The sequence below is a fragment of the Miscanthus floridulus genome, chromosome 3 (genome assembly GCF_019320115.1).
Source record: "Miscanthus floridulus cultivar M001 chromosome 3, ASM1932011v1, whole genome shotgun sequence".
NCBI lineage: Eukaryota > Viridiplantae > Streptophyta > Magnoliopsida > Poales > Poaceae > Miscanthus > Miscanthus floridulus.
The window spans coordinates 11,532,920-11,596,079 of NC_089582.1; the positions used below are offsets into that span (position 1 = coordinate 11,532,920).

At 44.0% G+C, this 63,160-nt stretch overlaps 2 protein-coding genes across 2 annotated transcripts; one reads left to right on the forward strand and one right to left on the reverse strand.

Annotated features, from left to right (window-relative positions):
• Positions 1-26,716: 26,716 nt before the first annotated feature.
• On the reverse strand, positions 26,717-30,330 carry LOC136543145 (uncharacterized). Its single transcript, XM_066535684.1, has 4 exons — positions 29,320-30,330; positions 28,284-29,061; positions 27,313-27,479; positions 26,717-26,728 (listed from the first exon to the last, which is right to left on the reverse strand). The coding sequence occupies exons 1-4, from the start codon at positions 30,328-30,330 to the stop codon at positions 26,717-26,719; spliced, it is 1,968 nt and encodes a 655-aa protein (XP_066391781.1).
• Positions 30,331-36,511: 6,181 nt separating this feature from the next.
• On the forward strand, positions 36,512-56,545 carry LOC136543146 (uncharacterized). Its single transcript, XM_066535685.1, has 3 exons — positions 36,512-36,598; positions 54,082-55,854; positions 55,946-56,545. Exons 1-3 carry the CDS (start codon positions 36,512-36,514, stop codon positions 56,543-56,545), a joined length of 2,460 nt encoding a protein of 819 aa, XP_066391782.1.
• Positions 56,546-63,160: the final 6,615 nt, after the last annotated feature.

Below are 63,160 nucleotides of genomic sequence, written 5' to 3' on the forward strand. Positions count from 1 at the left end.
GCTTGGATTGAAGATTGAAATCGAAAGAAGCAAGTTTGGGGCCGTTCCACTGAACACGTGTATACCCGACATGTCCGGTATACCTACCGGACATGTTCGGTATTGGTGCCTATGCAAAACTTAATTGTATGTTGATTTAACTCTTTAGTTGCAAGTGTCTGGCTCCCTAGATTTATTTAGTATCTTTTACATACTCTGTGGCTAACTTTTGAGGGGTGGTATTACTCTTATTTAGAGTTTTCATTTTGGAAACTCCCATTACTAATCGCTTCCGCTTTTAAAGGTGTTAATTTTCAGAAATGCCTATTCACCCTGCCTCTAGGCGGCATCCTAGGTCCTTTCATTTGTTCTTCCACATATTCCCTAGAGATGAATGAATGCAAAGCACTGGGGTCAAACAACACCATAACGGTGTCTAAGCTTACTGCAATCAAACCATAAATGACCTCCTTAGCTCCATGAGTGGTAATCAGATCCACATTGTTCAACCTACCTTGTATGTAGTTTCACTTTAACTTATTGCCTTGCACCTACTCCTTATGGACATTCTATTCTGGCTCTTGTTGCTGTTGATTCTGGCTTTGATTACTCTCAGCAAACTTCTAAAGACAATCGTTCTTATAGGGTTCAATCTCACCACAATCATAACCTTCCTTACTAGTACAAGTATTTGTCGTTATCAAGGTGATAGTGGGAGATGATAGACATGGCTCTTGAGAGCTAAAAAGCTACACTTCATCATTAGGTTGATGATACTAATCTTGATCATTACTTCCAAGCACATTCATAGGGTGTGACTGATATTCTGGTTGTGTAGCGGAATAGAGACGAGTATTTCTTAACTGGCGTTGAAGGTCATGCTTTCTCTTTTTCTCCTCCATCTCTCAATGCTTGTTCTCAATTACAATTGCTCTGTCCACCAATGTTTGATAGTCAGCATACACCACAGTCATCAGTTATAGTTGCAAACCATCATTTAGTCCTTTCAAAAAACATTTTTGCTTCTTAGCATCACTATCCACCTCTTTTGGAGCATAGCGTGATAATTGAGTGAACCGGTTATGATACTCACACACTGACATAGATCCTTGCTTCAAGTTGAGGAACTCTTATTGCTTAAGTTCTACCTCACCTAACGGGATATGGTAGGACCTAAAATTCTCCTTGAATTCCTGCTAGGTGATAGCAGGAGCATTGTTGGGGCGCCCATACTCAAATGACTCCCACCAATCTTGGGCAGTTCCTTGCAGTTGACCGAAAGCATAAAGCACTTTTTCATGGTCGTCACACTAAGCTATGTCCAATTATCACTCCACAACTCTAAGCCAGTCATCAGCTTCTAGTGGTTTGCTTGTATGAGACAATGTCGGTGGGTGTCCCTTCATGAATTCACCACGCTTGTCAATAGGTGGTGCTTGATGCAGGTTGTTCAACACACTTTGAGCAATAGTTTGTAATAATTGAGTCTACGTCATCAAAGCTTGCTCTATAGATGGGGAATTAGATGGCGGTGGATTAGAATTGGTAGGATTCCTTCCAGCACCTTGTGAAGCACTTCTCCTGGTAGTAACCATCTATTTTCAACATGTATGAATTAGGACTCAGTCATTCGTAGAATTCTTAAATGTAGCTTCAAGAGATAGATAGGATTGATAGTATAAGAGACAAGACAAGACCCCACCACAGAGATAATCGATGCTTCCAAATGAATAACTAGAACGTATGAAGCATCATCTTGCTAATTCTTCAACTTGGCTACCCCCTTAAGAAAAGATCAAACAGGGTAGCTTGCACCTTCTTCTAGATGGATTAACTAGCATAAGGGCATCATGACATCCCAAAGAAACTCATGTGCAAAGGTGTGAACAAACATCTCAATTCCATTAGTGGGATAGGAAAATAGCAGCGCAGTAAAATAGCTATAACTCTCATTCTATTAATCCAATGAAGTTGTAGATTATACCGTTGGAAAGCTTATAAAATTCTCCACAACTTCCTTATATAATGCTTTTTCCAAACTCTACAGTTCACGTAGTCGAAAACAATGCACAACAGAAATTGCTCCTACTTTTAAACAACACATGTGTATCGTCTTATGATTTTCATAACTCCATAACGAAAATAGCTATCAGGGTGATTCTTGAGGTCAGAGAAAGATATTGAAGTCTACTATTCTTGTGGTTGTTCAGTGGCAGCGTTACCACCTTGATGAAATAAAAATTTATAGCACACATCTCGAAGGAAGATTGTGTTAGTTTCTTCAATCTCTGTGCCTCACTGCCTTCGTTTTTTGTGATGTTCGAATTCAAAAGGCAAACACAGAATAAATACGCTACAACAAGAGATGAAGAAATACACAATAAAGATTTAAGGAACATACAGAAGTACGTCGAAGACAACCCATGATTAACCATGGAAGAGGCCGCGACCATCTATTATGATGTACAAGGGACGGCAACACCAGTAATGAAGTATGAAAGAGGCAATCTTTTGGTTCCCGATGAGGAGTATAAAAATTTGACAACATATATGCGCCAGTTGCATGAATATTACATGGCTCAAGCAACAGAGACGGATGACTTTGGTTTTGAGGTTATTATCCGTTTGCCACATGTTTTCCATTATCCTGAAGAAGAGAAGTTCGATGTCGAGTGGGAGTGCTTGTTTCAGCTATACCAGAAACACTCTCTCAATGTTTAAATGTTGACTCTGTGGACTATGTAAGTACCCTACACGCACGATATTACAATTAACTACTCTCTCGAGACAAATTGTTAACTTTTGAGCACATCCCATGGTTTTATGTAGGTGTATAGCAAAATTTTGTATTGTAAAAAGCAAATGGGATTACATAGGCTTCTTGGACCCCTTGCGAGTCAATAAGAGGACATGTCTAAGCCTCTATGGATGTGACGTGGAACACCTAAAACAGAGATTGATTGTTGTTTTCGATGAATTCACGATGAAGAAGAAAACCCACATACTTCTAGCCTACAACTGCGAGTATGTGTTCTCGACTTTTAATTTTATGCTTCTTTTTTCGTTAAGATTATTCGATAATTAGGATTCTGTTATTGTAGCAACCATTTCGTCTTCATTTGTGTCAATCTTTCCAAAAATCTGATCGAGGTGTGGGACTCGAAGGAAAAACCATTTCATCACCAGTATGGCCTAGAGCGGCTCGCCAGATTATTGTAAGAAGTCCGAGAAGCATTGCACAATCTGTGAAGTCCGAGAACATTTCTTTTTTATTTTGAGGGATTGAGATCTGGATAAGAACATTTGAACTGTAACCGTAACATTTGTAATATTTAATATTGATGGACCTGTCGTCTACATAGCGTATATAAAGCGAAACCCGATTCCATGAAAAAATATAAATTAAAATCAATTATAAAACAATAAAATGAGAATGGGCCATCACTGTCGGTTATCAACGAACCGACAGTGTTGTCTTGCTCAACACTGCCGGTTATCAACAAACCGACAGTGTTGTCTTGCAAAACAATGCCGGCTTGAGCCATGAACCGATAGTGTTGTCTTGCTCAACACTGCCGGCTTGATCCATCAACTGACAGTGTTGGCTAGCTCAACACTGCCGGCTTGAGCCATGAACCGACAGTGTAGGCTTGCCCAACACTATTGGCTTGAGCCAAGAACCGACACTCTTGAAGCAACCACCACTGTCGCTTGGGACTACAAACCGGCAGTGTTGTTCAACTAGACACTGTCGGGTGGAGCCAGAAACCGACACTGTTTCCTGTAGATCAGTGTCGGTTTTTAAGAACCGACAGTGATGTCAACCCCCCATCACTGCCGGTATGCCACTGTCGGTTCAAAATCCGGCAGTGAAGGGGTTTTTTGAACCGATAGTGATGTCGAGATCTGGGGTAGTGTCCAAGTGAATGTTGGGAGGAGCACATCCGGTAGGGCGCCCGGGTAGACTTTCGGCCAGAACCCTCGGCGGCTCGTGACCGACAACGGCCAGGGCGAGGCTTCGCTCTCTCCCTAACCAACCTTGCTCTGTAAGATTGCAGGAGTGTCGAGGCTCTCTTGGCGAGTGTCCCACCTTCGGCGAGGCTCCCAGAATGGTTTTCCCCGGCCGCGTGACAAAGAGCAACGTGGAAGCAACAGCGCCGACGGCGCCGTCACCAGGTGGTTGGCCGGAGTGCGCGAAGATTACCTTTATACCCCTGCAATCATGTAACTAACTCCATGTTCGCTTCATCGTATCAGTCATGTTTATCAGCCATGATACAATGTTTTTTCTCTCACAACAAAACAACATCAGCCGGCTTATAAGTCATAGAAACGATCAAGCAAACAGGGTGTAAGTCGCCCTAGGCGGCTGGCTGTGATGTAACTTCCCCTGTCGCGGCCGTGGTCTATAAATACCCGGCGGTCGGTACTGTACAATGGATGGATTAATGGCCATTTAATCCAAAAAAATTCATTACAAGTCCCCTGTGTCCGAACTTAACGCTTGAGCTTGGCTCGTACCCTTTATTGGCGAGAATACCTGTTGCAGGGATATTCGATATTTCTCTTCACGTGTAAGGATGACGAGTTTTGAGTACTGACCACTATTGCTGGCCGAATATACATACATTATTTCTACTGCTACTGTTTCATAGCGGGATGACGTGCTAGCTTTCAGTACTATTTTTTTTTCGTAACTGAAAAGGGACATCTAGCGTTGTTGCAACCTGGGATTACTGTGTCGCGCAGACGGAGACCATAAAGTACGTACTGATTTGTCGGCAAAGATTGAGACAATTATTTAGACGGAGGGCATTGCAGGCATGTCCTTATCAATGACCCTAGGGTTTTGTTGTTTAAGCGAAAATAAATGGGCCAAGCCAAGCTCAACTAAGTCAGCTGCTGACTGACTGGCCTGGCAGGCCCACGGGCTGCTGCCACGCTGGCCCGACCCAAGGCGCCGCCGCCTCGTCGTTGGGCCACATTGGTTTGAGATCTTCAGCCCGAGGTGTATGCTATACCCGGCGATGTTCCTTGAGCCTAGCGGAGCACCGACGACGACTAAGAAAGCCGACTCACTGTGGCCGCGAATACGTGAGCGAAGAGCAACGAATACAGAGACGAGGGAGGCAGCCGACAGCCGCAAAGTCTCCTCTCCCTCCCAAGACACTTGAGTGATTGGCTACCTGCGCCAGCCCCCTTGCTCTGGAGAGATTAACTAGAGTCTGATCGAGATTTGGTATATATAATCTCCTCTCCCTAATTAATGCATAAACATGCTCTGACGATATTACTGTGGTAATGTTCAATTCTCCCCCTTTAATTTGGCCCTTATATTAGAGAAATTATTAATTCTCCCCGTTCAATCCCCCCCTCTTTTATTAATTGATAATAATAATAATGCTTGCAGGCTGCAGCTTTCGTAGGGAGGAGGAGGAGGAGGAACAAGAAGGCCTTAGCGCCAAAGGGACAATCTCAAGAACCAACTTGGCTAGGAAGCAGCAAAATGGTATGCGACTGCCACTACTATGTATAATTTCATTTTTCTGCTGCTGTGAAAACGTAGGCTGCATTGCGATGGAAGCTTTTTAGATAATTGAATGTAACATTACAGCCCACAACTTGTGTGGTACGCTTCAGCCCTCCTTATATAATAACTGAAAAATATTTTCAGAGGCACCATCCTTATTTCTGCACCTATGTTGGACTGAAAACGCCTCTATGCATGGTTTCATAGACGAACCACCTATATATATGACCAGCGATTTACTAGATGCTGTTGGTGTCTTCGACTGTCCATGTATATAGAAACACCCTCTATTTCGGAGGCGGTCGGTTACATTAATTGTCTGTAGAAATGTCATTTCTATGGGTGCTTCGTCCCCCCCCCCCCCCCCCCCCCCCCCCCCCCTCCCCCCCACTGAGATGAAGGCATTTCTATGAGAGCTTGGAAATATAGAAATTGATTTTTAGAAGTGGTTAGTAATGTGATGCACCTCTTAAAGTAGGAGCCTCATAGAAAGTGCACAACTTTTTCAAACCAAATCAGATGGAAACAGACTTTAAATCAAAGTTGTAGAACTCGACAAGATCTAAACCTTTGTAATTAAAATTGTCAACGAAAATCGTTTAGGGGCCTAAAAAGGCATGTTAACTTCAAAGATTTTAAAATTTAAATCTTTCAAATAATCTTAGATGGAGATACGCCCTATACCAAAGCAGTAGTGGTTGGTGATATCTAAAAATCCATACTTGTTTTTTTTTTCATTTGGAACCATTGGGAGCTCAACTACTCAAAAAAGGTCCGTAGAAGTTATAATACAAAAAGGTAGGATCCTTCACTTGGTCACAAGTGACCGTGCGATGTGGTGGTAGGAAGGCTTCTTTCAAGGCAAGAGGTCATGGGTTTCAATCCTAGGAATCGCTTGCGTGCATATTTCACACAAAAAATTGGACTTCTGATTTCATTAGTAGACTGTTGTATGATTTTTTGTGGCTGATTTATGTTTTCCGAAAAATGATTTTTAAAAGCAGGCTACATTGCCAACCTCTCAAAATCAATTTTTTGGGCTGTTAAAAACATGGCCCACCTCTATAGGTCAATTTACAGGGACGGTTAGAAATATGTTCCACCTAAGAACGGTTAGATATACATTCCACCTCTACATATTGATTTTTACAGACGGTTGCATACGCCTTCAAGTAGAGGCGGTTGCAAAAACTGCCTCTAAAAACCATATTGGATTGCATCTACAAATATTCTAGAAAAAAATGGCAGTGACGAAACTCAAACATAGGGCTATGTTAAGACCCTGGGAGAAATTAAAGAATCCCGCCCGACGGACCCCTGACCAACCCCTCCAGGATTGTTCGAGGGCTCGGGGGCTATACCCATTGGGTATGCTCGCGTGTACCCTCCGGTCAAGGCCGGGCGGAGACCCAAGCACGCCCCGATGCCTCCACCTAAGGCTCGGGGGCTTAGCAAGGCCCCGGGCTCCTGACCGATAGGAGCCCAAGCCCCACCTTGGCTCAACCTCAACTCGAGCTAACGGTTGGGACATCCACCGACGCCCCGAGTGTTGGCCAACTACCGAGCGATGGCCAGCCCACCGAGTGTCTGAGGCTCGGGGGCTCCCCGACGCCATTCCGAGCAACGGTCACAAGGTGCTGTCGGCCACTCCCTCGATAGGGTCACGCAGGTGGCATGAAACAATAGGATAGACCGCTCCGCCCTAGCTCCAGGGGCGCAGGGCTTCCAGGCCCGCTCGTCAGCCCCTCAAGCCATGGCACCTTCACCGCCAAGGAAGCCTCAAGAAGGCTCACCTGGTGGAGGCAGGACCACAGTAGACACCTTTTGGCGGTCAAGTGCCCGGACACAAGAGACGTCAGGAGGCGCCCGTAGCTCCCTCGACTCCATGACAATGCCAAGGTTCATCCATGCCGTAGCAGCACCCTCCTGGACCCCAGTGCACGAAGGCTATAGATTGTAGCCCCCAAACCACCTTGAACCGCGGGAAGGTATGCTCCCATAGACAGGAGCCCCGATCCCATTCCTCATTCGCTATGACGTTGAGCAATCGGAGCTTGGCCAGAGAAACAGAGCAACCAAGAGGAACAATAGAGTGTTCCTCCCCCTGGCAACACAGCAAGAGAGAGGAGCATTTCCCTTACTCATTGGGGAAGAAACCTCATCGCCGACAAGCCATAGGATAGCACCGAACGACCCCCTGCCAAACTCTCGCTCTACTTCGTTGTAGTTCCCTGATCTGGGTGCTCTTGAATACAAAGAACTATTCACTGCTGGACGTAGGGCCTCGATAGCCTGAACTAGGATACATCGCCCGAGCCACACCAGAGACCCACACTCGTGACATCCGATGAACAACGATACTTGCCACGGTGACAAACCCGCGACAGCTGGCGCACTAGGTAGGGGAGCGCGGCAAGTGTGATCATGGCTCTATGGTGGCCGGAGCCACCCGCCACGTCACCAGAGCTGGCGGCACCACCCCAGAAGGTGGCGTCCACCTCCCCAGCGAGATCTCCATCGTAGCCGGTGCCTTCGCCTCTGGCCAAGTCCTCAACTTTAGGAGCTTGGTCTACGTCACCAACTGCTATGGCGAGCTTCATCTACTCAAGAAGACCGAGCCGATGGACAACGAGTCCCTAGCATCATGTTCTCTATCGAGCCTCTTGGGAGTGGATCTCAAGGTCCTTGCTCGACAGATCTAACTCAGCCTGGGCCTAAGCCCCACCATGTCAGAATATAATGCTGCAAGATGTTCTACATGCTAGCGAATGTCCACTACTAGATCACCACCGGCGAGGTGCTACACCACCCGATTGCTTCTAGTACTACCTACCAGACCTCTTGTATGGGATCCAGAACATGGCGGCCTCATTCCAGCTTGAGTTGGAGCACCTCGTCAGCCAAGAGGCATCATGCAGCATTGTCCTCTCGGGCACGGCGGGGATCGACGTCCCGTCTCTATCTAACTTCCTCGAGATCCTCTCGGGGTATGGGCCAAAGTACAACTCCGATGACACCGGCTACTACTCTCCTCGCCGTGAGTGCTTGTTCCTCAGTGATAAGGCCACCACTGCTAATGCTACTGACCTCATGCCATCGGACATGAGTCCCACCAGTTGAGTGGCCTACCTCTTAGAGAAGGCTACGCGCCTCCAGTCCAGGTAGGCAGACCACGATCTCGATGAGGCAGAGCTACAGAGGAGGCAGGAGGAGCTAGAGCAACAGCAGGCTACCCTGCGTGACAACAACGATTGCGCATGGGCGCCCAGCACTTTGTGCTTCCCCCGTGAGGCCTACAACATGGCGGCCGCTGCTTACTGCCTCGAGGACATCTCCAACATGTTGGATGCAAAGACCAATGAGAGGATCCATGAGGCAAGGTGACTCCTTCGCATCACCCTCGAGCAGCAAGCGGAGAGCTCGGTGTCTCAACGCCACGCCACCGCATCCTTGCCATCCCAGTGGACGCGAACCATGGACGGGGACCGCTCCGATGTGCATGCCCCACTGACAAGGGGCAGCAGCGGTGACACCTCCGCCGATAGCTCAGACCACCGAGGACCAGGGGTGCCAATCCCCAGCAAGAGCGAAGGCATGAGCTTTCCCCTCACCATTCACCCGTGCACAAACGGATTAGAGAAGATCAGGATTTGTGGGACACCATCGAGGCCAGGTGCTACGCTCGGGCTTGGTCAGTGAGTCCCGAGTGACAGGAAGGGAGTCTGACCTAGGATAAATTCGACCCCCTAGTGTTTGTGGCCAGAATCTGGGTGGCCACCTACCCCTAGCGCTTCTGGCCTTTGACTCACATCACCAAGTATGACGGAGAGAATAACCCCGATGATTGGCTCAAGGATTACCACCAAGCCATGAGGGCTGGGGGATCCGATGATGACTTCGCGGTGTAGTACCTGCCCCTACTCCAGTCGAGCTTAGCATGGGCGTGGCTTGAGCAACTCAACCCTGGTAGCATTTGCAGCTGGGGGGACCTCCGCTCAACCCTCATCGGGCATTTCCAAGGTGCGTACACTCGACCTAGTAACCCTTGGGACCTGCGCAATTGCAGGAAAAGGTCGGACAAGACCCTCTGAGTGTACATCCAGCGCTTCTCCAAGAAGTGGAATGAACTCCCCAATGTCACCGACACCGACGTCAACTCCTTCACTTATGGCACCACTTGCGAGGCGCTCATCCACGCGCTCGGGCACGAGGCCCCATGAACAACGTGGGAACTTTTGGACATCGCCACCAAGTATGCCACGGGTGAAGAGGTAATCTTGGCCAACTTCAGCGGCAAAGGCAAAGCTGGTACCCCAATCACGTGGCCTTTCATGCTATGGTGCCTTGTCCTAGTCGAGAAGTTATAGTCTACACCTGGGGGCTATAACCACCTCTTCGTTGCTATCGACAAGTTCATTAAGTGGATCAAGGCTAAGCCCATTACAATGATTATAGCAACCAAAGTTGTTGAGTTCATCAATGAGATCATCTACCGATATGGTGTCATGAATACCATCATCATGGATAATGGCACTCAGTTCATGGGCAGAGAATTCATTAAATTCTATGAGGAAAAGCACATCAACATGCATTGGGCCTTTGTTGCTCATCTATAGACCAATGGACAACTTGAAAGGGCCAATGGACATATACTACAAGGCCTAAAGTTGCGGATCTTCGACAAGTTGAATCCATTTGGATGTAGATGGATGAAAGAATTACATGTGGTCTTATGGAGTCCACGGACAATGCCAAATAGATCAACTAGGTTCACCCCATTCTTTTTGATCTACGGTGCCAATGCAGTCCTACCAATCAAACTCGATTATGGGAACCCTCGGGTGCTGGCCTATAACAAGGACACGACTGAAGAGGCATGTCAAGATTAACTCGACAGGCTCGATGAATAATGTGGCATAACACTCGTACAATCAGCAAGATATCAGCAACAGCTTCGGAAGTACCACTGCAAGAATATTCAGCCTCACAGTTTCGCAGTTGGTGACTTAGTCCACCAACGTGTACTGTCAACAAAGGACATGCATAAGTTGTTAACACCCTGGGAAGGTCCATATATCATGGCAGAAGTACTACGCTCGGGGGCTTACAAGATACAAACAATGGATGGCAAAATCTTCACGAGCGTGTGGAACATAGACCAACTATGTTGTTTTTATTCTTAATTTCATTTGTAGTCATTTTTGTACTTCAATATGATTCGAGTGAATAAAGTTTCTTGTAGTCTTTTGAACATCCCAAAGGGTATCCTATTCATCCTTTGAGATGCTCGGGGGCTACTCATATGTTCAAATTTGATGTGTTTCTTTTACTCTGAAGCACCTTGATACACTGTACCAACCTATCGAGTCGAGGAGCTCCGGGGCTACAAGTTCCTACTCATACTTATGTCTCGACGTCTGAAGTCAAAATCTTAGGCTCCTTTTGGAACGGAATCAGCAAAAACGCAGAAACAGGAAAAATCCCGCATTCCAAAGGGGGCCTTAAAGCTGGTGGCGATGAAACCCTAAATTGATTTTGTTAATTACCTTGTGTTTAATCAGGGCCAGACCCTCGGTTAAATCAAAGGGTATAACAAGTCAATGGGAGGTCAAATCAAGACAAGATTAGGATAAGAGCTAAGGCCGAGAAGCGGGAAGCGCGAAGACTAAGAAACGACATGTGAGCATTCCCTCAGCACCTTTCTATGTACTGCACTTTCTATGGGATGGCCGCTAGTGGACCCTATATCCAGGCACATTAATATACTGGGAATTAGCGGATGGTCCAATACTTTGACCAGTCAACTGCTCCATTCCTCACAGAGTGAGGGAGACCTCAGGAGGGCTGACGATACAACTCTAAAACCACTTGTATTTGAGTACCATGTAAATCTCCCAAGGATTCTAAACAAGCTCAAAGTACACCTTCAGGAGGCCTGCCCTACTGGAAAATAAGAAATGAAGCCAATAAAAACTGGACAGGTACGTGGCTCTCGAATATGGAAAAGAGTTGATGGCATGCTCCACGCAAGGTATATTAAGTCGGGCTCTTACACAAAGACATTGACGTCACTTGTTTTTGCCCGTTAGTAACTCGAAGGATGACAGTTGTTGTTGCCTAGCTATAAAGCGATAGTCATTCAGTAGGTGAGATCCATGCTATAATCACTCGAACAAAAGACAGCCGAACGGTCTAACTCTTCAGTCGAAGTGTAAGCAATCAAAAGATACTACTTGAAGGTTATCGTGCGTAGGGTGTAACACCCCTGGTGTTTAGCTTCCACATTTGCACTGCATTTCATAAACATGAGCATCATGCATCCATTCGTGAACTTATAGCACATGAAACATAAGTTCGAAACATTGCAACGTGTTGTATAATTCATGTGTGTTGTTCTTTTATGAAATGTAAAGTGTGCAACACTTGAGTGCAACTTGTGCCACTCACTTAGTGAAACAAGATTAGTTAATACTATGCAACGAGATCATGAAACATGTGAAACATGACTATGAAACAATTGCAACATTTCATGTATTTTTCATTGTTTTAGTACATACCTTGCTTGATTTTGTGTGACCAATGTGTGGTGTGGCTAATAATCATCCTAAGTAACTTAGTTACACCTAGAGTGTCATTAGGAACAATGTTCATGTTGATCATTTTGACTAATTAGGTTTCCAAGTCATGGTTGACCAATTTGGAACCCTGGAGCTCCTGTGTTTGACTGTTTTAAAAGTGTAGCTTAGGATGTTTGCATGTCTGAGCAACCTAAAGCAAAGTTGTAGAGAATTATGTAAGGAACAAAAGTTATTTTGTGACCAACTTGTGAAAATGTGCACAACATGCCCAAAAAGGTCCCACAAGTCAGCTTTGAAGGTGGATTCAACACTTGAAATTATTTCTAAGTCCTAAGTGCAATTTCAGTTTCATGTACCCTAGTTTAGAGCTCTGTAGTTCGCAAACAAAGCCAGATCAGCTCGAGCTCCAATTGTAAGAATTGTAGTTCACATGTAGACGTTCAACTTTGTTAACTACCTCTTGAGCTAGATCATCACGGTTTAGGAGATAATCATCGTTGAAATTCGCCTGTCAGTCGGGACTGTCGAAACTGAAATGAAACTTCAGACTCGCTACAGTGACCGACCGGCGTCAGGCCGTCGCCGCCGCGTGTCCGCCACGCGCTCGGCTCGCTCTGACCGCGCCGCGCGCTGGCCGGCTTGAAGTGGACGACGCCTGCTGCCTCTCCACTCACCCGCGCGCTCTGCCTTTCCCATTCACTCTTCTTCCTTCTCCGTCGCAGCCGCAGCAGCGCAGCGCCTCCGCCTTGCTGCCGAGCGCACTGCCGTCGCCGGGCTCGTGCGCCACCGCAGCCCCACCAGCTCCTGAGCCAGCTTGCTTGAAGCTCCACCTTGCTCAGCTGCACCATCTCCACCATTCACAGCGCCAATCGAGCTTAGGTGAGGACCTATCGCATCCCCTCCGCCGTCGGCCACCATGACCGAGGCTCGCCGGAGTAGAGCTCTACGTGGCCGACCACCCCTGGAGCCTTCTCATGTTCCTTTCTTCCTCCCCGTAGCTTCCTCGTGACCCCCTGAAGCTCATACCGAGCTTAGCCGCGCCCTATAGGGCCAGACCTCGCCGGAGTACCGTCGGACCCCGCCGCCGTTCGCCATGCACGCCGCCGTCCTTGCTCGAGCTCGGTAGAGGTGTCGTGTAGGACATGGTTAGGTGCGGTTCGTCGAGATAGTCACGCCGGTGTCCTTGGTTTGGCCGGAGGAGCCGCCGTCGGCGAGCTTCGCCGTGTGCCGGCCATCGCAGCGCCTCCTCTGCTTTCACGGTCACTGACCGGTGGGGTCAGCTGACAGCCGGGCCCCAGTTGTCAGTGGCTGAGCAGTCTTAGGGCTAGTTCAAATTTTCAGTTTTGAATGCTGATTTGTGATTTTTGTAACTCCTAACTGGTAGATCCAAATTGAGTGATTCCAATTTTGTTAGACTCACAGTTAGGTCTAGTATTTAATAAAAATATATCTTGAGCATGTTATGTAGAAATTTTGGGTGAATTAAATAGGAACTTGAAAAGTGTTTTTGAGTGCATGCAAACTTGTTTAAATCATATCTTGAGTTTCTGTGATCCAAAAATTATGAAATTTTGTGGGTAAGCTAGTCTTGTATAGTAGAAGCTCTGGTTAAAATTTGAGAGTCATTGCATGTGTAGTTTTTGAGTTATAGATTTTCCTTTTATCATCGGGTGATTCTTGTGTAAATTTTAGTAATTAATCTATGAATCCAATGGCCATGAAAATTTGTAGGTAGTATCCTAATACCCTAAGGATGCTAGGAAAAATATGAAATCTGTTGCTTGACACTTTTCACTAAGGTTTCCTAATTATGCCATTTTAAGCCATTATGCCTTATCATTTTTGTGTAGGCTTTTATACTTGATCAAATGTTGTGAAATTTTTATGGTAGTCTACTTAGAGCATGTAGTGTCTACTGTAATTTTTGTAGAATTAATGGGGTAGTTTTCATATATGTTTACTATTTCCACTAATTAATTAAATAAATTAAGAAAGGTAGTAAAAGAAATGTTTTGGTGATGAACACTTTACTTGCTGGTGTTCTTATGATATGTGTGATGAGATAGTAAAGTTGGTTTTGTCTAATTAAGTGTTTATATCATAAGTTAGTAATTAATTGTTGCATCATGTCCCTCTGGAAAGATCTGGGGACTTTAGAAAGCTCCCCATGATAATTTGGTTTTCTGTGAATGAGTTGAATACAAGAGTTGTAGATAAATTAGGTAGCTAGCTCCTGTCAAAATTTGAGGGCATTTGGCCCAGTAGTTTAGAAACTACAGCTGTTTAAAGTTAGGTTGCAGTTTTTGCTGATTCTCTGCCTTGTGAGGATAGACTTCTGTTGATTGATGAATTCGACCTGGTAAAGGTTTGAATCATGCTTTGAGGTCTGAAAATGTTTTGTAGACAATTTTATAAGCTTTCCATATTGTCTTGTTGCATATCAATTGGATTTATAAATCTCCAGTTATAGCTAGTTTACTGTACCGCTACATAGTATTCATTTTGCTGAAATACAATTGCTTGAGTGTATGTGGTTGCAATGTTCTCGTTGATTGTTTAGGGGTTAGCCTAACTTGAGAATATGCTTAGGTGCAGGTGCTAGGTCATTAACGGAAGATGAGCAATTATACCTTAGGTTGTATAAACGTGGTAAGTGAAAGTGATTTGAATAGGGCTTAAGTTGGAATATGCAAAACTACAGCGGACATGTGCATTCCCCGAGCATCCCTGACATTCGTTCATGTGCATCCATGATATTTATCTTGCGCATTCATGCAATAGGTGTACCGGAGGGAGTGACGTTGCTGGAGTTCGAGGGAGCCAACCAGGAGGAGGAACCCGAGGTGCAGGAAGCCGACGAAGCAGTCGCCGCGGAGGAATTGCCCGAGTGCCCTGACCACCAGCCTTCCTCGTTCCTGAAAGGCAAGCCCCGGAGCATATTAAGCCTCCTATGTTTTCACAAATACATTGAGTATCTTTTATTGTTGATGATGCATTAAGTATAGGAATTGGTTGGAACCAATTGCTGCATTATATATCCTTCCTTGTCCAGATATCGCACTGGAATCCTATTTAAGTTTAGGACGGGTTAAATGCTTAGCCATGCTTAGTGCGGTAGAAGTCAGGTGATTTCCTGTCACCTGCGAGCTTTAGGATGAGGTGGATCACGGTTGGCTATATTTGCTATCGTGGAAAAGAACCATGTGAATAATGAATTAAGACCGGGCGGGGTCTTGTGTAGGTTTGAACATAGTGACTCCGTCTGAGTCGTTTAAGGACCGATACGCTATACGTCCTCATGTCATGTTGAACGTAGCCTAACACTTAGCTGGCCGGATAAGTCGTTCCGACCGCGAAGCCTAGTAGCTCGACTCAGGCCGGGGACGCGAGCAGTGGCGACATTCTGGAGGTAGTAAGGATGTGCGGAGAGCCATTGGCATAAGTCCAAGGCGGGTTAGAGTCCCGAACAACCTTGGCAGAGTGGGTCTCTGAGAATGTCGATCTGTTCGGACTCGCGACTCCTGAATCGTACCAAAGGTGACTTGTTTGCGACCCTGACGGGGGAAGCAGGGTTTGTGTTTAGGAATACCCCTCCAGCTGGATAGGAATCGATTCGAATCGCCGTCTCTCCCGGATAGTGAGAACTTGGCTGAGCAGCGGCAACGTAGATTCAATTAATTTAACGATATGGTTAAATGGATGATGATAAGGTTGCCACAATGAATACCTGATATGGTTATTAATGTTTGCACCCTAATAAAATGATTGCTTAGTATAGGTGCTAATATAGATGACAGGTTAATGGCTAAAAAGTCACTGCTAGTTCAGGTTAAGAATTGATCATTATTACTTATGCTTTTCTGCAAAAAGAAAGGGTCAGCCAGCTCCACTACATTAAGCTATGCATAATCCTTGGTGTCATTTGTTTGGTTTTCGACGGGTAAGTCTAGCTGAGTACATTCCCGTACTCAGGGTTATTCCCTCTTGTTGCAGATGACCTCCTATATCAGGGATTCTGCAAGTATTGTCTCCACCCGGCGGGTGATGAGGACTAGATCATGGGCATGATCTCCTTTCTCTTATCTGAATGCTTTTGCGGTCGGTGATCAGTAAACCAGTATGTGTATTTGAACTCGGTGTGTGAGTTAAACTATTTGCTTCCGCATGTTTACAAGACTTGTTTTGTAATAACAATGACGCTGTGATGATGTAACCTATTTGCGAACATCTGTGAAATGTTGTAACGTACGATATGTTATGTTGAATTACTGTGATCTTGGTTGTATACAAGTTGGTTTGAAATCCTTCGAGATTTCGGTTGACTACCGGGTTTATATGGGCTCAAGTTCGAAAATATGATCGTTTCGGCGATTGTTTTTTGTACTTGTGCTCTTATAAATTGGTCGGTTCTGTGACAGCTGGTATCAGAGCTAGATTCAACATTAAACATGTCTTACGGCTATTTAAAACAAAAGCTTTTGTTGTTAAAATGGTTTTCAAACTTATAGTTATATATAAGTGTTCAAAAATCAAAATTTTTATGGTATACTGGTGATCACATCCCTTATAGCCCACTTAAGGACTTCTAGGTGGCTTATATATAATTACTAACTGGGGGAAATTGATTGTTTCTATTTCGTCGTCCATGCGGCGTGATATTGCATGGATGCCATTCGTTTGAATGGTAATGTATGGATCAATTGCCTCTACGCTAAGGTAAGTGTGAGTTGCGAGAGCATGACCGTCCAACCGTCGGTCTAGGGGAGAGTTAGTTGTGGTTACTGGAGTATTTACATGTTGCATACATGTATATATGAAAGTACTTAATTGGGGGTACATTTCTCGGGTAGTTTGGATACCGAAGTATATATATCGGGGGGGGATGTATATATGGAGAGTATCTTAGTACTACTTGTGTAATTAGCATTATATCTTGTTGGGTTGGGCTGCAATGAAGTTTTTCTGCAGGTACGCTAACAACGCACCGTGTAGATCGACTAGTTACCGCTAATTGAGAGAACGTATGTATGCCACCGTATAGTCCGCTAAAGCTTAAAATTTCTTAGGTTTGTGAAGACGTACGGAACGAGCATGCATCATATTCACTCATGACATTCATATTGCATTACTCCCTCCCTTATAATTGCGTATCCCAAGTTTAAAGTGAAATCTCTCGGCAAGAAGTTTGAAGAAGAGGAATACCAGAAGAAGTCCAAGGTGTCTCCAATGTGGACAGTAATCACTTCGACGAGTAGTTCGTTAGCAAGTCTCGCGAGTTAAGCTTTTGCAGTCATACTGGTAAAGTACCTCAATTCGCTCCCTTCGGGATGCGTATCGTAATGGTGAAGTTTAAAACTTGTCATGTTGGAATGCACTGCGTATAGCGCTAGTAATTTACTTGATGATGTGGTGATTGGAGAATGAATTATTGCCTCGGTTTATTGTATGAAGTTTTCATTCTCGTCAGTAAATACAGTCTGGCACGATTATATTGTTCTTCTCCAATGTGCTGACATCATCAATAATTACTGGTTGCTGATGGCGGGAAAACGGGCGGCTAACGACCCGCCTCCACGTCAGCAGAGACAAATTTAATTTTGGTGAATTTAGACGGGACAAATATAAAAGAACAGGTAATGCGAGTCCATACTTCCATAATTCTTATATTTTCATAAAAATTATGTTAATTACATCTCCGAAGAGAAAACCCCTGATTAAGAGTTCCAACATGATTACATGATAAATAAAGATTACATCATATGGCTTCCTATTACAAACTACAAAAGAAAACAAATTCTTCAGTCTTGTAGTTGCCGATGGATGAATATGAATTTCTCGATGAGCTACTTCACTTTTTTTAAATATATGAGTGGCGGATAGCTTGTTTGGGTCTTTTAGTTGAGTACGCATGTATTTAACTCATGCGTATTTTGAGTGTATATCATGTTATTTATTTGGACCATGACATAAGGCTAGGTCTTAATTACTAACCCGGCATATGATTTCTGCTTAGTTGATTGGACATGGATGCCTTGCATGCATTTTGACATATGCTAATGTCGACGGAGGGACATTAATTTACTTGGTTCATTATTATATCACGTATACATGGACGTGATTTATCTTAGAGACTAAATTTGATATAGTCTCGTGCGAGACCATGGATTAACATATTTTGACATATACGATGCACTCATCATATATAGGGTGCGATATTTCGTTTGGGCTTAAGCTAGGACGACGTTTATTTTACTATGGCCGAGGTTGCGTCACCGGCCTCGGCCAGGGTCTATGTAATTATATATATTATTTCATCAAGGTCAGCGTGCGTACTAATAGCATGGTGTTTGACCGTGGATCAGCACGTGCAATCTCATTTATTTAAATTTGATTTGGTTTGGTTTTTGATTTATCAGCTAATTAGGCACAATCATATATGAATGTTGTCTAACTGAGATGCAATATTTGACGTGCCCATATGGTGCACGGTATTTATAGAGAGTCTATGCTTGGCATGTATGACTGGTTTCGGGAAACTATGACAAATATTATTTATTTTAGCCAGAACGCCGCAGCAAGTTAATTAGCATCTGGGTGATGGACGTGGCATGGACGCATGGGATTTGGCATGGAAGGACTAATTTTATTTGATTCATTTTTGTGACACAGCAGGATCTAGGTTCAAGGATGAAGACCACCTAAGCACATAAGGGGATATTAATTTATTTATTAACTTTGGATAGTACGGCGACTATTAGGATGACGATCATTTGATTTTAATTTATTTTATCTTTACAAATTTATCAGGTATATGAATCAGCTTGGCACTTTTCTGTTCATGTGGCTTGTGCTATGGTTTGATGCCGAGACTTGCTAGCGGCGTGCAGATGTATGGACTAAATATGCAATGCATGGCTGGATCGATATATAGGTATATGTGCACATATATATATATGCTGGCTAGTCAATCGATGACGCACTCCAGGCACATGCAAGCTAGTTAGTTCACAAAGTATGGCTGTTCTAATATACATCACATGTACATGTAGACGCTGGTTAGCTACTTATGCAATGCAAAGAAGACAACTGTCTAGAGGACTGCATATACACATATACTGCATATGGGCAGCGCTTTGCATGGAGTTTGCATCTATCTCTGTGTCTTTCCGAGCAAAGGTTCCTGTTGATTTGAACCCATGCACAGATTGACTGCAGAAGATGACGATCTTTGCATGTTTGAGGTTTTAGCTCTTGTTCTAGAGAACAATGCTCTTCCCTGTCCGGTTTGCACGACAAATCCGGCATGGGGTCTTGAGACATCTCATAGCAACTTGCCCGATGGAGCCAAGCCGCATCTGAGGTCTTGATCTTGGAGACGATAGCTCTTGTTCACGAGAACAAGGCTCTTCCCTATCCAGTTTGCATAACAAATCTGGCTTGGGGCCTTGGATCATCTCATGGCAACTTGCTCAAGAGAGCAAGGTTGCGCACGAGGTCTTGATCATGGTGTTGATGAAGTTGTTGCCGGACGCCGCCGTGGAGCCGTGAAGATGAAGACGTGGAAGAGGATCAGCAGAACGCCATGAAACGCCGCTCACCTTCTTCGGGATGCCGGCGGACGGACGACGCAGCGGCTTCTTGCGAGGGGCCGACGGACGGACGTAGCAGCTCCTTGCGAAGGGGCCGCTGATGTGTGCTTCGACGACGCCGGAGGGCAGCAGCACGACGGTGAACTTCCGGCGGGCGGTTAGCGCAGCCTGACGGCACTATGTGTTGAGTGATGCAGCGAGGCAGCCTGGAGGCGATATGCAGATGGAGCGGGGGCAGCCTGGAGGCGATATGCAGATGGAGCGGGGGCAGCCTGGAGGCGATATGCAGATGGAGCCGGGCTTCTCTCTACTACTGGCCATGTATTTATAGGCCTAAAGCAAGAGCAGTTCCGTGGTGTTTTGGCGCTCTTTCCTTTGATTAACCGGTGCCGGCGCCAAAGTTTGAATCAACGGGAGCGGAGATCGTGCAGTCGTGCGCGAGCGGTGTCGACCAGACGCAGCCCTGTTTGAACGTGTAAGGCGCGCAACTGTGAACTCTTGAACCCCTTGCCTGACAACTGGTTTTTGGGCCGTTTATTTATTCTTTAATCAAAGTAATTATGGAGAACGTACAGTCGACATCTTCTTGTGTGGGCTGGGCCGCATGCACGTACGTGTGTTACGTATATGTGCTGGCTAGCTAGCTTGTCAATTGTGTACAGATACGTATCGTATATACACACGTACGCTCATGGCCATAATTTAATTAACCCAACGTGTGTGCGTGTCCAAACGCATTTGCTTCTATATATATGTTTTTATTTCCTTGGAATGTAGATAAACAATATACATCTCTCCTCCTTTTGTGAATGAACAATATATGGTATACAAATATATACGACGGGTATATATTTGCATAGGCTTTCATCTTTGTCATGCGTCTCTTTTAGATATATTAATTTCATTCTTTTCAATTATGTTTTATTTTATGATTTCTGTATATGGCATATAACCATCTGAATTATTTATTATTTTATCTCTCATGGCATAAATATTCACATGTATTTAGGTAGGCCAAAATTTGTGCCAACAGATGCCCCCTCGAGGTCCGGATGCGAAAATATATGCTTACGGATCCGGAGCTCGAAAATTGAGCTATTTTATATTTCATTATGTATTCCTCTGTTTTGTTTTATATGGGAAATATATTTATCGTATAGCACTTGAACGGACTTCCGTATCCTACGTACGTGCCGGATATATGAAGGATATATATTCATTCATCATTTTCATTTTGTCCCCCCTTTTTTTATATTGAAAAAATGCTCCTGAAACCTGAACTCCCGAGTATGCCGGGAGGTGGGAAGGCTCGTGGCTAAATAATAGGACTTGGTTAGTCACGTTTGCTTTTAACTCGAGAAGCTTGGCGGCGCAGGACTCTCCGAATATCTGCTCTTTCAATCTCTCCTAGTCCACGGTGATATATCCTTTCATTGAGCTCCTCTCTCATCTTTCCATCGTTCCTACCTAACATTATTGAAGTTTCCTCGGATTTGCTTCAGTTCATCGAGGCTCGTTCAAGTAAGATATTCCAAGTCTGGTGTACCGACTTCTCCTTGCCGTTACCTCCGGCGGCGACGAAAGGTATAATTCTTCTAATCTCCATCCGGCCGTCGTCGTACTTGATTTATTTAATCATGCTTTGAGCACACGCTTGTGTTTGTATTCCTAGATGGCTTGAGTTGAATTTATTTGATTTATCAGTCATAGGCTAGTCCCTTTTTTCTAACAATCTGACAGACGTGGACAAATTCCTCGGAACCTGTTCATTGCATATATATATCCATTTATTTTCTTGCGTACGGCTTGTATTTTGGAGCCCTAGTGTTGCCAATTTATCTACCTTTATATGTGGTAGGAACATTTTCGCAATTCTGTCGGCAATCATTTTTTTTTGGTTTTACCCCCGTAAAAGGTAAAAGAAATGGTGATGGTTTCTGTGTATGATGCCTTGTGTCATCGGCATTTTGTTGTAGATGGAGACGAATGAGCCATCTCCTGGTTCATTTGAGAGGCTGCCGCTTTCTTGCGTGGCTCAATTTCACACATATATCCCAGCATCTGGTGATGAGGCCAACCCCGTGATTATAGAAACTGAATTAAAGAAAGGCGAGAGGGACGGTAGTGCTCGCGGGTGGAGAAGGGTGTCAACTTTCCGTGGCCATTGTTTTTATCCCCATGCACCCTCGCCTCAATCTGTGCAAGCATACACCTTGGGTAATCGCATGATATCTCAGGGTTTTGGATGGGAATACCATAGCATGGAGTATGTTTTAACTCCTTCAGGGTATGTGGAATGGGGTACTGCAGTCCTAAACCATCACTGTACAAATCTCAAAGGAGATGGGGAAGGTACTGATTATATCTATGGGGCCATATATTGTTTCTTGGGCCGTTATTCCATCTCGCTTTCATTATTCAGGTCTTTTTTAGAGAGGTGGAATCCAGAAACAAACACCTTTATATTCGCTGATGGTGAGCGTACAATAACTCTCTTAGATATGCTTCGGCTTGCGGGTTTACCTCTAGATGGAGAGTTTTATGAAGAATTTGTTCCTTCTCGGCATGAGCAAGACCCTTCTCTCCTATGTTATCCCAAATGTCTGTCTCAGCTTCTCAGGGTATGGGATAAATTGCAAGTTGGAGGAGAAGTTTCATTTCAAGAATGGTGTGATCATTTTCATAATACACCAAGAGGACCCCCTAATTCTGACGATGCTGATGCTTCGCTTACCTACAAAGCAGCTTTCTTGGCACTTTGGCTTTGTAGTTTTGTTGTCGTTGGAGGAGGATCTCTGATTCGGCCAGGGGTGTTTGTGATGGCCTCTTGGATGGCTATGGGTCGTCGCTATGCTCTAGCACAGCCAGCACTATGCTCATTGTACTACTCACTGAGACTGATCAGCACAAACCCAGTTGGTCCCTCTTATCTGAATAGGAGTTGGTCTGTTCATTATATCATAGGCTGGATGGGGGCCTATTTCAAAAATATCTTTGGTGATAGAATGCGGGGTGCACACGTTCCAGCCTATAACCATGCCTTAAAGAAGCCGATGATGGCGAACATCATGTTCAGAATTCCCACACATTTTAATTCTGTAGGGGCATTTGATTTTTTATGTAAAGATGCCAACATTCTTTGGTCTCCCTACAAGCCAAAATTCTCAGATCGAGCAAGGGCACCCCCACCAGCATGGATCCGCAACACATTTTATCTATCTCTCCGTCGTGGTATGCTTCCTTGGAGGCGGGCTGGACTATGCATTGCAGAGCCATACCACCCGGATCGCGTGGCTCGTCAATTCAGACTTGACCAAGTGATCCCATTCCTTCCACTAGCAAGTTTATATACCGTAGAAGATTTTGGAATCGCCCATGCTTATTGGAGGCACATTCTTCGTCCTGTGCAAGATAACTTGCCTCTTCTTCCGGATGACTCCATTACTGGCCAGTGCACAGTGCATTGGCTCAAGTGGTACAAGAAATTTTCAGAGCCCTTTAACTCCATTTTGGATGCCCTGAGCCATGGTATTGCTGTGGGTAAGGTACCATATCAAGACAGGAAGAAGAGAGCAGTTGACAATGTTATTGTCAGTCGTCGGCTTTCGCACCATGATTTGTTTGTGGTGCATGAGGTACCTGAGCAACGCCGTGCTCAGCATGCTGAGTTCATCAAATCAAAAGTAGAGGAATTCACTGGTCCGTGGAAAAAAGCACTATGCGACTTTCTGCGTTCGGGGACTCTTCCTTCCATCCGACCATTTCAGGTATATGCGTTCCCCCTTTTTTTTTTAAATAAAATATCAGCAAATTTAATATCTCATTTCATTCTTTCTTCACGAGTCATCATTTATTTTTAATAATCTGTACATTCATCTCTGCAGCCAAGACGCAGTTCCTATGTCGATCCTGCTGCTGGCTCTTCCCGTATGCCTATTTTAGTTGAAGGTCCACCAGCTCAAGAGAACCAAGTGAACAATCAGGCGGCGATAGAAAATCAAGCTGTCTTGCCGCCGGGCGGTAACCAAGGGCAACCATCTCCCAACCCTATCGTTCCTGATGCCAGTGCCGAGCCTCGAGCCAAACGGAAGCTTGATTTCGATAATGAGGATGGAGATTCCAACCCAGTCATTGGAGCTGCCATCATCGGAGAGAACCAAGGGCAGCCATCCCTTGATATTATTGCTCCAGAAGCCTTTGTTAATATGAATGAGGATTTTAATCCAGACATTGGAGAGGTCCCTCTTGATCATGCCCCCAACATTGCTGGTCATAATCAGTCTCCCAGTGATGATGATTATCTAGAAGATGAAAACGATGACAATGCAACTGCTGCAGGTTTTGGCATAATGAGAAGGGGAGGTAATTTTCAGCCTCTTCCATCTATCGTTACCACGAAACCCGGTGGGGACTTTTCTTTTCTTCTTTTTTATAAAAGTCTCTGCAACATGATTCGGGGAGTCTTTTCTAGCATTGATTCACTTGATGTTTCTATATTCATGAATGTTTTTTAATAACTATTATATTTTGTTCATTTTTTTTTATATTCATATGTCATTCGGTTTTTGTTTAGGATTGGAGCAGCCGCCTGATCGTCCTTCCGCAAGCCAAGCGCAATTTCAGGGGACGCAAAGCATGGACGTTTCAGAGATTGAGGAAGTGTTCCTGACAGCTGCCCGCAAGGTGGTGAAAAAGGTCCTTGATGGGTTGAGTGTCACTTCATTGAGAGAGTCTGAGCGTCGTGCCGCCCTGCAAAACACCTCAGCTAAACTTCCTGTGAACTTTACTAGCATTTCTGAGATCAAGGCCATGTTGGACAAGCTGATTGATCTTTCTGAACAACTGCAGAAAGCTCATTCCGAATTTGCAGCAAGCAGCTCAGGGCAAGTAGACCAAGCTGTTGATGAAGCCAAAAAGGAGCTTTCAGCTAGGGAACATGCCCTTCAGGTCGCAGTCCAGGAAATAGTATCGGTTGAAAAGAAGAAAGATGAACTCAACCGTGCCTTGCAAGAATTAAATGAAAAAGAGAGACAACTTCTTGAGACTCGATCTGCTCTGGATTCAGCGGTGAAGCAACAGGAGCAGGCATTATGTGACGCCACTGCAAAGGCCAGCACAAGGGCTAGGAAAAACCTTGAGGCGAAGACAATGGTTCCTGCTCAGGAGGCCGAGAAGCTGCTCGGTGATTTGGTCCGTTTACTCCCTACAGCCGACTGATGGATCCAGTTTCATCAGCTTTATTAAGTCTCGAATCAGACTCTGAATAAATTAGTTCTGAACATTTATTCGCTTTCATTTGCTGGACGTTGCGTCGTCATATTTAATTTGGTTCTGAAATCATTAGTTGGTATCTTTTGAACTATTTGTTAATTCAGATATGCATTGGGATCTTTGTTTATTTCCAATGCATTTGAGAAACCTGTTTGTCTGTTCCTTTCTTTTTTATTGTATATGATCAGTGCGTTAATATCCTGCACCTCTATGCACTGAAGTTTGTGTGGTGTTTATACAATAAACTTTATTGATTACTAGCACTTTAGCTAGTTTATTATGACGCAATGGCCATGTATGTTTACTTCTCGCAGGTCAGGCTAATGCGGGACTTTATATAGTCTTTGGCGCTGCAGTTTACGCTCATGCAGTAATGGAGCATATGATTGATTTTTTTTTTTTTTTTTTTCTTAAGCTTCAGTTTAGGCTCGTGAAAGCTGCGGAGCGTGTATATATATATATTTTTTAACTTTGCTACTTTAGCTTCAGTTTAGCCTCGTAAAGCAATGGAGGATGTCGATCTTTTTTTTTTTTTTTTTTTTTTTTTTTTTGACTTCAGTTTAGCCTCATGAAGCAATGGAGGTTTTTACGCGTAGTAACGCTTTAGGAATTTTCCATTTACCGGCGGTGGGCAATATTCCCCGTCCGGAGATATGATTCTGTAAGCGCCACTAGAGTAGACGTCTTTTACAATATATGGGCCTTCCCATTTAGGCTCGAATTTACTTTGCATCTTATGTGTGATGTTCATAGGCCGAATAACTGCGAGAACCAAATCCCCTTCTTTGAACGACCTCCTTTTTACACATTTATCGAACGCTCGAGACATTCTAGCTTGGTATGCCTCCAAATTTTGCAACGCTTGAAGCCGTTTTTCTTCGAGATTATCTAGTTCTTTTAGGCGTAATTTCGCCGGTTCATCCTCATTGAGTTCTTCTCGGATAGCAACGCGTAAGGAGGCGATTTGCACCTCCAACGGTAAGACCGCCTCTCCTCCATATACAAGCGAGTAAGGCGTCATTTTCGTTGGCGTCCGGGTCGTGGTTCTATACGCCCACAAAGTTTCAAGCAATTTTTCATGCCAATGTCTCTTGTTTTGCGAGACAACCTTTTTAAGCAATTTGCATAGCACTTTATTGAATGCTTCCGCTTGACCGTTAGCAGATGGGTTATAGCCAGTAGAGAAATGGTGCTTAATTTTGAATTTGGCACACATTTTCTCTATTTGCCGATTCTTAAAATTTGTTCCATTATCGGATATGATTCGAGCTGGAACCCCAAACCGATATATAAGGTTCGTCCTTATAAAATTTTCCACATTTTCTGCTTTAACCTCTTTTAGTGCTATGGCTTCCGCCCACTTAGAGAAGTAGTCGGTCGCGGCAAGGATAAACCTGTGCCCCTTAGAGGATGGGGGATTTATTGGCCCGACTACATCCATTCCCCACATTTCAAAGGGCCAAGACATGTTGGTTGGATGTAACGGTTCATGGGGTTGGTGTATAAAATTACCATGTATTTGACATTCATGGCATTTCTTTGCGAATTCCATAGAATCAACAAACATTGTAGGCCAATAATAACCCAAATGTTTTAATTGGTAATGGAGCTTTGGTCCAGATTGGTGCGCGCCGCATACTCCAGAGTGAACTTCTTTCAAAGCTTCAATTATTTCACCACCGGCAAGGCAACGTAGCAAAATGCCATCGCAAGAGCGTCGATAGAGTGTATCATTTATACACGTATAGTTAATTGACCTCTTTCGGATCCTAGACCTTTGACTAGAATCCAAGGGCAAATATCCATGGAGCAAATAATCCAGAAAAGGTGTTCTCCAATCACCCATCTCGATTTCACACGTATCTATAGTCATGGCCGAAGTAGATAATATATTCTCTTCCTCAGCAAGTACGGGAAGAACTCTTCGCTCCTCCACATGAACGTCCATAGTTTGACATGGATTTATTGACATGCTGGCAGCTAAGCTTGCCAATGCATCGGCTTTCTCATTTTGGCTTCTTACGACATGCTGAATTTTCAAATCAGCAAACCTAGTCATTAGTTCTTTTGCTTTCTTAAAATAAGGTACAAGCCCTTCTTTCTTTACTGTATATGTTCCCAACAATTGATTGACTATTAATTGGGAGTCTCCATATATAGAGAGTGTGTTTAAGCCCATATTGTGAGCTATCTCAAGCCGAATAATTAGCGCCTCATATTCAGCAGCATTATTTGAGACCGCCGAAGTGAGTGTGAAAGAATATGGGAATATCGCTTCATCAGGTGTGACAAATACAACTCCTGCACCTGCTCCCGACTTTCGGCAAGCGCCATCAAAATACATTTGCCACGTAGGATTAGATACCGTAGTGGTGAAGGCTTCCTCATCTGGTAGATCATCGTCGATGGGAAAGTCGTCAGGTATAGGATGTGCAGCTAGAAAATTAGCCAAAGCTTGACCTTTAACGGCTTTTTGTGGCACAAATACAATATCAAATTGTGAAAGGATCATCGCCCACTTGGCCAATCTACCTGATAATGTCATTTTACTTAAAATATGTCGGAGTGGATCAGCTCTCGATACGAGATGCACGGTGTGTTCTAACATGTAATGACGGAGTTTTTGAGCTGCAAATACAAGTGCTAGGCATATTTTTTCTATATCCGGATAGTTGCACTCTGCCCCCAGCAGGGTGCGGCTTAAGTAATATAGTGAGACCTCTTTCCCTTCATCATTGGTTTGTGCTAATAAAGCGCCTAATGAAGTTGGCATAGCTGCTGTATAGAGGATTAGTGGCCGCCCTTTAATTGGCGCGCACAACACAGGAGGGTTCGTTAAATATTTCTTTATATCATCAAAAGCATTTTGACATGCTTGATCCCATTGGAACGGGACTCCTTTCTTCATGAGCCGAGAGAAAGGCTTGCACCTCCCGGATAAATTTGAGATGAATCTCCTAATATACGCTAAATGGCCTTGGAGGCTCTTTAATTCGTGCAAGTTTGTTGGTCGAGGCATGTCGACAATTGTCTTTATTTTAGTAGGGTCGATCTCAACGCCATGTTTAGTGACCACGAAACCCAGGAATTTCCCTGAGGACACCCCGAAGGCACACTTCATAGGATTCATTTTCAATTTGTGCTTTCTAAGGCGTGTAAACACTTCTTCCAAGTGTTTTAAGTGATCTTTCTCGCGCTTAGACTTTACCACAATATCGTCTATATAGCACTCAACGATTTCATACAATAAGCCATCTAAAATAATGGCCATCGCCCGTTGATACGTGGCACCCGCATTTTTCAATCCAAAGGGCATGACTTTATAACAGAATATGCCTTTAGGTGTACGAAATGCTGTTAACTCTTCATCTTCTGGCGACATTTTTATTTGATTGTAGCCAGAAAAGCCATCCATGAAGGAGAATATTTCATACCCCATAGTGGCGTCAATAAGGATTTCAGAGATCGGAATTGGAAACTCATCTTTTGGACATGCTTTGTTTAAATCTCTAAAATCAACACACACACGTATCTTCCCATTTTTCTTTTTAACGGGTACAATACTAGACACCCATTTCGGGTATTTTACTTCTCGAATAAACCCGGCAGCAATGAGTTTATCGACCTCAGCTTCTATTTGCGGGAGAAGTTCAGGACGATATCTTCTTTGTCCTTGCTTCACCGGAGTGACATCCTTTCGGACGGCCAATTTATGTTCAGCCACCATTGGATCTAAACCTGGCATTTCTTCATAAGACCAAGCAAATATATCTTTATTTGCAGAAAGAAATTTATGGTATTCTTTCTTACTTTCTTTGGATAAACGTTTGCTAATGAAGATTGGACGGGGATCATCGTCCGTGCCAATATTAATTTCTTCCAACTCATCAGTAGTTGGTTGATTTCCGTCTTCCATTTGTGGAGAGGCTTCAGTAGCATCGAGAGGTTCAGTGGAAGTCATATTAACTTCATAGCCTAAACCATATTTCTCTTCTTTCAACACTTCATCTTGATGTAGAGCATTGAGTTGAGCCTGAGACAACAACTTTTCGAAAGGTGCGAGCTGCCCCCGGCCATCACATAAAGACGGGCCAGTAGATATATCATATCCCATCTGTTGCATAATGTAAAGAATTTTGTCATCATATAAAGAGATAGGTAATGTTTGATCATCTTTATTTAACAAAGTAATTTGTGTAGACCCCTTTATTTTAACGTCTCTTTCACTTTGGGCTTGTTTAATGTTATATTGCACCAAAGGAGGTAAGGGAGTTGGAAATGAAGTACCTCTATTTTGAGAGGGCTTTTTATTTATGATGCGAAATATAGGATCGCCTTTCTTCCTTTGGTTATTTGGTATATACCGATATACCTTTTTGCTTGATGTAGTCTCGCCAACTTCTATCTTGGGGATATTTTCCTCTAATGGTAATGTTGGTTTCGGCTTTGAGACTTTATCAACATGCTCAAAATAGAACTTTGCGTCAGCATAGAAGGTTTCCGCCGTGGTAAATGGCTTCTTATCCGCAAAAATCCTTATTATATCTCCTGAAGGATCTTTGTACTTGATGCATTGATGGAGAGTAGATGGAATAACTTTATTTTCATGTAGCCATGGGCGTCCAATGAGAGCATTATATGAGGTTGCTGCATCAATCACATAAAACTTTACATATGTCGTGAAACTTTCAAACTTTAAAACTAGACATATGGTACCCAATGCTTCTTGGCCTGATTGATTGAAGCCATGGATGACAACATTCGAGTGACATAAATCTCCTTTGGAATATCCAATCTTTTTGAGAGTGCGCATGGGCAACAAGTTTATGGCTGAACCACCATCAATCATTATACGATTAATAGGAAGATCGTCAATTTCACCAAGCATGAAAAGGGGCCTGTTATGTTTTGTATTCCCTAATAACAGATCCTCATCACTGAAGGTAATACTTTGAGCTCGAGCTAATTTTACTTCTGCTTGTGAAACCTCAACCCTATAATCTTCAGGAAATGAAAGTGCGGTAATAAATGCTTTTCGTAAATCAGAAGAGAGACACAAAGCATCATACACAGACAACATTGCTGGTATTTTCTTCAAGTGCGAGATTACATCATATTTGACCGACACATTGGGAACATGGTCAGTTACATCACTCGGAGTTACATTTGGGGGATTTCTTTGTTGAGGAGATGGTCTAGGCAGTTGACGGCCTGATCTAAGCTGAACTTCATCAACTTCTAATGTCTCTTCTTCAGGGAAGTGAAGAGACTCGTCATCATCATCCTCAAACATTCCGATGGGGAAGGCATCGTACTTTTCGAGGGGGTCGGCCTCGCGCTTCTTAATATTTTGGTAGAAGCGCGGGCCTTCGCCCTTTTCCATCATTCGTCGTAGAGCAAATCGCCTTGAGAGTTGCTGTCGACGCTCTCCGGATCTTTGGGAACTTGATGGTCCTCCTTTTGGGGAGTGGATCCATCGAAGGAAAGTCTTGCCTTCATGCTGGCACTCAGCTTGCTGTTTTGGATATCCTGAGAAAGACACATTAACATGTTCAGGTTTTGATATCATATATTGATCATAACTTGGCCCTATTTTTGGAGCTGCACGACTCACCAAATCATTTTGAAAGGTGGCGACATTTGACGTTGCCGTTTTCTTCCCTTTCGTCATGTCTTTCTGTTGATCAGCATCTAAGGTGCCTTCATCTATGAGCTTTTGTATTAAGTTCTTGACCACAAAGCAATCTTTCAGTGTATGGCCTAGGATGCGATGGTAGTGGCAGAAATTAGGATCATCAAATTTAGAAGCTTCCTCGGGCCTCTTTGGTTTAGGGAGCTCAATGAGTCCTAATTCCCTCAATCCCATGAACAGATCATCCACTTCTTCAACAGGGAAGGAATATTTCTGATTTTGTCGCTCACTAAGAGTTGGTCTCCTAGGAGCGGGTGCACCTTCTTTGTTTGGCATTCTTGTGGACGTACCCCCAGGTTGGAACTTTCGGGGTGCCATTGTTGCCTCCATAGCTTGCACTTGTTTTGGCTTGGAGGAGGTGGGCTTATCTCGTGGGTTACTTTTGTCCAACGGTGCTTTATTGAATGTCCTTGGCGGACGAGACAGGTGATGCATATAATTTTCTATGTCTGTAGCCTTTGAAGACAACTCTTCAAAAGTTATTGGCCTCACACCTTGCAGGTGAATGGCCATGTCTGGACTCAAGTTGTTCATACACATACGAACCGCTTCGGGTTCGGTGATTGGCTGTGGGCAGTGGAGGCTTAAATTCCTCCATCTATTTATGAAGTCCGCAGCCTTCTCATTTGGCCTTTGCATAGTTTGAGTGAGCTCAGTTATTCCCACCATCCTTTGAGTGCTATAAAAGCGCTCTAAGAAGGCGTCCTGCATTTGTTCCCATGTGCGGACTGAGCCTGGTGCCAACTTGCTATACCATGTGAAAGCTGGACCTGATAATGTTTGCACAAACTGACGTAGGAGGAGAGCTCCATTATGCGCTGTATCTTGGCACGCAGCGAGGAAATGAGCCACATGTTCATGTGGTGACCCAGTCCCATTGAACTTGCTGAATTGCGGCTGGCGATAATTGCTTGGAAATGGTATCATATCTACTTCCGGCGGATAGGGCTTGACATACCCAGGGCGCATGGAGTAATGAGTTTGCATATATTGCGCTTTCACGCCCTCGGAAATCATCCTTTGTATGCTTTCAAGGGTAATTTCAGGTTGAGGGTGGCGATGAGGACCATCCTGATTTGCCGAAGGATGAGGAGGAGGATCATTCTGACTGGTCGATGCATTGGCCCCATTTGTATTATTTCTGGCGTTGGTCACCTGCTCGCGGAGTGCGGCCAACTCTTCTTCTTTTTGCTGCAATGCAGCCATCATTTGATTCATTTGCTCTTGCACGGATTGTCCATCATTGGTGGCAAGGACTTGTTCAGCCTCGCTAGGCTCACTCTCATTATGCGAAGAGTGTGAACCGATATCACTTGGGGCTTGTGGATCTTCCCCGTTTGGTGGGTTTGGATCAGTTGAGCCTGCAGTATCCAATAATTCATTTTCAATATTAGAATGATCATTAAATAGGGGATTATAAGACCCTACATAGATCGCATGATTTTGTAAATTACCAGAACTTGTTTGGCTTCGAGTCACCGGACGATGACCCAATGGAATTTGGTTGCGAGGCTTCTTCCTTTTAAAGTGGGTTGAAGCTGAAGAAGCATCGCTTGTGTTGCAATCCTCTTCCTCAACACCCACCGGCATAGACGAAAATACCTCGAAACGATTACTCACAACCCTTTTATGAGGGGGTTGATAAGGCGTTGTTGTCGCACTCCTCAATCTCGGAGCGATTATCCTGATCTCATTTTGGGTGTCGCCAGTGGGTGTTGAAGATGTTTCCCCTTGCACCCTGCTAGAGGTAGAGTTTGTCGGGATTGCTAGCTCTCTTTCTTTTAAGCTAGCACGCTTTGCACGTACATTTGCAGCTTGCTTTGCATATTTCTTTCGCCGTGAGTCCTTCTTTATGAACTCTTGGTACTCAGGTGATTTGGCTAGAGTCTCAGCACGACGCATGATCTCACCCTCAATATTATCCGAGGATGCAGATACTCCAGGTAACAATTTCCTTAAATCTTGGCATATAGTTCTTTCTATGGACGCTTGGAAAGCTTGCCTTGCAGCATTTCGGATCCTGTGATACTCCCTTTTTTGTTGGGCTAGGAGTGAATCACAAACGTGAGCCCTTTGTGCATCGGTCATTGAGTCAAGTTCATTGGAGAAGTCATCCCATGATTTAAGGATGTTGTGTTGCTCTTGGCGGTGTCGCTTTGGGGACACAGAAGCTTGTGCAGAAGGTCGTGATAGCGCCACCTCTGATGATATGGGATCAGAGAGTGTTGCAGCAGGATCCACATATCCTCTCTTTATATCATTAAGGGAGAGGTGAATCCCCTGCCACCGAAGCTCATGCTTTGGCTGATCATAGCTGGGATTGCAGACCATGGTGGGAATGAATTCCGGGGCCTCGGCCCGGAGTCGGCTCTTGGTCGATGAGTCACTCTCGGATGATGATGTAGACTCTACCATCATTATTTCCACCCTATCTTTAGGATTGCTTCTATCGTCATCACTTGTACTAGCATGGAAACCATGGTTGCGTAGCAACTGCTTATGGAGTTTTTGCTTTTCTTCGGTACCTTCCTTTTCAGAGAAAGCTTGACTCATAGCATGAGAAAAGGCTTCATTCCACATCCAGTTCTTTCGCTTTGCAACACCTGGGCAAGCTGGGCAAGCTGGGCAAGTGTGGATTCTTTTTGTCTGTTGATTCTCGATAAAACACAACTGTACGTGTTGATCTTCTATGTCTTCAATGTCACCCGAAGAGTCAGAGCTAGGGTTAGGAGACTGCACGAAATGAAGATTACAACCATACTCATTCTGCAACATCTCTCCGATCATGTATGGCACGACAACATCGGTGGATGCATATTTGATTTGGTCGTCTGTCAGAAGCTCATTGTCCCACTCTTTATAACGGAGTGCAATACCCTTTCCTTCCACAGACACGCCCAACAACACTTGTGCGAGAGTCGCAAGGCTTGGCACATTGTCCCAATGCTTGCCTGGTATTATAAATGGCACCATGGCTTGCAGCTCTATCTTGTTAGAAAGTTCAACTTGGTGACCTTCCCGTAGCCGATCCAGGTCATTAGCGATTGCAACGCCAACGAAAACATGGTTTTCGTCCGCAAGGAAACTTTTGAGATCATCGGGGATAATGCCGGCGTGGCCGACCTTGAAAAGAAGACACTTCTTGCCAACACATATCTGAATAAGGGCTATTTTCTTGCGGTCCCACTCAAACCACTCGGTATCTAAGCCAACTATGAGGGCCTTAGACTCCTTACTACGGACATCTCGCAGGAAGTGCTCCACCGTTGTGGTTGAGGATGTGACCGTGACCAGGATTTCATTACCACCAACCATGAACATCTTTTCTTGGTCCATGGAGTGAGAGGGGTTGTTGTCAAGATTGGATGACAAATTATTTTTTATTACCCCGGCCTTTCCTTTGCTAATAGAAGCCTTTTCCTTGTTGCTAGGCTGTGGGTTTTGAGGAGAATCCCGCAGCACTATCCCCCTACTTGGAGGTGGAATATTTGTGGTAGGTGCGATCTTTGTTGGAGCTGCCCCCAGTATGCCTGGAGCAAGCTTGGGTGGACAAGCCCCCAACTTGTTAATAGTTGGTGGCGTTGGTGTTGTCATTCCCCCTTTTGCTTTTGCAGTTGATGAGGAGGATGCCATCAGTGAAGTCGACTTGGCAGGCGACGCCCTCTTGGTGCAGACAGGCCACTCCCCAAGTGTGGCGGGGCGGAAGCTCCGCGCCACCTTGGAGCTTGAGGGTTTGGATGAGCTAGCAGCCACAACATTGGTAGGTGCAGCCTTGTTGACAGGTGCGGCCTTGCGCCAGTTGGTGGCACGTTCATTAGAGGCCATCCTTGCCTTGGCAGCAACTCTCCTTGCCCGTCGCTTAGCAGCTTTGGACGTTACAGGAGTGAAGCCCTCCTCGGGCTTGGAGTCAACTTCTTGGTCTTGAGCAACCACAGCTGGAGAGGCAGCTGTGGTGTCGAGCGAACTTGCGTTGTTGGAGACAGCAGGACCCATGGGCACATCGACCCAAAGGGAGCCAATGCGGATGGTGACGAACTCTTGCACACGTCCAGCCATACCTTCATATATAAGAAAACCATATATGAGTCTTCTTGAATGCAAATATCTATGCATAAAACTTCATTTGACATTTTAGGTCAAAGCCATATGATGCAAACATGATGGAACTCAAAGATGAGGTGAGAAGTAGGTCCCACCGGGCGTGCCAGAATCTGATGGCGGGAAAACGGGCGGCTAACGACCCGCCTCCACGTCAGCAGAGACAAATTTAATTTTGGTGAATTTAGACGGGACAAATATAAAAGAACAGTTAATGCGAGTCCATACTTCCATAATTCTTATATTTTCATAAAAATTATGTTAATTACATCTCCGAAGAGAAAACCCCTGATTAAGAGTTCCAACATGATTACATGATAAATAAAGATTACATCATATGGCTTCCTATTACAAACTACAAAAGAAAACAAATTCTTCAGTCTTGTAGTTGCCGATGGATGAATATGAATTTCTCGATGAGCTACTTCACTTTTTTTAAATATATGAGTGGCGGATAGCTTGTTTGGGTCTTTTAGTTGAGTACGCATGTATTTAACTCATGCGTATTTTGAGTGTATATCATGTTATTTATTTGGACCATGACATAAGGCTAGGTCTTAATTACTAACCCGGCATATGATTTCTGCTTAGTTGATTGGACATGGATGCCTTGCATGCATTTTGACATATGCTAATGTCGACGGAGGGACATTAATTTACTTGGTTCATTATTATATCACGTATACATGGACGTGATTTATCTTAGAGACTAAATTTGATATAGTCTCGTGCGAGACCATGGATTAACATATTTTGACATATACGATGCACTCATCATATATAGGGTGCGATATTTCGTTTGGGCTTAAGCTAGGACGACGTTTATTTTACTATGGCCGAGGTTGCGTCACCGGCCTCGGCCAGGGTCTATGTAATTATATATATTATTTCATCAAGGTCAGCGTGCGTACTAATAGCATGGTGTTTGACCGTGGATCAGCACGTGCAATCTCATTTATTTAAATTTGATTTGGTTTGGTTTTTGATTTATCAGCTAATTAGGCACAATCATATATGAATGTTGTCTAACTGAGTTGCAATATTTGACGTGCCCATATGGTGCACGGTATTTATAGAGAGTCTATGCTTGGCATGTATGACTGGTTTCGGGAAACTATGACAAATATTATTTATTTTAGCCAGAACGCCGCAGCAAGTTAATTAGCATCTGGGTGATGGACGTGGCATGGACGCATGTGATTTGGCATGGAAGGACTAATTTTATTTGATTCATTTTTGTGACACAGCAGGATCTAGGTTCAAGGATGAAGACCACCTAAGCACATAAGGGGATATTAATTTATTTATTAACTTTGGATAGTACGGCGACTATTAGGATGACGATCATTTGATTTTAATTTATTTTATCTTTACAAATTTATCAGGTATATGAATCAGCTTGGCACTTTTCTGTTCATGTGGCTTGTGCTATGGTTTGATGCCGAGACTTGCTAGCGGCGTGCAGATGTATGGACTAAATATGCAATGCATGGCTGGATCGATATATAGGTATATGTGCACATATATATATATGCTGGCTAGTCAATCGATGACGCACTCCAGGCACATGCAAGCTAGTTAGTTCACAAAGTATGGCTGTTCTAATATACATCACATGTACATGTAGACGCTGGTTAGCTACTTATGCAATGCAAAGAAGACAACTGTCTAGAGGACTGCATATACACATATACTGCATATGGGCAGCGCTTTGCATGGAGTTTGCATCTATCTCTGTGTCTTTCCGAGCAAAGGTTCCTGTTGATTTGAACCCATGCACAGATTGACTGCAGAAGATGACGATCTTTGCATGTTTGAGGTTTTAGCTCTTGTTCTAGAGAACAATGCTCTTCCCTGTCCGGTTTGCACGACAAATCCGGCATGGGGTCTTGAGACATCTCATAGCAACTTGCCCGATGGAGCCAAGCCGCATCTGAGGTCTTGATCTTGGAGACGATAGCTCTTGTTCACGAGAACAAGGCTCTTCCCTATCCAGTTTGCATAACAAATCTGGCTTGGGGCCTTGGATCATCTCATGGCAACTTGCTCAAGAGAGCAAGGTTGCGCACGAGGTCTTGATCATGGTGTTGATGAAGTTGTTGCCGGACGCCGCCGTGGAGCCGTGAAGATGAAGACGTGGAAGAGGATCAGCAGAACGCCATGAAACGCCGCTCACCTTCTTCGGGATGCCGGCAGACGGACGACGCAGCGGCTTCTTGCGAGGGGCCGACGGACGGACGTAGCAGCTCCTTGCGAAGGGGCCGCTGATGTGTGCTTCGACGACGCCGGAGGGCAGCAGCACGACGGTGAACTTCCGGCGGGCGGTTAGCGCAGCCTGACGGCACTATGTGTTGAGTGATGCAGCGAGGCAGCCTGGAGGCGATATGCAGATGGAGCGGGGGCAGCCTGGAGGCGATATGCAGATGGAGCGGGGGCAGCCTGGAGGCGATATGCAGATGGAGCCGGGCTTCTCTCTACTACTGGCCATGTATTTATAGGCCTAAAGCAAGAGCAGTTCCGTGGTGTTTTGGCGCTCTTTCCTTTGATTAACCGGTGCCGGCGCCAAAGTTTGAATCAACGGGAGCGGAGATCGTGCAGTCGTGCGCGAGCGGTGTCGACCAGACGCAGCCCTGTTTGAACGTGTAAGGCGCGCAACTGTGAACTCTTGAACCCCTTGCCTGACAACTGGTTTTTGGGCCGTTTATTTATTCTTTAATCAAAGTAATTATGGAGAACGTACAGTCGACATCTTCTTGTGTGGGCTGGGCCGCATGCACGTACGTGTGTTACGTATATGTGCTGGCTAGCTAGCTTGTCAATTGTGTACAGATACGTATCGTATATACACACGTACGCTCATGGCCATAATTTAATTAACCCAACGTGTGTGCGTGTCCAAACGCATTTGCTTCTATATATATGTTTTTATTTCCTTGGAATGTAGATAAACAATATACATCTCTCCTCCTTTTGTGAATGAACAATATATGGTATACAAATATATACGACGGGTATATATTTGCATAGGCTTTCATCTTTGTCATGCGTCTCTTTTAGATATATTAATTTCATTCTTTTCAATTATGTTTTATTTTATGATTTCTGTATATGGCATATAACCATCTGAATTATTTATTATTTTATCTCTCATGGCATAAATATTCACATGTATTTAGGTAGGCCAAAATTTGTGCCAACAGTTGCGCATGTGCAGATGCCTCGTACTCGTTCCACCGGTGCGAGTGATGATGATGATCTTCCGCCACCACCACCCACACCAACGGAACTTATAGCAATGCTTGCGGAAGGACAGCGCACTATGGCCGAGGCCCTCCGTACGATTGCGAATCGTGATGGCCGTGGTCCACGCCAAGGACCGGATCCAAATCAGTACAGTGATTTCAAGGATTTCCTTGACACGAAACCCCCAATCTTCAAGGAGGCTGAGGAGCCTCTACAAGCTGATGAGTGGTTGAATACTCTCGAGCAGAAGTTCCGTCTGCTCCGCTTGACTGAGGTGCTCAAAACTGAATACGCATCGCACCAACTTCATGGACCTGCTGGCATCTGGTGGAGTCATCATCGGTCCACTATGCCTGCTAATGCCCAAATCACATGGGATCAGTTCAAGTCTGCTTTCAGGGGAAATTACATTCCTCCTGGTCTTATGGCGATCAAACATACAGAGTTCATGAAGCTGACTCAGGGAAACAAGAGCCTAAACGAATACCTGCAAGCTTTCAACAACCTTGCAAGGTATGCTACCGAGTTTGTGGACACAGATGCCAAGAAGATTGCAAGCTTCAAGCGGGGACTTAGCCCCAAACTAATGAAGACCATGGGAAATTGCAAGTGCGCTCATTTTAATGAGTTTGTGAGCGATGCTTTATCGCAAGAGAACAACAATGCTGTGTATGCTGCTTCAAAAAGTCGTAAGAGGGCCTATGAGGCGGGTGCCTCACAATCTAAGGCTCCCGTCGCACAAAAGGCTCCATTCCGTCCTCCAGCATCAACCGCCAAGTTTCGCCCCCCGCAGAAGAAGAATCCCGCCAAGACTGGGTTTCGCAAGGCATTTACAGTTGCTCTTCCCAAGGGCACTACCAGTCAGGGCAGTTCCAGAGCTCCACCAAGCAACATGCCGTGCTGGAATTGCAATAAGACAGGCCACTGGGCAAGGGAATGCCCTTACCCTAAGAAGAATAATTACCAGGGTGGCCGTCAAGGACAAGTGAACCACACAAATATTACTGAGATTCCTTCAGGTGAGGTAGTGACTGCCGGTAAGTTTCTGATTGACCAACACCCCGCAGTTGTACTATTTGATTCAGGTGCTTCGCATTCCTTCATTAGTCCATCATTTGCATCCAAGTTTATGCAGAAAACATATACTGTTGAGGGTGAGGGTTATTGTATTAGGGCTGCCAGTGGTATTATCCCAACCAAGCTGGTAGTTGGGGATGTACAATTTGTGATAGAAGGGCGAAGTTATCAGGTTGATCTGGTAATTTTACCGGGGCTAGGTATCGATGTGATATTGGGAATGAACTGGATGAGCCGTCATGGAGTGCTTATCGATACATCGACTAGGGTAGTTATGCTCAGAGATCCGAGCAATCAGGAGGGTTTTCTAGTACAGTTACCCAGGGACATCAATCTTTCTAGCACGACCAATGCGGTTCAAGCAAAGTCTCTGGCAGATATCCCTGTCGTGTGTGACTTTCCGGATGTTTTCCCCGATGATTTGCCTGGATTGCCCCCGGATCGAGAAGTAGAATTCAAGATAGAGTTGCTTCCTGGTACAGCTCCCATCTCTAGAAGGCCATATAGAATGCCTCCCAATGAACTAGCTGAACTTAAGACCCAGTTGAATGAACTGCTAAAGAAAGGCCTTATCCGCCCTAGTTCATCTCCGTGGGGGTGCCCAGCCATCTTTGTGAAGAAGAAGGATCAATCTCTACGCATGTGTGTAGATTATAGACCCTTGAATGCAGTTACAATCAAGAATAAGTACCCTCTGCCACGCATAGATATCTTATTTGATCAGTTGTTTAAAGCAAAAGTCTTTTCCAAGATTGATTTGAGATCTGGGTATCATCAAATCAAAATTCGGCCTGAGGATGTCCCAAAAACCGCATTCTCTACAAGATATGGTCTATATGAGTACCTAGTTATGTCTTTTGGATTGACCAATGCCCCCGCACATTTTATGTATCTGATGAATTCAGTGTTTATGCCCGAGTTGGACAAATTTGTGGTGGTATTTATAGATGATATCCTAGTCTATTCTGAGAATGAAGAAGATCATGTTGAACATTTGCGGGTGGTTCTTACTAGATTGCGAGAACACCAGCTATATGCAAAGTTCAGCAAATGTGAATTTTGGCTTCGTGAGGTACCTTTTCTTGGACACGTGTTGTCTGATGGTGGAATTATGGTTGATCCCACCAAGGTGCAAGAAGTACTGAACTGGAAGGCTCCCATCTCGGTGCACGAGGTTCGGAGTTTTCTAGGGTTGGCTGGCTATTATCGTCGCTTCATCCCGGATTTCTCTAAAATAGCCAAGCCTATGACTCGATTGCTGCAAAAAGACATGAAGTTTGTCTGGACTCCTGAGTGTGACGCGGCTTTCCATACCCTGCGAACTCTTCTAACATCGGCTCCGGTTTTGGCGCAACCGGATATCGAGAAACCTTTTGATGTGTTCTGTGATGCATCAGGTATTGGGTTAGGAGGTGTTCTTATGCAAGAGGGTAGAGTCATCGCTTATACCTCTCGCCAACTTAGGAAGCATGAAGTGAATTATCCAACGCATGACTTGGAACTCGCTGCAGTTGTTCATGCTTTGAAGGCCTGGAGACATTATCTACTTGGCAATGTGTGCAACATCTACACTGATCATAAAAGTCTCAAGTACATCTTCACTCAACCAGAGTTAAATATGCGTCAGAGAAGATGGCTCGAGTTGATCAAGGATTATAACCTTCAAGTGCACTATCACCCTGGCAAGGCAAACGTCGTCGCGGACGCCTTAAGCAGAAAGTCTCATTGCCACTCGTTAATTGAGAGTGATGTCCATTTGTCAAAGCTTCTTCATCCTGCAGTCCTGCACAACATCACTGTCAGTTGTACTCTATAGAGTCGAATTATCGAGCTACAGAAGACAGATGCAGGTGTGTTTCACATCAAGCGCAAGATGAAAGAGCAAGAAACCAAACATTTTCGAGTAGATGAGGAAGGCGTGTTATGGTTCAAGGATAGGTTGGTAGTTCCGAAGAATAGAGAGCTCAGAAACCAAATCATATCCGAAGCTCATTCCTCTAAGTTATCTATTCATCCTGGTAGTAGTAAAATGTATCATGATTTAAAACCACGATTTTGGTGGACCAAAATGAAGAAAGAGATAGCCGCTTATGTGGCTAGGTGTGACACTTGTTGTCGGGTCAAGGCGGTACACATGAAAGCTGGATTACTTCAGCCACTCTCTATTCCTGGTTGGAAATGGGAAGAGATAAGTATGGATTTTATAGTTGGACTCCCTACCACTCAGAGGAATTTTAACTCAATTTGGGTAATTGTGGACCGACTGACCAAGTCGGCACACTTCATTCCGGTCCGCATAGACTTTCGTCCAACCGACTATGCGGAGTTGTACTTCAACCAGATAGTCCGACTTCATGGGGTCCCTCGTACTATTGTCTCAGATAGAGGACCACAGTTCACTGCTCGCTTTTGGGAGCACTTACACGGATTATTAGGGACTAAGCTTGTAAGAAGTTCTGCCTATCATCCGCAAACCAATGGGCAAACTGAGCGAGTGAATCAAATCTTAGAAGATATGTTGAGAGCGTGTGTCATCTCGGCTAAGGGCTCATGGGAAAAATGGTTACCCCTAGCCGAATTCTCGTACAATAATAGTTATCAAGAGAGCATAAAGATGGCACCATTTGAAGCTTTGTATGGCCGGAAGTGTAGAACCCCGTTGAACTGGGTAGAAGCCGGTGAAAGGAGATATTATGGAATTGATTTTGTTCAAGAAGCCGAAGAACAAGTCCGTACTATCCAAACCCACATGGCCGCAGCTCAAGCTAGGCAGAAGAGTTATGCTGATCGACGTAGGAAACCTATTGAGTTCGAAGTTGGAGACTTCGTTTATCTGAAAGTCTCACCTATGAAAAGTGTCCAACGCTTTGGTGTGAAGCGAAAGCTTGCGCCGAGATATGTTGGTCCGTTTGAAATCATAGGACAAAGTGGTAAAGTGGCGTACAAGATTCAATTACCTCCTGAGATGAGTGCTATCTTCAATGTCTTTCATGTATCCCAATTGAAGAAATGTCTTCGCGTCCCTGAAGAGAGAGTTCCTTTGGGGGATATCGAGTTAAAATCGGATTTGACCTTTGAAGAAAAGCCGGTTCGAGTGATTGACACTCGTGAGCGAGTGACTCGAAGTCGGGTAGTTAAGTTCTTTAAAGTCATGTGGAGCAATCAGGGTAGTGAACGCGATGCAACGTGGGAAAGGGAAGACTATTTGAGGGATGGTTATAAGGAATTCTATCAACAATGGTACGCTTTTCAAATCTCGGGACGAAATTTTTATAAGGGGGAGGGCTGTAACACCCCTGGTGTTTAGCTTCCACATTTGCACTGCATTTCATAAACATGAGCATCATGCATCCATTCGTGAACTTATAGCACATGAAACATAAGTTCGAAACATTGCAACGTGTTGTATAATTCATGTGTGTTGTTCTTTTATGAAATGTAAAGTGTGCAACACTTGAGTGCAACTTGTGCCACTCACTTAGTGAAACAAGATTAGTTAATACTATGCAACGAGATCATGAAACATGTGAAACATGACTATGAAACAATTGCAACATTTCATGTATTTTTCATTGTTTTAGTACATACCTTGCTTGATTTTGTGTGACCAATGTGTGGTGTGGCTAATAATCATCCTAAGTAACTTAGTTACACCTAGAGTGTCATTAGGAACAATGTTCATGTTGATCATTTTGACTAATTAGGTTTCCAAGTCATGGTTGACCAATTTGGAACCCTGGAGCTCCTGTGTTTGACTGTTTTAAAAGTGTAGCTTAGGATGTTTGCATGTCTGAGCAACCTAAAGCAAAGTTGTAGAGAATTATGTAAGGAACAAAAGTTATTTTGTGACCAACTTGTGAAAATGTGCACAACATGCCCAAAAAGGTCCCACAAGTCAGCTTTGAAGGTGGATTCAACACTTGAAATTATTTCTAAGTCCTAAGTGCAATTTCAGTTTCATGTACCCTAGTTTAGAGCTCTGTAGTTCGCAAACAAAGCCAGATCAGCTCGAGCTCCAATTGTAAGAATTGTAGTTCACATGTAGACGTTCAACTTTGTTAACTACCTCTTGAGCTAGATCATCACGGTTTAGGAGATAATCATCGTTGAAATTCGCCTGTCAGTCGGGACTGTCGAAATTGAAATGAAACTTCAGACTCGCTACAGTGACCGACCGGTGTCAGGCCGTCGCCGCCGCGTGTCCGCCACGCGCTCGGCTCGCTCTGACCGCGCCGCGCGCTGGCCGGCTTGAAGTGGACGACGCCTGCTGCCTCTCCACTCACCCGCGCGCGCTCTGCCTTTCCCATTCACTCTTCTTCCTTCTCTGTCGCAGCCGCAGCAGCGCAGCGCCTCCGCCTTGCTGCCGAGCGCACTGCCGTCGCCGGGCTCGTGCGCCACCGCAGCCCCACCAGCTCCTGAGCCAGCTTGCTTGAAGCTCCACCTTGCTCAGCTGCACCATCTCCACCATTCACAGCGCCAATCGAGCTTAGGTGAGGACCTATCGCATCCCCTCTGCCGTCGGCCACCATGACCGAGGCTCGCCGGAGTAGAGCTCTACGTGGCCGACCACCCCCGGAGCCTTCTCATGTTCCTTTCTTCCTCCCCGTAGCTTCCTCGTGACCCCCTGAAGCTCATACCGAGCTTAGCCGCGCCCTATAGGGCCAGACCTCGCCGGAGTACCGTCGGACCCCGCCGCCGTTCGCCATGCACGCCGCCGTCCTTGCTCGAGCTCGGTAGAGGTGTCGTGTAGGACATGGTTAGGTGCGGTTCGTCGAGATAGTCACGCCGGTGTCCTTGGTTTGGCCGGAGGAGCCGCCGTCGGCAAGCTTCGCCGTGTGCCGGCCATCGCAGCGCCTCCTCTGCTTTCACGGTCACTGACCGGTGGGGTCAGCTGACAGCCGGGCCCCAGTTGTCAGTGGCTGAGCAGTCTTAGGGCTAGTTCAAATTTTCAGTTTTGAATGCTGATTTGTGATTTTTGTAACTCCTAATTGGTAGATCCAAATTGAGTGATTCCAATTTTGTTAGACTCACAGTTAGGTCTAGTATTTAATAAAAATATATCTTGAGCATGTTATGTAGAAATTTTGGGTGAATTAAATAGGAACTTGAAAAGTGTTTTTGAGTGCATGCAAACTTGTTTAAATCATATCTTGAGTTTCTGTGATCCAAAAATTATGAAATTTTGTGGGTAAGCTAGTCTTGTATAGTAGAAGCTCTGGTTAAAATTTGAGAGTCATTGCATGTGTAGTTTTTGAGTTATAGATTTTCCTTTTATCATCGGGTGATTCTTGTGTAAATTTTAGTAATTAATCTATGAATCCAATGGCCATGAAAATTTGTAGGTAGTATCCTAATACCCTAAGGATGCTAGGAAAAATATGAAATCTGTTGCTTGACACTTTTCACTAAGGTTTCCTAATTATGCCATTTTAAGCCATTATGCCTTATCATTTTTGTGTAGGCTTTTATACTTGCTCAAATGGTGTGAAATTTTTATGGTAGTCTACTTAGAGCATGTAGTGTCTACTGTAATTTTTGTAGAATTAATGGGGTAGTTTTCATATATGTTTACTATTTCCACTAATTAATTAAATAAATTAAGAAAGGTAGTAAAAGAAATGTTTTGGTGATGAACACTTTACTTGCTGGTGTTCTTATGATATGTGTGATGAGATAGTAAAGTTGGTTTTGTCTAATTAAGTGTTTATATCATAAGTTAGTAATTAATTGTTGCATCATGTCCCTCTGGACAGATCTGGGGACTTTAGAAAGCTCCCCATGATAATTTGGTTTTCTGTGAATGAGTTGAATACAAGAGTTGTAGATAAATTAGGTAGCTAGCTCCTGTCAAAATTTGAGGGCATTTGGCCCAGTAGTTTAGAAACTACAGCTGTTTAAAGTTAGGTTGCAGTTTTTGCTGATTCTCTGCCTTGTGAGGATAGACTTCTGTTGATTGATGAATTCGACCTGGTAAAGGTTTGAATCATGCTTTGAGGTCTGAAAATGTTTTGTAGACAATTTTATAAGCTTTCCATATTGTCTTGTTGCATATCAATTGGATTTATAAATCTCCAGTTATAGCTAGTTTACTGTACCGCTACATAGTATTCATTTTGCTGAAATACAATTGCTTGAGTGTATGTGGTTGCAATGTTCTCGTTGATTGTTTAGGGGTTAGCCTAACTTGAGAATATGCTTAGGTGCAGGTGCTAGGTCATTAACGGAAGATGAGCAATTATACCTTAGGTTGTATAAACGTGGTAAGTGAAAGTGATTTGAATAGGGCTTAAGTTGGAATATGCAAAACTACAGCGGACATGTGCATTCCCCGAGCATCCCTGACATTCGTTCATGTGCATCCATGATATTTATCTTGCGCATTCATGCAATAGGTGTACCGGAGGGAGTGACGTTGCTGGAGTTCGAGGGAGCCAACCAGGAGGAGGAACCCGAGGTGCAGGAAGCCGACGAAGCAGTCGCCGCGGAGGAATTGCCCGAGTGCCCTGACCACCAGCCTTCCTCGTTCCTGAAAGGCAAGCCCCGGAGCATATTAAGCCTCCTATGTTTTCACAAATACATTGAGTATCTTTTATTGTTGATGATGCATTAAGTATAGGAATTGGTTGGAACCAATTGCTGCATTATATATCCTTCCTTGTCCAGATATCGCACTGGAATCCTATTTAAGTTTAGGACGGATTAAATGCTTAGCCATGCTTAGTGCGGTAGAAGTCAGGTGATTTCCTGTCACCTGCGAGCTTTAGGATGAGGTGGATCACGGTTGGCTATATTTGCTATCGTGGAAAAGAACCATGTGAATAATGAATTAAGACCGGGCGGGGTCTTGTGTAGGTTTGAACATAGTGACTCCGTCTGAGTCGTTTAAGGACCGATACGCTGTACGTCCTCATGTCATGTTGAACGCAGCCTAACACTTAGCTGGCCAGATAAGTCGTTCCGACCGCGAAGCCTAGTAGCTCGACTCAGGCCGGGGACGCGAGCAGTGGCGACATTCTGGAGGTAGTAAGGATGTGCGGAGAGCCATTGGCATAAGTCCAAGGCGGGTTAGAGTCCCGAACAACCTTGGCAGAGTGGGTCTCTGAGAATGTCGATCTGTTCGGACTCGCGACTCCTGAATCGTACCAAAGGTGACTTGTTTGCGACCCTGACGGGGGAAGCAGGGTTTGTGTTTAGGAATACCCCTCCAGCTGGATAGGAATCGATTCGAATCGCCGTCTCTCCCGGATAGTGAGAACTTGGCTGAGCAGCGGCAACGTAGATTCAATTAATTTAACGATATGGTTAAATGGATGATGATAAGGTTGCCACAATGAATACCTGATATGGTTATTAATGTTTGCACCCTAATAAAATGATTGCTTAGTACAGGTGCTAATATAGATGACAGGTTAATGGCTAAAAAGTCACTGCTAGTTCAGGTTAAGAATTGATCATTATTACTTATGCTTTTCTGCAAAAAGAAAGGGTCAGCCAGCTCCACTACATTAAGCTATGCATAATCCTTGGTGTCATTTGTTTGGTTTTCGACGGGTAAGTCTAGCTGAGTACATTCCCGTACTCAGGGTTATTCCCTCTTGTTGCAGATGACCTCCTATATCAGGGATTCTGCAAGTATTGTCTCCACCCGGCGGGTGATGAGGACTAGATCATGGGCATGATCTCCTTTCTCTTATCTGAATGCTTTTGCGGTCGGTGATCAGTAAACCAGTATGTGTATTTGAACTCGGTGTGTGAGTTAAACTATTTGCTTCCGCATGTTTACAAGACTTGTTTTGTAATAACAATGACGCTGTGATGATGTAACCTATTTGCGAACATCTGTGAAATGTTGTAACGTACGATATGTTATGTTGAATTACTGTGATCTTGGTTGTATACAAGTTGGTTTGAAATCCTTCGAGATTTCGGTTGACTACCGGGTTTATATGGGCTCAAGTTCGAAAATTTGATCGTTTCGGCGATTGTTTTTTGTACTTGTGCTCTTATAAATTGGTCGGTTCTGTGACATAGGGCAGTCGAACTATCTTATGGCTACACCTATCAAATAGACCCATTGGGTCCAGGTACTCAAAAAATGCAAAAACACTCGACTAATTAGAAAATAGACTCGATTCGAGTCGAATATAGAGTAGTGCACAGAAAAAGTTCATTAAAGAGAACCTTTATTGATAACTCCGACTACACTTAACAGGTGTACAATAACAAAGACCTATCGAAAACTACTGAGTGTACAATAACAAAGACATGTCGAATACAGGTACAACCCATACATGACTACAACCTAGCATTGCAAACAAGGCGAGTGCGCTTGTGCAAGAGAAACTGGGGGAGAGTTTGCATATACAAGGAAAATTCCATCAATGCCACAGCAAGGACTAGGCCAGAGACCCGAAAAGCAAAGGCTAAGTGGCACCTCGCAAAACTTCCACTTGCACCTCTCATAGTTGAGCAGTCTGTAGGGGCAAAAGTGTGGAAGAGGTGCGCCACCCTCATTGCTCCAGAGGAAGGAGTATTGCAAGGTACCAGTACAGATGAATCTGCACCAGTAGGCTACATAGGGCACAGTTTGGTATAGTGGTGGAGACATAGCCATCACTGTCCCGGTAGCCCCGCTTGACACCGTAGGCAATTGGATAGTAGTACAACCATCCGCATACCAGCGGCCCTGGCAAAGCCTGCCATCGGCGAACCACAGATGCTTCGATTACTAGAGTGTAATCAGCATCCCCGGCTTGCCCAAAACTATGATGCCTCTTTATCGTGAAGCTTCTAGCACCTAGAATGAGCAGCCATCACTACGCCTGGATGCTAGTGGAAGCCAATCTTGAAGCTCTTCTCCAGGCACTGCTGTTGCCATTGGAGGCGCTAGAGGATGGAGGGAGCCATGAAGAACAGGAGATTAGCTAAGAAATTTCCATGGATCTAGAGACTTGAAGGAACAAGGAGTGGGATGAGCCAAAGAGGCACCTCCACACTTGGCTAAATAAATAGACAAGCCTAGGAGCCAGAGAAAGAGGAAATGGACACTCAAGATCCCTTACCCGCACGGGTCATGTGTGTAACAGACGGAGTGGGGAAGATGAGGCGCTTCGAATTCCCTGACTCATTCATCCTTATCTGTAAGAGGACTTAATGGTGCACAACACCAGGAAGACTAAAGTGGTGCCTACTAGTAGACGACTGGAGAACCTTCGTGAGCATCGACACATTGGGATCAACAACACGGGGACCTTCGGCACCAGCACCTAAACGATTGAGTTATTTGTTTGGCTCGCCATAAAGTCCTTTAGGGGCTACTATCGGTGATATGGACATAGAGGACCTCACCGCCTGAATACCAGACCATTACCATTGTGATGGGCCGAAGCTGGTGAAGTTGAGGCCCGCTCGAACTAGGTTACGCCATCAGACGTGTGGTGATCAAGCAACATGACATGAAGAGATAGGGCACCAACTTCGTCAGGATTCGAAAGCCACTCTATTATTATTTCCTTAAGAAACATATCAGTAAATCGATCAACATCCATGTAACCCTGCCCCCCAGTCTATATAAAGAAGGGTAGAGAGCCTCCAATCGGTACCTTACACAATACTCAGCAACCCCTTATAAACACGAGCACACGAGATAAAGGGATCTAATCCAAACTGGACATGGGGTACCATGTACCTGAACCAGTACAAATATGTGTCACATGTGTTACCCTTCTGATTCCCTATGCATGATAAGCTGATCTTTGTTGCTAGGGTCGAAACCACCGACAAAACCCGTGCAAGATGTAATCACACTAAACAAGGTAGTTGACAAGGTTAGTACTACGCTTGTAACAAATCTCAAAGTATACTATTCAAAGTAAGTATGCTTGAATAAAGTTGTTGAGTAAAGTAGAAGTATATCTTCTATAACTAAATAGGAGATCTCCATTAACTTATTTTGCTGGCTTCTCCTTAAGCCACGTCACCAAATGGTCCCATAACCATACATCACGCAAATTTTCTAGCTTCCTCCCTCCTCTGTCGAGTCGCCTTCTTGGAATCATAAGAGACACTGATGGACTCAGCAATTGTTGCGCCTAAAACCGCCTGGCAACCAAGCCATCCACTGATACTATTTATTGAATTCGCATGGCCAAGCTATTCATCTCCCCTCCCCAATCTTTCTCAAGGTAGCGGAGCTAGGCAGATCATCGATGGTGCCGTGCAGTCACGTGCAGCTTCCCCGATCTTTCTTGAGGCAGCAGAGGCAGACATATCATCGATGGTGTCGTGTGACCGCGTGCAGCTTCGACAAGTCGAGGACTAGGTGAGCCACCAATTGCGCTAATTTCCAAAGTCTGCTGAGGGCTCTTCAGTTTTCACCATCGTCGAGGTCCCGCTGGCACACACACGAAGCTGAAGCAGGCTGTGGGGGCGTGCAACGGTGGTCCATACAGGCGGAGACCATTGGGACCAGGGCCACTGTATCACTAGTATCTCCAGTTGGAGCCAAATTGCGGCGGCATTCAACTCATTTACAACCTGCTGCTCCGATCTCTCCATTGTGTTTACCGGGTTTGGCTGTTGCTCAAAAGGCTGCTCCAACCTCTTTATTTATCGAGTTTACCAAGCGTGGTTGTTGGCTCAACAGGTGCACCAAGGCTGAAATATTCTTCAGATAACATTGAACGAGGATGCAACAGGTCACCTACCAAGTCCAAGCCAGCTATGTATGTTTAAGCCTGTCTTGGAGCCATGGAGCCACGCCCTTCAGGCCTTCAATGATGGTCAGCCGTATAAAAATATTTGGATCATGAACAGGATATAATTTAGATGGTTGTATCCTTTTGAGTTTTATATATGTAACAACAATACATTTCCATCCAATGTTCAATTAGACATACAATACTATAAATTTCCGCAGCAATGCTCGGGGTGTCATCTAGTATTTCAAATAGGGAAAACCTTACAAAATAGGAAAGATACAAGAGCTATACCAGACTCCAAGGACTTCTTCCAGACTCTAAGCAGAACTCAACTCTAACTTCTATCTCCCACTACTAGCCTAACTACTAGAGAGGAGTACGAACTACTTCCTTTAAGTGATCTTCCACTTGATGATGAGGAGATGATGATAAATGTGGCCCCAACCCCTATTTATAGTACTTAGAGACTAGGGGGTACTTCTAGGGGAAGGAAAGTCGGTGGATCTACCAATGTGAGGTCGGGCGACCCCTATAGGGTCGGTCGACTCTTGGTTTCCACTGCCATCCATCCAACAGTGTTGATTGATCCCCCATGGTGGTTGATAGTTGGGCTAAGGCGGTTTGGCATTGCGGACACTGTCCATACACCCATGGTGGGCCCTCCAATCCTTGCAACAAACCATGAGAGCCCTTGGATGCAACCAACTCTGTTTCAATACTTAAGATAGCTTGAAAGTGTGTCGCCTCGTTAGGGGAGTTGATTAGTGACGTGTTAGTGGTGGGGCCAGGTTAGGCCCCTGCCACGCCCCTTTGCCTCTTGGTACTTGTTTTGATGAAATGTCCTTACATTCAAATAATTTCCATGTACAAGTGGAACACATTAATTAAAACATAAATCTTTGTTATGATTTTAATTATACCTTCAGTTTAGGTGCAAGGTTGACGGTCAAAATGTTGTTTAGTGACCATCAAAAGGGTGCACTCTTCCCTATAATAGATGCAACCTCTCTAGGGCTACCCCCTAACACCGATTAAGAAAACAATAGTGACACTATTGTAATTATCCATTATGGGATATGTTTCTTGCATCATTGATTGTATGAACTTCTATGAACCATAGTGAATCTTGGATCCATCTGATCGGCTCAATTTTCTTTGGTAGATTTCAAAAGAATGTTAGGAATAATTATGTAACAATGTCTAAAAACTGTTGAGGATTTTTCCCTGCAGTAGGTTTTTTTACTTTGTTACATAATTCTTCCAAGGATGCTGCCCTCAATAGTGACAAGGTGATGACACACAAGTTAGAGAATCCAACAACAACAATGAAGCAATACTCTATGGAGTCATGCATGGTGACAACAACTCACATGATAATGATGGTGTGAGCTAGGTCAATCATTATGTAACAATGTCTAAAAACTGTTGAGGATTTTTCCCTGCAGTAGGTTTTTTTACTTTGTTACATAATTCTTCCAAGGATGCTGCCCTCAATAGTGACAAGGTGATGACACACAAGTTAGAGAATCCAACAACAACAATGAAGCAATACTCTATGGAGTCATGCATGGTGACAACAACTCACATGATAATGATGGTGTGAGCTAGGTCAATCACACACGTTGCGGTGCACTGGTGTTGTGAGGGGCAAATAGTGCCTAAGCAAGCTTGTTCAATTAGAGGTGTGGCCATGGTGCCGTTGTGAAGACAAACACCATCAGAGGGCCCATAGGATAATTAATGATAGCCTTATGTCTTGAATTTGGGATAATTTGTGTGTGTTTTCACAAGTCTTAGAGTTTTGTATTTTTGGGAACAATGAAATTTTATTAGGTTCTAGTTTTGCCATTCCCTCTCCTTGTGGTGCTCACCAAACTGATCCTGAACTTCCTTTATTAGACACTAACATTCTCATGTAAACTTAAACAATTAAGGATTAACATATATGCAGTTAATCCTAATTTGCATTGGTAGACAATAAGTTTTGCTAAACCATGAGCTAATCACCATGAATAGAGGCATAATAGGTTCACACATTAGGCAAACCGGGCCAAATAACCAAACGTAAGATACTAAACTACATTTACTTGTAGGGTCAATTACCATTATAAACATGAACCAAATGTTAGCATAGTTCGCTGACCCGAGCTAGCTAACCTTCAAGTTACTGATGGCCTTCAAGCTACTTGATCACCTGGGTTAACCTTAATAAGAATGTTTAGGCTCATAGAAAGACTCATTCTTTCCATCGAACCAATGCCCTCCTTATAGCTTAGGGCGACCTATGACCACGATGTGGTTATGGTCCTTGTGCTTTCGGATCATAGAATGTGCAAGCAGTGCATGATCCCAATCTTCTCAGTCAAGCCATGAGCCCCTTTGTTTTGTCAGTCAAGGAGTTAGCCTAAGATCATCGTACCTACATGAAGGAAGTGAGCCTAGTGTAAGGGACCAAGCGATACGCCTAAGAGGGTGTTGAATTAATTAGGCTTCTAAAAACTACTTGGCCACTAATTCTACTTGACAAAAGCTATGCAAGATTTCTATCTAAATGTGCACTACAATTATTTTGCTAAGTGTTGCTATCTCTATCACAAAAGAGTTTTGCACCCTAGGATCCAATCCTATCAACTAACCTAGCAAGCTAGACTTAGAAAGTAAATTACACAACCAATGGAATGCAAGTAACATGGAAACATAAATGTGGTAGAGAAGGAAAACTCCCATTGACGATGGTATTTTTCTTGAGATATCGAGAGACTCACCCTTCCCTCTAGTCCTCGTTGATGCCCCTCGCAAGGGCCAAGAACCTAGTTGGATAACTCCGTGGATAGCCCACAGTCCTTCCCCTACGCACAAGTGGGTCTCTTTGTGCCCGTTTCCCGGACCGGTCCCCATGTTTTCAATACCGAGATTCTGGCTCAGATGCCATGGGCCTTGTAACCGTCGGTACAAGCTAGCAGCCAAGCCACAAACACGGTTGGTGTTTTCAGGCACCGGGTGGCAAGAGGTATGCAAACCTCATTAAACACTAAGCTTAAGCCTAGAACAAAACATCAATATGGTGGTCTAACTACCGTAAGCACTTCGCAAAGTGCTACACTAATCACCTAGTAATTCCTTAAGCACTTTTATTGGCTAAAGCATTAGAGATGAGCCTCAACTCACTAGAAATGTTCCTCAGCTCCAACACATCACCAATGGCCGGTTGGTGGGAGGGTATATTCCCCCAACACCCATAACTAACCATTGGAAGCAGACTGCACAGTCACAGTACTCACCGGAGAGGTCTGGTGCAGTCATCAGAGAGACCTAATGCCACCACGTAGACTAGCTGTTGGAATTCGACCATTGCTGCTCTGACACACCAGTGGGAACTCTGGTGCTACCACCAGAGGGCTCCGGTGTCTAGAATCGCCCAACCGGGTAGCCAACATACCTCTCTGGTGCACACCCGAGAGGTCTGGTGTGTATAATATGCCACCGAGCCTCCAGATTACACTCACTGTTCCTTAACTTTGGTGGTGGCACTCTGTTGCACACCGAAAGTTAAGGTGAATGCTGTATTTCTTCAGCCCTGTTTGCTTGATGCATCCATGCTCCGGTGCACACAGTCTATGCACATTCAGCTTGTTTCTTTGTGCCTTCTCATCCGGGCTTCATTTTCTTGATGTCTTGGATTTAATGCAAGTTTTCTAAGCTCTTCAACATTGCCTTTGTCCAAGCCATCCTTGCATCCAAATGAACTAAAACCTTATATACAAGCAAACCATATTAGTCCCACTGATCATGTTGTCACTTAACCACCAAAATCACATATGGCCCTTGCTAAGTGCCATTTTCCTTACACCTAGCTCAACTGGTTGGGGTGGTAGTTGTGGTCAGGTCATGTATCTCAACCACCCAGATTTGAATTCTGTTAAACTCTATTTTGGGTGCCTATTTTTTTCTAATAATACAGGAGAATCTAAACATTATTATTAGTATTTGGAATTGATTTTCTGCAACAAATTCCTGATGCTACACGAAGAAGAAATTGATTTAGAATACGATTCGTCGTAACATAATCAGATTCAGGGCCATTTCAGTTGTTGGTATTTTTATGTTTTTTCATCAAGAAAACCAGTAATATGTTGATATAGTGAATTGTTAAGATATATTTAGAAACAAAAAAAATACAGCTTACTACTTATGATAAGTATTCTTTCGCGTTATGAAATGCACAGGAATGGAAAATTGATTTGTTAAACATAAGTGTCATTTGCTAGCAGAATTGTGCTTAATCTAGTATGTTGACATATACAATTCATTGTTTTCTTACAAGGTGGGCCACATCAGCATTGGCAATATAGATGATGAGCACTGGGCAAATGCAACATCAACAACTTTGTTGCATCAGCTGAGAGATATGTGGAAGAGCCCTAGGGGGATTGTGATCCGTATCGAGGCATTGGCGTTGGTGGCCATTGCCTTCTCCTTCTTCTTTGTTTGCTTTGGGTCTTGGCGTCGCTGGTCCAACCGCTGGATCGTCCAGAAAGGAGTCTTAGCTGCAAATGTATTATCTCTATCCCTGGGGACATATAGCATTGGCCTAATGCAATCTTCATCTGTGAAGAGCGAGATGTACCCCATATGGGCTGTGTCCATGCTTACCCTCCTTGGTTGCGTGGACTCAAGCACAGCTTATGGTCTTGACTACCCGAGCCAGCTCTCGAAGATGCTATCTCAGCTTTGCCTCTACTGCGGGTATGTGATGCTAATTAGTATGTCATCCATCTCCAACAGGATTGGCTACATAGCCATTGGTGTGCTGTCTGCCATCACTTTCATCAAGGGCTTCCATAGGTCCCTAGCGCTTGTGCTGCCAAGCAAGCTGAGGAATACGATCCGAATGATTGCACATCACATGGAAAAGGAGGTTTTAAGAATGCACCATGGCCACAAGGACTTTGGCAACATGTTAATAAGTGACAGTTATTATAGCCCAAAGGAGCTTACAGGGTACCGCTACGTGGTCTATTGGAGGGAAACAGATATATTCATCCCAGCTGTCACGATAGATGAGATATGGCGATGCAACAGAGGACCATTGAGAATGTCTGTCCACTCTTGGAAGGATGTGTGCCTCTCCCTCTCATTGTCTCATCTTTTGCAACGGCGTTTCTTTGGGTTGAAGTGTGCCGAGTCAGAGCTCCCAATGACCCGTGACTTTGTGTTTGAAGGGCTTCTTCTGAAAGAGAATGACCATGAGAGGGCCTTCAAGGTGATCGAGATGGAGTTGGCCTTTCTCTACGACGTCTTCTTCACCAGTAATGCATTCCTTTACTATTATGAATCTAAAGTTGCATCTATCTGGGCATGCGCTTCGGTCGTCGGGATATGTTTTGTTGGAGTAGCCGCTATCATACCTCGGACAAGGTTACTCCGTACTTATGGTGACACCACCGTTGTTGTGGGCACCACAACGACAGATCTTGTGTTCACTGTGTTCATATTGGTGACCCTGGCTTCACTGCAAGCATCGCAGCTGTTACGGTGCTGGACGTCAAATTGGGCCAGGGTCGCCCTGGTCTGTGATTACATCATGAACGAAGAGGAAGCAAGCGGTTGGATGAGATGGAGAGCCTTTATGCTGCGTAGGATTAACAAATGGTTTGACAGGCACCTGTGGCAGAATAAACTCGGGCAATATTTAGTAATTGAATCAGCCAGTACGAGCGAGTGCAATTTCTTCATCAGGGCTCTGAAGTCCTGTCTTTACCAAATATATTCCCTTACTTTTGTGATGCTTGGACTGCAGTATGTTGAGCAAGTGTTCCGGGAGATGTGGGGCGTCCAGACAGGGGATGCCGTTGCGCTGCACGCTGATGTGAAAGCTTCCATCATCGGATTTGTTAGAAACCACAGACGCGAGGTAGAGACCGGGTCCTTCTCGTTTCGTCAAGCTCAGAGTAGCACAGGTAACGGCATTCCATGGATCGAACACTGCCGTGGCCGTGACATTGTGGAAGTTATCTTGAGATGGCACGTCGCGACGTGTTACTGTGAACTGGAGCACAAGAGGAGCCATCATTCTGATGTGGAGGAGAATCATCATGTTAGTGGTGGTGGTAATCCTTGTAGTGGCGTCTGGCGTGGTCACCACACTGTCCAAATATTGTGCATACTTGGTGGTTTCGGCACCGCAGCTACTCCCTGCACAGCAGGTATATACTAAATCCATGCATGATGAGATCGCGCCGGCGGCAGGGTTAGTTATGCAAGGGGCGAATGACAAGCTAGAGGCAATGAAGACCATCTGGTCTGAGTTATGTCGAGATGCAAAGAATAATAGAGAGACGATGGAGATGGTTTTGTATGGGACGAGCGAAGACTGGGAGGAGGCATTGATTCGGTTAAGGCAAAGTGATAGGAAGAAGCAGCAGGGTTTTTTCAATCGCTCAGCAGGTGAAGATGTAGAATCGGTCAGTTCAAGAGGTGGAATAACATGGAGGAAAGCAGCAGAGTTGTTCAGAAAATTTGGAGGATCACATGATGGGTTCCGCATCTTCTGGCAGGGTTTAGAGCTGGTGAATCTGCTCCAATCGAATCCGAACCATTGGAAGGTGCTGGAAGATTTCTGGGTGCAGGCTTTGCTCTATGCCGCCCCATCCAACAATGTGGAGGAGCACATGGAGCACCTCGCCAAGGGTGGTGAGTTCATCACCCATCTCTGGGCTTTGATGTCTTGCGCTGGCATCCTAAAGCACGAATGGAGGATGACGCCGCTACAGCCTACAGAGGTGTGATCTGACCCTGCCCCTATTCCTGCTGGAGATACTGCTCTTACTGATCTCGTGCATCTAGCTCCTTTTATTGAGTATGTTCACCCATGGGGGCTGCTGCTGCCCGTTCCTGCTGCTTGGCATGTTGCTTTGTCTATTACTTATCGTCACTGTTATCATTATATTAATGTTGCATTCCTGAGAGATCTGGTCCAGTTATTTATTCATAACTAGCAAACTGTTTCAACCAAGTCCCAGAAGAAAAAGACAAATTCCTTCAAATATCATCAGTCGTTGGTCAATGATGAGATGTAGATCGATGTATACAATTTGACACAATTTGTTTCATATTATATCTGTTGGTTGTTGTTACTCATTTTTTTGTTTTATTTTACTACTTGAAAACCACAATAGTGACGTGCGCAAAAGTATTAGGCCATCAAGGCATCTATTACATGAATCATTAGTGAGGAACATAGTTGTTGACAACCAAAATTGTACAAAGGATGATTTGAGAACCGACATACACTACCGGAAACCGGCACTTTGTCGAGTGCCGGAAGCTTTGCCGAGTGTATTTTATCGGGCACTCGGTAAAGACGGCTTTGCCGAGTGTTTTTTTCGGCACTCGGCAAAGATGGTTTTGCCGAGTGTTTTTTTTTTTGGCACTCGGCAAAGATATATTTTGCCGAGTGCCATTTTTCGGCACTCGGCAAAGAGGCATTTTGCCGTGTGCATTTTTTTGGCCCTCGGTAAATTATTTTTTCAAAGCAATTTTTGAGGCCCGAAATGAATTCAAATGAAAAACTTTTCAACTACAAAGTTGCATAACTTCTCAAGATCTACAAAGTTTATTTTGGTCATTTCTTCATTTGACAAAACAACAATAACGTTGTTCATAAAATCTACATCTCTCTCATATGTCTCATATTAGTTTCATGAAAGTAGAAGAGGGATATATAAGATTTGTGAATAATGTTACTACCACTATGTCGGATGAACAAATGACCAAAATAAACTTTGTAGATCTTGAGAAGTTATGAAATTTTATAGTTGGCAACATTTTGATTTGAAATCATCTTGTCATGCAAAAACGGCGTTTGAATTTGAAAATTTTAAAATTTTAATTTTTCAAAAGACCTCGGATGGAAAAACTTCCTAAACGAAAATTGTAGATCTCCAAAAGTTATGAAACTATGTAGTTGACAACTTTTTGATTTGAAATCATCTTATCATGCAAAACTACGTTTGAATCTCTCAAATTTAAAATTCGAATTTTTCAAATGACCTCGGATGAAAAAACTTCTAAATGAAAATTGTAGATCTCGAAAAGTTATGAAACTTTATAGTTGACCACTTTTTTATTTGAATTCGTTTAGGGCCTCAAACAAGCAATTTACTCTCGGTTTAGTATAATATATGAGGATAGATAACGGAATTTAGACACAAGTGACAGTGTAGTGCAGTGGTAGAGCAGCAGACACGCGAGGGACAGGTCGTGAGTTCGAATCCCACCGGCCGCGTTAGCTACGAATTTTGCGCAAAAAATGCAGCGACTTCGATGGCCGGTGGCGCTGGACGGACAGGCGCTGGCTGGTGGCGGCCTTCCCCGAAAAAAAAATTTGCTATTATTTTTGGGTTTTTTCGCATTTTCATTTTGCCGAGTGCTTTTCTGGCACTCGGCAAAGGCTTTGCCGAGTGCCCGACAAAAAGCACTCGACAAAGGCTTCTTTGCCGATTAATTCTTTGCCGAGTGCGGCACTCGGCAAAGCCTTTGCCGAGTGTATTTCGGGCTTTGCCAAGTGCCGCAGACACTCGGCAAAGTGCGGGTTTCCAGTAGTGATAGGCCGATTTTGGTAGCTTTGTCAAAATTCATAATGGACTCCACCGTTGAGTTGCTCTCGTTGTGACGATTGAAAATCATACATAGCATGTCAAATTTTGAGTTTGGATGAAGAAAATACGACTTCAGAAAGTTTTCACCTCACCTAGCAGAAACCGGCTTGAGCCGGTTACTCAAATTGCTTAATAGGCTGCACCATTGTGATCTTGTCAAGGCGATAGAAATGCATATATAGAATGTCCAATTTGGAGTCCGGATGTTTATTTGTATGGGCGGCTCAATCTAAAACCGCCTCCATAAATGGTTTCCAAAATGAGCCACCTCTAGAAATTAATTTGTAGGGACGGTTGGTATTTTCAGCTACTTCTACAAATGGCCCTATCTGTAGGGGCAACAAGATCTAGAGCTGCGCATACAAATCGATTTGTTGAGGCGGTTGGATCTAAAGCCACCTTTAAAAATGGACGCTAAATAGTAAAATTACATAGTGAAATTCAAATTTTTAAATAACCTCGGATGGAGAAATGGCCAAAATGGAAGTTGTAGATCTTAAAAAGTTATAGAACTTTGTAGTTGACAACTTTTTTTATTTGAAATCATCTATCCAATAAAAATTATGTCTGGATTTTTCACATTTGAAATTCAAAAATTTCAAACAACCTCGAATCGAGAAGCAACCAAAACAAAAGTTGTAGATCTCGAAAAGTTAAATAACTTTATAGTTTATAACTTTTTCATTTGTAATCATCTATCTAATAAAAATTACGTTTGAATTTTTTAGATTTGAAATTCAAATTTTTTAAAATGATCTCGGATGGAGAAACGACCAAAACAAAAGTTGTAGATCTCGAAAAGATAAACAACTTTGTGGTTGACAACTTTTTTGTTTCAAATCATCTATCAATCAAAAATTTGGTCTGCGCACATTTGAAATTAAAATTTCTTAAACGACCTCGGATGGAAAAGTGACCAAAACCAAAGTTGTAGATATCAAAAATTTATAAAACTTTGTAGGTGACAACTTTTATATTTGGATTCATTTAGGGTCTCAAATACTCATTTCAAAACCATATGAAGATAAAATGAGGAGGACAAATATCCTAAATGGACACAACTTATAGGTGGAGTGGTTAAGGGAGGAGTGCGCGAGGGTGGAGATCGCAGGTTCGAGCGCCGGTGGCTGCAAGTGCGTGTTTTCGTGTGAAAAATTGCCGAAAAATTGCCTACAATGGCCGGTGCGCACGTAGATGCCCGGATGAGGTCTCCCTGAATTTAAAAAAATGCTACTTTTTAGGCACAATTTTGTGATTTCTGAAAAACGATTTTTAGGGCAGCTTGTTTTTAAGCCACCTCTACAAATTCCCGGTCGTCCCTACCACTACGTGAAAAAGGCTTTGTAGCAACGACTCTTTTTTAGGGACGGCTGGTGTTGGAGCAGCCCTCTACAGTGGGCGTGCTCGGCCCCAACATAGCAATCGCTCCTACAAATGGCACGGTATTACCAGCCGCCCTTACAAATGAGTTGATTTGTAGGGGCCTACTGTTTGATTTGTAGGGGCCGCTATTACCAGCTGCCCCTGCTATGACCATTTGTAGGGGCGGCTGAATCACCAGCCACCCCTATAAATACCCGATGTATAAAAGTATGATTTCTCTTTTTAATCAGTGGCTGAAACTTGTAACTTGTCTTTCTCCCTCGTACTAACTTCAAATATGATGATTTTTTCCTAAAATTTTCTAAAATTATGCTCTATCAATTTGTTGAGTTCTTACTGTTATTACTTTATTCATATTTTCCTACAACTTTGTTTAGACAATTTAAATTTTGAATTTAAACAAACTACAACTTCAAACTAGTTTTTGAAACACTAATTGATCTCAGCTGAAAAACTATTGAATACAAAAGTTATAGAACTCATCAAGATCTACAACTTTTATTTTGGTTATTTCTTTATTTGAGAAAGTGTTAGCAAACATAGGTCACAAATTCATGAATCTCACACGTAGTTTATGAAACTAGTGGAGAGATATGTCAATTTGTAAACAATGTTTGCTAACACTTTCTCAAAGAAAGAAATGACCAAAATAAAAGTTGTAGATCTTGATAAGTTCAACAACTTTGTTATTCATGACTTTTTAAGCTGAAACCATTTAGGATTTGAAAATCTGGTTTGAAGTTGTCATTTTTTGAAATTCAAAATTTGAATCATCAAACTTTGTCAAATGAAAAGTTGACTAAAATGAAACTTGTACATCATGATGACTTGTACAACTTTTATATTCATGACTTTTTCAGTTCAAATCATATACTCTTTCAAAATGTTGTTACAAGTTGAATTTTTTTGAAATTCAAATTTTGAGTCATTCAAACAAAGTCAAATGACAAGATGACCAAAATAAAAGTTGTAAATCTTGATGAGTTATACAACTTTGATATTTAAAGAATTTTAATTTGAGGTCATTTAGTCTCTTAAAATTTTATTCGAAGTTTCAAAATTTAAAATTTCAAATTTTAAAATATATTTTTTATTTATTTGTAAACAAGAAAGAATGGAATTATTTATATAAATATATCAGCAAATTGTTTGTATATATATGGAATAATTAAAAATTATTATATATCAGCAAACTATTTATTTGTAAACAAGAAAGTATGGATTTTGAATTTTGAAAAATGAAAAATATTTGTCGGGGCGGCTTGTTCTGGAACCGTCTCTACAAATCGATTTGTAGGGGTAGCTTATAATCTTAGCCACCCCTACAAATCACTGCCCATATATATACTGGAGCGCGTAGGATGGCTCAAATTGGTTGTGTCTTGGGCGCATTTCACTCTCTCAGACGCCGACAGGCTGCCAAAATCCGCCGCCACCGCCTCCTCCCTAACCTCTCCGACGCAGACGCAGTCCACTAAGCCGCCCCGACGCTGTTAGCGTTTGAGCTGCCGGGCCCCCAGCCCCATCTCCTCGTTGCTCCGCACCGCCAGGGTCCCCGCCCCATCTCCCCGGTGCTCCCCGATGTCCGCGCTCTCCGGCGAGCGACCCCGGCGAGCGCCCCAGTGCTCGAGATTTCCGGCATCCATGCTCCTCCCCTACCATCCTTGCTCCATCCCCCGGCTAGCGGCCCGGGCCGGTACGGTGCACATTAGGGTTTGGCATGAGCGCACCTCGACTGGCGGGCGGCCAAGCTGCTATTGCTGCCCGGCGTCCGCGGTCCTCCACCGGCGCCCCTCCACCGGCGCTCCTCTGTCTTCCCTGGTTCCCCCTCGTGCGCATCCTCGTCCATGGCTAGTTCCATCTTCCCCGGCTCCGTCTTCCTCGGCACTGCCATCTGCCACCGAGGTGCTTGTGATGCTCTATATGCTGTCTGTGATGCTCTATATGCTGCCTGTGATGCCCTATGCTGCCTGTGATGCTGTATGCTTCCTGTGATGCACTCTACCTTTGTGAGCATATGCCACTGCCTGTGATGCGATTTAGAAAACTGAGCATTTGCCACTTTTTTGTTATTTTTGTGAGAATTTAGTTTGATCCCTTAACTGAATTTGGCATTTGCATTCATGTTATCTCCTGTGTCCTAGCCAGCTAGAATAATCTTATCATGTACTGGTTATCAGTGTTGAAACTGGAAGGGTCAGGTGAAGCTGTCCCTTGAAACTGGGCTGAACTTATTTCATGGATCCTGTTTATTACCTATTCAGTTGAACTTGTTTGCTATTATGTTTTTGGGTGCTTTGTTGGTTTATTTGGGATCTGTGGTATTGTGTCATGTATGGCTGGTGCATATGTTGGTGTCGCCACAAGTAATAAACATGATGTTTTCAGTTGATTCATGGTAGAAATCTTACTGTCATGATATTCACAGCATGGTGGCATTTATGTAAGCTGTATATACCTTGTCTATGAGGTATGGATTTAGTTTATAAGATGTTTGAAATTCACTTCTAGTGTGGTTTATGGTTACCCATTTTGGTCTATTGACTTTTAGAGTCTATTTTGATCTGATTAGCCTTTTTCAGCTAGCCCTTACTACATTTGCAGATCTTATGTTATTGACCTAATTGCATCTCTTATGATTTTATATTTGTTTCCAAATGTACTTAAGGCCCATCAATTCACAAATTTAACATGACCCAAATTTAGATTCTGGTGCTCTGGTATCTGGATTTGGTGTCACCATAGGATATGTTGCCTTTTTTCTTCCCAAGAATGCATCTATTGTTTGATACGGGGTCCTCACAACTTAATATTGGTGAGAAATGCGAGATACTACAGCTGACATGTCTGTATTCAGATGATTTGTATTAGTTCTATTTCGGTTTGTTGCAAGGTTTCATGCACATGAGCATATTCCCACTTACCATGATGCACATGTTGGTTACTTGAATTCATGTACCGGTTACTTTCTTAAAACTGAACTACTCCTATACTACTACTACTACTACTCATGTACTGCTACCATTTTCCCCAAAAATCTGCTATGGTGCTAGCTGGCTATATGATACCTATATGATGCATCTATACTACTTCTACTACTACCTTTCTATCTGTTGCTCTGTCACTTGATATTAGCTACTACTCTTAACTGAATTTTGCCTCATGCTGCTAGTGCTCTACTATGTACTCTCTTCTATCTTCTATGGCTCCTGCTGGCTGCTGTTGTGCACTTCTCTCTTACTTTGCACTTCTGCTCTTCTGTGGGCGTATGCAGCTTCTGAACTCGTAGTCACTCGCTGTATGGATTTGTGGTGCTCTACTATATACTCTCTTCTCTCTTCTATGGCTCCTACTTTTCTA

Excerpts from the sequence above, each read along its gene's own strand:
- LOC136543145 (XM_066535684.1), bottom strand. The coding sequence starts at position 30,330 with ATGGAAAAGGGCGAAGGCCCGCGCTTCTACCAAAATATTAAGAAGCGC. Across the intron at positions 29,062-29,319 it reads AGACTACATCAAGCAAAAAG|ATGGGATATGATATATCTAC; the intron begins GTATATCGGTAT and ends ATTATGCAACAG. Across the intron at positions 27,480-28,283 it reads AGCATTTCGTACACCTAAAG|GTAGATTGGCCAAGTGGGCG; the intron begins GCATATTCTGTT and ends TGACATTATCAG.
- LOC136543146 (XM_066535685.1), top strand. The coding sequence starts at position 36,512 with ATGCACAGATTGACTGCAGAAGATGACGATCTTTGCATGTTTGAGGTT. Across the intron at positions 36,599-54,081 it reads ACAATGCTCTTCCCTGTCCG|GTGGGCCACATCAGCATTGG; the intron begins GTTTGCACGACA and ends TTTTCTTACAAG. Across the intron at positions 55,855-55,945 it reads ATGTGGAGGAGAATCATCAT|CTACTCCCTGCACAGCAGGT; the intron begins GTTAGTGGTGGT and ends TCGGCACCGCAG.